At 32.3% G+C, this 72089-nt stretch overlaps 2 long non-coding RNA genes across 2 annotated transcripts; one reads left to right on the forward strand and one right to left on the reverse strand.

Moving 5' to 3' along the window:
* Positions 1–17660: 17660 nt before the first annotated feature.
* Positions 17661–58506, reverse strand: LOC118188138 (uncharacterized). Its single transcript, XR_015044350.1, has 3 exons — positions 58422–58506; positions 26120–26325; positions 17661–17851 (listed from the first exon to the last, which is right to left on the reverse strand). It is a non-coding gene; the product is annotated as an uncharacterized LOC118188138 (long non-coding RNA).
* Positions 51233–57995, forward strand: LOC118201795 (uncharacterized). The gene is made up of 2 exons (XR_004760311.2): positions 51233–51430; positions 57840–57995. It is a non-coding gene; the product is annotated as an uncharacterized LOC118201795 (long non-coding RNA).
* Positions 58507–72089: the final 13583 nt, after the last annotated feature.

Raw genomic sequence — 72089 nt, forward strand, 5'->3', positions numbered from 1 at the left:
TAGAGCGGGCCTTCATGGTGTGGTGGTCTGCACGCTGGGTGCGTATTCCAGAGGTCCGCGTTTAGATTCTCGGCGAAGGCTTTGCTTCTTTTTCATCTCTCCTACTTCTAAAAACATACCTAATGTCTCTACAAGCTTAAAAGAGATTCCTCCGCACAACAGATTGAATAGTAAGTAGATTGCGACATTACGTTTTTGATTTTACTTTAAGAGATAATGGAATAGTTTCGGAAATTAAATATTTTGATATTTTAAATACATTTTTTTTAATATTATGAACGAGAGTGTATATTGACGGGTCTTCCTCCCCTAGCAGAAGCTTAGATTTTCTTAATCATCCCGATGCATTGTAAATAGCTGAACACATTGATTGCTTAGCCGTCTCATTGCCTATATAAACACTGTCATTACCAATATTCATCTTAGGCGACAACTGTTAACATATTCCCTCATAGAGAGATAGCATAGCAATATTGCAGCTAAACCTTACGTAGAAGTTAACTTTTTATTTCGTGCAAGCAATTAGGTCAGCCTACGTTAACCATTATACCGTCCAGAGTGGTAAATATTCTGCTTTTAACTCCAGTAAATTTCACTGTAAGGAAATGTTTTTTTTTTTTTTTAAATAATTTCCAGCGAGAAAAGTCGACGTGAGAATTAGAGATTACTATTAAGACGCATAAGAAGGAAGAGAAAGAGATGAGTTTTATTTCGGTTTTTCTTCTAAGAAAGTATATTTTCTGCATTAGATTTTTGCTTTGTTGCTTCATTACCAATATTCATCTTAGGCGACAACTGTTAACATATTCCCTCATAGAGAGATAGCATAGCAATATTGCAGCTAAACCTTACGTAGAAGTTAACTTTTTATTTCGTGCAAGCAATTAGGTCAGCCTACGTTAACCATTATACCGTCCAGAGTGGTAAATATTCTGCTTTTAACTCCAGTAAATTTCACTGTAAGGAAATGTTTTTTTTTTTTTTTTTTTTTAAATAATTTCCAGCGAGAAAAGTCGACGTGAGAATTAGAGATTACTATTAAGACGCATAAGAAGGAAAAGAAAGACATGAGTTTTATTTCGGTTTTTCTTCTAAGAAAGTAATTAATTAATTTTCTGCATTAGATTTTAGCTTTGTTTATTAGTTTTCCTGATACACGTATAGCGGGTAGTATACGTAGTTTAACGGGGAGCAGGAGAAGAATAAGTTTAAATTAAAAGATTTGTCTTATTGCGTATTGTTACTTGAGTTAGTTTAACGGATAAGAAACACAAGACCAGAAACGCTCCAGATTTCATACGTTTTGTCTTTTTGGCATTACCTTTTCCTTTCCGGGAAATGGCAATTATTAGCAACTTTCAGTTTTGAAAGAAGATTAAATTAAGGATATGAATCAATGCAATGTAACTCCAAGTGTTTAAACAAAAACAATGCTTGTCACCGACTTGCACTGTTGCGGTTATAGCTTATTACAACATTTCGTATTTTTGCTATTCGGATATGAGTTTTCCATACTGCAGTCTTTATGGAACCTTTTGCGCAACTAACGGATTGTCTTAAAACGAGCGAAACTAGTAGTTCATCCCTGATTCTCTTTCCGATGGTTCGAAAGGATGATTGTGATGAATGTTTGTGAATTACTTTGGTATAACTTAAATACTAGCCATTCTTTCTCAGAAAGTTCTTCTGTACTTAACAGATTTGACATAAAACGATTTGTTATTATTATTATTATTAATTTTTATCTATTCGATTAATCCAAGCAGACACTTCCCTGAATCCTTATTAGAATCGCAGTGTTTAAATCTAGTTATCTACAGCTACGCAAAATGTAGCAAAAGGAAAAAGGCTTGGGAAACACCGATGAACAAAATGTATTTTAATACAAATCCAAGTTGATTGTAACTTGTGATTTAACAAACATGTGAGAAATTTCTGATTCCAAACCATCAGTAGTAATTAAGGAAATCCTCCTTTTCTCTGGTCGAAATTTTATCTCTATTTTAGATACTTTCTTATACGTTAATTATATCTCATTAGCTAATAAATTGCCGAGTTTCAACGAGATCATTTCATTCACAATATTTCCGTGCTAAGGTCAAGAGTAGGAAACAGTTGCCTCTTCCTGCAGTCAACCAGCACTCAAAAATCATCCAATCAATAACTCATGTGCTATATTCAATATTTTCCAATTTTTAATTTGTGTTAATTTGTATCATAGATAGATGCTTTTCGTGCAATTTATTTCGATTTTTCTTCTAAGAAACTGTTGTATTTTCTGTGTAATATGACATAAAAACTTTCAAGAAGAAAGCAATGCCGGAAAAGTAAGAATACTTGGACAAGCCCATTTAACATTGAGTAAATGTGTATTTCGGTGATTTGGCGAGATATCGCCAAGCTGACAAAGGTTTTGGCTACTTATTTTGTCGCTAAGTTTGGTGTGAAATCAACAAAAGTCGCCAAACTTAGCGACCATTTGGCGACATTTTGGTCAGGTGCTGCATCGCCTGTATTTCCTGGGTTGGTTTGCTACTAATCCTAATATACACGTAATTGTGCGCAGTGTAGGCGCCCAACCAGAACTATGTCCTTATGTATCGTCGTAGTAGGTACTGTTATAAGGTATTTCTCCCGCCTTCCTAGCGTGCCTTCGTGGTGTAGTGGTTCTGCACGCTGGACCGGTAATCCAGAGGTCCGTGTTTCGATTCCCGGCAACGGCGATTGCTAATTTTTCATCTTGCCTGCTTTCAAAAATTCCTAATGTCTTTGCAGTGGCGCCGTAGTAGGTTCTGTAATTGAATATAAGTAATTGATCACTATACTAGCTGCAATCGTAATTTGACCTCATACTGCTTTCCAGTGATTTCGAGAAGCAGAAATTATATCTCGGCAACCGGTGTAAAACTATAGAAGCTTACAGACCGCATCTTAGTGTTGTTGCAAATTGTTAGTCCAGCGTGAAACTGAGATATTTCCGGATTAACTCTCTCTTTAGGTGCGCTTTATACTGCATTGTTTTAACGATTTTATTAGTTTGAAGCATAATTAGTGATTGCACTTTGTGATACTATGAACACCTGTGCGAGTATTACTGTGGAAAATTCAAGAACTTTAAAGTGTTTCATTTAATAAAAATAAATTTTACTAACCTATCATCGGATCTGTGCATTCAGTCTATTGCAAACCCGTATTCCCACAACACTATCTTTTGTAGCAGGTAGATGTTACTAATAAACAATTTAACTAACTTGGATAAAATGATTAAGATTAGAATAGTAGACTGAAAATTAAAACAAATCCTCACTCTTTCACTTGGCAACAGCTCATTAGTGCTGTTTGAGTAAAATACAGTTTAGATTAAATCGCTGAAGCTTCAACTGTCTTTATAGTGAAAATAACGTAGTACATTTTTATTGATACGTCTTTCACCACAAAATATATACATACATATATATATATATATATATCGCTGAAAATCCATGTAGAAAATGAACAGCTGTTAGGCAAATCAGATATCAAAGAAAGTAATCTTTAAATTTCCGAAATTATTCCATATCTCCTCTTTCGCACGTTTTGGATTTTATTATTTTCTTTTCGATTTACCAAGGCAAAACACAAGAAATTCTCTCCATTATGGTGCCCAAACTAATATAAACATTTTCAACTAACCAGGTAAAACAAAAGAATTTGGTTGTTTAAACTCCGTTTATGTAAAATACTGCTTAAAGAAAAACCATTCAGCTAATAAGCGAATGTTTTCTGAAGTTTAAATCCAACATTTCTTAAATGGATTTAATTATTTAAAAATGAAATTATTTTCACAGTATGTGAAACACAGGTTTGTAAACAAACACAGAAAAATTATTAACTTTTCGTGGTGCACTATGAAATTGCGATTATTTAAGCAAGTTTAAGTTTAGAGTGGCTTTCTCAATGATCCAGCAAATAATGAATTGTCTGCGATGGCTTTCATTGTTCAAGGCCTGGGTGATGAAAAATCCAAACATTTATGTGCATCAAGCCTGTTCTTTTTATTCTAGCAAGGTTTTCTCATGTTTCAAAGAGTAATCTTTTATTTCTTAGCGAGCTGAAATAATGTTTGTTAAAACATGTTTAGATGTACAGGATTAACCTTTAATTTGATTGGTAGGAGCTCCGACAGGCTATCGTGCTTTAGTTAATAACGGTTTCATTTACCTAGAGAAGTATCTAGCATATCTCGGTGCCTTTATCATAGTCGGTGAATATATGATAAATTTTTCCTGTCAAGATATAACTCGTTTCTTTTTTGGTGTGTGTGTGAAATAAACTGATTATCAATCTGAAACTTTCTTGATTATATTTTAAACTCCTTATACCTAAGTATATTAGTTACATATACATGTTTTAATCGTCTCATTAGATAGTAAAATAATAATAATCCTATTAAATAAAGTTTAAAACACACTTTCAGAGAAAACTCTTTTTTTTTTTCAATTGATTAACCAAAATTAGTACATTTAATATATAGAGGGGGGTCAAAAATATGTATATACCTCTAGCGGCCTATCCGCACAACCAAGTGAAATGGAATTTCCGAAATTGTTATTTTAAGATATGTGTTCGAGACTGTGGCGATTTAAAATAATGTACCTCTACGGTTATAGTTGCAGTAAAAAAAATTTAGATGTTTACCAAAGGCGATACCCACGTATTTCCTGCGCAAAGGGATCACCGCACTGTAGAACCATAAATGGCGTTGGAACGATATACGTATGAATAAAACTGCCGTGCTCATAAAACATTTGTAAAGACGAGCATTGTAAACTACAATTTACTAGGGAGAAGAGGGTCGAAGTTCCAAGTTTTAATCGTGCCCACCTATGCAGATGATAGCTCATTGCATCGGGAGATTGTTGTCAACAATGACAAACGTAACATCGCGGGAGGTATCTCTACAACTTCACATTTTATGCCATCTTTAATTGCGACAAATCTCCGGGGTTTGATGTGCACACCTTAGATTTTAGGTAACTCCAGAAGAAGAAGTCTGTCGGGCTTAGGAGGATCGTGGTGGCACCGAAATTGTAATGTTACAGCACATGACGCTATCTTGAAATAATGCACACGTTCAAAATTTGCAATTCCAATAAAACCTGTATTCCTCTCTCCTCTGTTATGTGGTCATCGGTTTCTTATTGATGCTCTTATTTACAAATATTTTAGGCTTGCAGGTTTTGTCATTTACGGCTTTTCAAGGAGTTGATCAATTTACGCAACACGAAAGCGGGCGTCGCCACTCTAAAATTCCGAAATGTTTTCACTGCAACTGTAACCGCGAGAGCTCTGTTGTTTTCAAATCATCACAATCTCCATAGCTTACCTTCAAATAACAATATTTGAAACTTCATTTCGGTTGGTTGAGTGTATAGGACGCTAGAGGTTTATATATATATAGGGGATGATATAAGATAATATCTAATATGTAATAGGAGTTTTACAGCATGGGGTGATACGTGGTCTTACGTTACTCAGCTCGGTATAGTGATAACTCTAAAAATGAGTGCATTTAATATGTGTTTGATGATATGCATTTAAATTTCAACTGATCACCGTTTAAACGTCTTTCAAGGTACAGTTACTAAAACGACGCGTTAAGAAGAAAGAGGAAATTTTTGTTTTTGGTTTTATACAGGAATACCCAGTCTCACCCCTAATGTTTATACATTTGTCATTCCTGTTAAATTATGTTGAATGTCAGTGCTGTGTTTTAATGACCGTCCATACATTTTAGAAGTAAAAGCACAAGCGGTGAGGAAAACTAGTGTTCGAATTTTATATTGTTATGAAATAATAAGAAGGCAAGTCTTCCTTCGGCAAAAGACTGGTTACCAGATTTCCTTACGTGTTCTGTTCCCTCAAACGATCGTCCTTTATACCTCCGAGAGGCCGAGCAATAAAGTCTTTGAGCGTTAGTAGTTCGGCCCGGATTTCAAATCTCCGTAAATGTGATCACTGTATGAGTGTTTTCGTGGTTTTCCCCATGTGCAACGTATATATGAGCGAGCTTCCCTGAGAGAGTCCTTCATGAAAGCACGACTTCTCTTAAACAGATAGCCCTCGAGTGTTTTGATGTTATTTTTATAAAAAAAAATAAGCCAAATGAATGCTTTCTAACAGCTAATTGTTAATACCGTTACTCTTGTAGTTTTCACTTCTAGAAATATTTTTAGTCTGAATCTGGTAAGAAAGGAAAGTTAAGAAGAATTTTAAATAGAATGCATGTTTCACCTTAAAGGATTTTATACATAATTTCTAATATATCTGAATTTTTCAAGTGTAATTTTCTTACAATGTAAGATTTTCAATTAAAGCCAGAAATATAAGATTTATTGGAAACGTTTTAGTAAGCAGAATAAAATATATAAAGAACTACGGTACTTTTACGCTGTGTTTTCATAAAGATTTTTAAAAACTTCCCCTTTGTATTTGATACTTAAACAAATTGGCTGCCTCACTTCAAACATCAATTATCACTCCCAATAAACCTGAACACAAAAAGAGCCCAAAGATATAGGGTGGTATGTGGATAAGGAATTCAAACTATTCGTCTGCCTTCCTGAACTTTTACTTCTCTTTCCATAAATACGACATTTAAAACGTTAAAATTACCTGTTTCATTATTGCAGTTTTTCTTTAAATTTATTTATATTTATCACCTTATTATTTCTCTTTTTTTTTTTAGGATTTGCAGCATGGAGTTCTGTTCCCTCAAACGATCGTCCTTTACACCTCCGAGAGGCCGAGCAATAAAGTCTTTGAGCGTTAGTAGTTCGGCCCGGATTTCAAATCTCCGTAAATGTGATCACTGTATGAGTGTTTTCGTGGTTTTCCCCATGTGCAACGTATATATGAGCGAGCTTCCCTGAGAGAGTCCTTCATGAAAGCACGACTTCTCTTAAACAGATAGCCCTCGAGTGTTTTGATGTTATTTTTATAAAAAAAAATAAGCCAAATGAATGCTTTCTAACAGCTAATTGTTAATACCGTTACTCTTGTAGTTTTCACTTCTAGAAATATTTTTAGTTTGAATCTGGTAAGAAAGGAAAGTTAAGAAGAATTTTAAATAGAATGCATGTTTCACCTTAAAGGATTTTATACATGATTTCTAATATATCTGAATTTTTCAAGTTTAATTTTCTTACAATGTAAGATTTTCAATTAAAGCCAGAAATATAAGATTTATTATTAATTTGTAATAAATCTTATATTTCTGGTAATTTAATTGTAATAAATCTTATATATCTAATATATATATATATTATTACCAAATATGCTCCTTCTTCAAGAATAAAAATGCTTCTATAGAGATACAAAATAACTCCTAAAAGCTTTGCAAATTGTTGTTATTCAATTTCATACTTTCCAAAATATGCAATAATAAAGCATCTATAAAATTTCACATGAAAATTTTCATTTAATTTTTTTACTTACTATCCACAAACGCGGCCGGTAGCCTAAAATTGTGTCATTTTCTGAGTTCCTCTAGTAATCAGTAATAACGGCGATAAAGAACTGCGTTTATTGCTTTTAAATTTCTTAGTTTTTCAATCAGAAACAGACAGATAAAATGTGAAAGAAAAGTTAAATATCCTACTCTTTGCTCAACGACAATGTGGTACAGCGTGGAAGATAAAAATATTTTAATTCCGACAGCGACAACAGACTTATATTAAATCCCAGTGTTTGTTGGTGAAATTCAAAAGAAAAATTAATATATTGCGTGGCGTTATGTTTTTATATCGCACTGTTTTCTGATTAAATTTGAAACATAAAATTCTTACATTAACGATAGTACTATCCGAGATCTAGTTTAACTATTGCAGAATTATTATACTCACTTGAAATACCTGTTCGTAGATATTTGTTTATGGAAACGACTTCTATATTTGAGGTCAATTTCACGTGAGAATACTGGAAGTACTAGAAAGCATATCATCTGCAATGAACGTAATTCTATCGTTCTTACTAGTGAGATTTTGGAAATAGCGCCATGAAATAAGAATATTGAGAAAAAAGCAGCTGAACGGAAATGAAAGCTTAAGGACAAAATCTGATTTTCAAATTTCTCTGTAAATGCGAAACGTGTACATGTTAATCTTTTGATTACAAGAAAAGATATTCTGTTTTCGAGTATTTCGAGAACCTAAAAACTGCAGTAAACATGAACGTAACGACGGCTCTTTCACTGCAATTACCTTTCTCATTATTGAAAAAAAAATCTTTCCTCGAAGTGTGCTTTATAATTTACATGACCCCAAATAAGAAAATAAAAAAAGAAAATGATTTTTTAAGCGATGATGATTTTTGTCAGGGCTAGATTACTTAATTACCAGTATACTCCCCTTTTCTTTCCTGCATTTAAGTCAGCAAAGACGAGTAAAAACTAAGGACTCAGCTATGGTTTGGAATAAAACACCAGTTCGCCTTAATTAAGCTTGGCGTTTTCGGGATTAGTTTGTAGAGGCATATTTTTTTCCAGGAGGAAAAGGAAAAAATTAATTATGCGGGATTCAAACGACGAATTATCAAATGCTAGATAGACATGCTACTGGTTACATTACAACAATATTTATAAGGTAATATAATAATTATTTACATTACAACAGTATTTATAAGGTAATACAATAATTATTTTCATTACAACAATATTTATAAGGTAATACAATAATTCTTTATCTCACCGGTCTTTGTATTAGCGCCAAATGGCACCAATAATGTTTACCTATATGGAAAAGGAATATGCTATGTAAAATGCAGAACTAACGAAAAGAACTCTAGATTGGAGGGTAATACGTATGAAATTGTATTTATTGTTTGTTTCTGACTAGCAGCCACATAGAACAGTAGTTTAAACATTCAAAGAAAGCTTACTCTAACAATGGAGTATGATTTATTGAAACAAAAGAAAATAAGTTATTCCAAAAAAGTGCAAAATGAATAAAGAATCCTTCTTATAATACATGTTTTTAATCTTTTTAAAATTATGCACATGTATGGACACCTTAAAATATAACATTAAATACATACATTTATACTGGAAACTTCCTAAGAGAAATTCGGCAATATTTATAAAAGATTAATGCATGCTAAAGATTTATCCTCCTCTCCTATTAATTTCTACCGATTTTCTACGTTATTTATTTTTTATAATAAATACGCATACTCTAGCTGACTGATGTAGTTTTTAAAATTAATTGGCTAGGAATTACCCGGTAAAAATTACCTATTTAATTAAAATTTGCGTGTTCTTATTTTCATATTAGCAAAATTATTTTTCATTGGTTTATTTTCTTATGTATTAATTGTAGACAGAATGGAATACAGCAGGTCCGCAATAAAAATTATTCACCAAAATGCTTGAAATTTTATAAAAATCATTTTTACTGGGAGGATTGAGGGGGGCATGAGGGGAATGAGTTGCATGAGTAATAAAATATAATAATTTTTTATCTAGCCAAACTTCTAATTAATGACATATTCATTGTACTTTAATTAATTAAATATAAAGTTCATTAAGTGCAAACTATAAGTTTTAATTACAATATTACGGGTAACTCGATTATCAATTCATTGCATAGACTTAAAACAGAATTTCTTGGTTTCGAAGGCATTCCTCTACCTTTTCTAACCACCTTTGGCAGAATAAAACAAACATCTGAAATCACTTACATTATAAGGCCTGGAACACCAACCAGGTAGACCTCAAGTTGTTCTTTTCAAAACTGGGAAACAATTCCTCCTTTTCCCAATGAATTCTTCATCAGGAATGAGATTGAACACATAAAGGCTGTGTAAGGCTGGGGGTCCCCCATGCCTGTACATACTTTTCATATACCTATTACGCCACTGACATCAATCTCAATACCTTCTCTTACTTTTCCAAAGAAAGGGAACTGAGTATGAATGTATTCCAGACCAGAAGAAGGAACAGCAATTCTGACAGGCTAAGTAAGCAAAAGAAAAGTGGCATTAGCAAAGATGTCGGGATTCTTGGTGAATGATAATTTTAAACTCATGAATTTAAAGCAGAAATGTACTGTTTTTGTCAGAAATTATACTAAGTTTTATTAACTTTTACTGCTTGCCATATAATCTTTGTCAACTTACCTTTTACTGCTTGCCATATTGTCCTAGTTTACATTCATTCACCTTCCATACCTCCCACAAAATCTCGATGCAGTTTTTGAGGGACATTGTCCATATTCGTAGTAAATATACGTAAAAATATCTAATAGGCATATATCTTGCAGGGCCCTTTTCAAAATTGGACCCCACAACTGCGGGTGTTCCTGAGCCTCTAAACAGGCTTTGTCATTAGCATATCCTATTCTCTGATGGCGAAAGCGTCAAAACTGGAGATAGGCCTAAAAACTAAAGAATATCTTCTAGAATCAATGAAATTTAACCGAGATAACCGAAGTTTGTTTGCCACCGGTGTACGATAGTTATCCTTTGAACGATTACTTTAAGCCACGACCAGAAAAGGCTTGAAGTGGCAACTGCAAACTTTTGTCTATCAACGTGTATGACAGGCATCAAAATGTTTTTCTGGAATGGCTTAAGGAAAAACTCACTGAGAAATTAATAACAAAATAAATCTGGCTACAAGTTTAGTAGTTTTCTCGAAGAGATTGGCATCACTATTTATATTTAGATTTTATTTTGTTATAAAAGAATTAGAACGCAATAAAATTTTAAGGGGAAAGTAGATTGGTAATCTATCCATTATCAACATTGGTGTGATGTATGGACGTGATGCTTAAAGACAGAAGACAGTGAATTAGCTAATATTGAATTTATTGGTTTAAAATATAATTATTAAAGAAAATATTATTAAAAGAAGAACACCTGTTAGAGCAATGTTCACGAAGCGCTGCAATTCGTTAAATAGCGTCTTCAAAATGAGCCAGGTTTAAAACGTGAGGAAATTGGAATGAAAGTTTCTTCTTTAGAGCGAATTGCTTCAGATTTGGGCTGAATTAGATAATGAAAAAAAAATGTGGAATTGTTACCGCCGCAATCCGACGTTATAAACGCCGCATCAATCAATTTTTTTTCTCCCATTAACATTTTCGCGCCGACTCTCAGGCAAACATTCCAAAATACAAAAAAGTACTAATTTCCTGGCCGGCACTCTGGCGTGCCAGATCCTTTTCTCGTTCATCCCCGGCTGTCACATGTTTGTGCCAGTGTCCTGGAACATTTTGAAGACCACTAGATGGCGTCCTGTGTCCATTACTTTTGAACTGAATATTGTTTTAGGATTGTGACTATCATCACATTCTGCGTAAAATTGGGGCCAGCTGTTGCGGAAGTGAGCGTAATATGAACAGAAAGAGCTCATCTCCTTAACTCGTGATATAAGCATTCGCTTCTCTATATCCCTCCAAAGCCTTTTTTTTTTATTATTATTATTCCTTTTTTTTCTACCATGTAGTGTCTTTTAGGGTTAAGATGTGAGATTCCATTACTCTTTGCATTGTTTTTATTTCGGAAAGCTTTGACTGCAGTTTATCATAACGAGCAGGCGTTATTTATCAGACGAATGGTAAATAAGCCAATTAGTGATGTGAATGAGAGTGACGATTTATTTTTTAAAGAGAGTAATTTTTCTAGTGATTCTCATATGGAGATTTTGTCACAGACTGAGCTCATTGAGTATTTGCCTCCCAAATATCTGACATGAAATATTTTGTTACTTCCTCTTAGAAACTGACTTTCTTGTATTTTTTTATTAAAGTTTATTAATGTATTTTATGAATTAAAACTTAGAAATAATTTAAATAGCGCTTCCAAAAATTATTTCTCAATGTAAGCTTTTTTTATATATACATTTTCATGTTAAACAAAGAAAAAGATTATTAACGTTAATTTTAACATTTATGATAGCTTAAGTAATAATCTAAAATAGTACAAAAATTATGACTTAAGGACGTTATATATATGTATATATGTATATATATATATATATATATATATTTTAATTTTTTTCCTATAGTTAGGTTTGGCGGATGCAAAATCCGTGGCCTGTGGGGCCACTTTTTTTGACTCCCACCCGTCCCGACGGAAAGTCTTAAACAAAGGCGCGCCGTCTCAGAAAGGTAAAAAAATTTTTATTTGTTTATAACCATATGCAACGGTATGAATTCCATCATTCAGAATACATCTTGTATCATCCAAAGTAGAATGTGCTATTTTATTTAGAGCTACGGTAAAAAGATGATTTTTACTTTGGATATTATACTGTAACTCTCTACTACATATGGTTTCGTCTAGTTCTTATATATATATGTAAGATAAAATATATGAATCGAAATTATAGTTTAAACTATAAACATTAATTCTTCCTCTTTATTCTAAAATCGTAACAACTTCTCTGCATTGCGTCATTTCTAGATCACTCTATGGCCCGCGCAGCTCTGATGACGTAATAATTGGGAACTGAAACTGCCGTTGTAAACCAAAACTTTCCTCTTTGCCGTGCTTCCATCCTTCATAACTACGCACTTCAGCTTTTGCTCTCTACTCTCCTAAGATGTAATTTCGCTGGCTTGCTTTCTATCTCAACAATATCAAAAATGTAAATCTTCTGTAGAAAGGCACGACTAGAGTGCCAAGGTGATCGTGGCCACAAATATCAGTTGCAAATAAAAATGGAATTAAAACTGCCTCGACTGCCAAGTTCTTTAAATATTACCAAGTTAGCATTACTAGCATACTACGCAATCAAAATCTTCTTCAATATAGGTCTAATCACGCATCTACAGTGTTCCGTCTTTTTGATTTGCTCTTATTATGACAATTAAATATATATATATATATATATATATATATTATGATATTGCGGTTTACTCCTTTAGCTGTTTTCGTCTGTCTCACTTTTCTTGAACAGTAACAAATAAATTTCTGCCTCGGTCATAATAAATTCCAAAATGGGTTCTGAATTCATTTCTTCTTTGAAACATCCTATTTCCTTTTTATTATTGATATTGTGTAAAGGATGACATTTCGGATAATCTGATGTGTCATACATATACATATGAAAACTCATATCTCGATATACATCTATTAAAATTTCGTAAGTGAGAGAATCTGCGTCGGTAAAAAGTAACTTTGCACTGTCTCCATATTATGTTTTGATATGACTGTAATGAAAGTTGTACGTAAGATGTTTACTACGTTCTACTATAACAAATCCTACACAAATGGGTTTGTTTAGAATAACGCTATTTTTGAGTCAATTCCCTCAAAGCAATGTCTTTATCAAAAATTCAGAAATTGTGAATGGTTGGGACTGCTACATATTTCTTTGCATATTTTTCTGTATTTATTAATTGAATATCAACGTGTTTCCTCACGTTTTCCCTAGTTTTACGGTATACCCTATTGTTCATTAATTTATAAAAATCTTTTACATAGCCAGATTGCACAATTTTTCCTTGATTCATATTACATTGTATATAAGGTTGTAAACAAGGCTTTTGATAGAATTTTTATATTTTATGTACATGAATTAATTATAATGCTAATGAGAGATATAACTGTAAATTCTTATGGTAGATGACAAAATTGAATTTGGGGTTCAAATTAAGAAATAATTTGATATTGGATACAAATTTACTATTTCTCAATGGACTGACTGCATAAGGCGTAAGATCATTAGCTTGTATTTTTATTTTTTCTGGAGTCCCTGAGTAACCATTATTCACGTCAGAAAGTTTACCGGGATATTCCAGATATACTTCCAAAGTGCCTAAATAATTTGCATCAAGGTAAAAGATATATTTGCTTTCTTTAGCAGAATCAAAATGCTTAAGGTACTATTTATTATTTTCCATAGTCTTCCACGGGTAATCATGGGTACTCCGCCGCGAATTCCATCTTCTATAAATAAGTGCCTGTTGATGTCTGTTAATAATTTTAGTGCTTGATTGGTCATTTTCAAGCAGGCTTGTCAAACTTTCAAGCTGCTGCATTCAATAAATGCGCACAGTTTAAACTATAATAAATTCTTTAAAGCGTTCTAACATTTTCAAAACCGTCTGCTAATTGCAATACATCGCTTTTCATATATAAAACGTGACAGTCTCATAAATTTTGTACACGGAAAGCTCGCCAAACTGTTTGCGCATGCATGTAATATCCGAGATATACTTTCACCAGTTAATGTGTTCTGTAAGTCTTCTATGGGTGCTTATTGAGTGTCCTTAAATTTTTCAAAAATGTTAGCATATTCAGGAGGATATACACCTTTCCGTAATAATAATTTTCTTTTAATGAACATGAATATTTTTTTTGAAAGTTGTAAATTTTTCTTCCGGTAGGTTAGATACAAGTTTCTCTAAAGATGCGTTCATAAATTGCTTAGTATCAATAAAAAATTAAAATACACTTATATTGTTCCATCTTCTTCTAAATGTTAAAAGAAACATATTTTTCCATATTACCAGCTATGACGGAAAACCCTCGATTTTGAACTTTAGGCAATTCTTGAATAATTAAATGTGCATCATAATGTTTTAAGTTATGGAATACGACCGAAGTTTCTTTTGAAGCCTGTGTTTAAAATTGCACATATTGTGTAGAGCTCCTCGATACTTTCCCGTAAGGTGATCGTGATCGTTCACCATTACTGTCCAAAATTTTTTACACAAGAAGCATGAACAGCACTTTTAAAATTTTGCTCCTCCTGAAGTGTCATACAAAGAGTTACGTTGACACATAATTTTTCGACTATTTCCTGTTTCTTCTCCGCTTCTTAAAGTTCATAATGGATAGTCAGGGCCGTACTACGCTACTAGATTCTAAGGATATCAACTACTACATCTGCACTTTACCCGAAAATAAACGTATCAAGCCATTAAATATTTACATGGAAGGGAAATTTATTGTCGTACTTCTCTTTGACATGACTTAAACTAAGTTTTATATTTTGTTCCTTTCTATTTAATAGAAAATATTATGATGCTGGTACATTGTAAATTCTACTTTTCGTTATTAAATCGTTATTAATATGCTATCGTTTTTTAATATGCAAGGGCTAGATCCCATTACTGATAACTTGTTTATGTTTCAGTTGTGATATTAACACTAACTTAACTATCACTTTTGAAATAAATCCTATATTAATATGGTATTTATAACAGACATGTTACTTAGACACAAAGTCCTTCACATATTTCGTAGTATACCATTTTTAATCTGTGATCTTATTAATCTTAATTCTTAATCGTATGACCAGTAGTCGGACTTTTTTATTTGCCGCGCACGTCTACTCAAATTGACAAAGTGTATTACTTGACACAGTTTTTGTATAATTAATGCTTAATTTTCATGGAATGTAATGAACAATGTTCCGAAATATCTATAGCTGAGGTACTACATTCGATAGTAATTAATTCCTGTAAATATTTGTAATTTGCATGCACAATTTCTCTTATTTTCCATGGTGTGAATAAGGTGTTCTTTGTTGTAAGTATTTCATGGCATGTTTTTGTTAGTAACAGTTAATTGAATTTCTCTTAGTGTATCATCAGCTCGACAAAACCTTTCAGTATACTGTATGGCAATACCTTGAAGAATGTAATTATCCTGATTAAACTTCATATTTAAATTTTCCGAAATACTTTCTAAAATTTTGCTTGGAGCCTAACTTGATCTTGATATTTTCGAATAATTTATTACTAGATTGGGTAAAGTCCATGAGCCACTTAGGAAGTAGAGGAAGAACTGAAATATAGCACCACACAGATCAAAAACGTATTTCGCAAATTTATTGCTCCTAAATAAAAGGAACGTGTCTATTCCCAATGGAATCTTTTTGTTTTCTTGGAACTAGAGTTTTGTTCAAAATCTATGCCCCAACGTGGTTGTTTTGCCTAACTTAAAATTTTATTGTAGTGTGTCTCTCTTCCAATTTAATTAATCTTTTCTAAAGGAGGCCCACCAGCGGCCAAGCGGTAACATCGCTGAACACTGGTAGTTCGTTCCGAGGTTCGAGTCCCGAAGGGCTGGCTGCATGGGAGTTTTCGTGGTTTTCCCCATGTGTAACGTGTATACGAGCCAGTTTCCCTTAAAAAGTTCTCCACGAAGGCATCCCTCCCTTAAGGCAGATAACCCTCGAGTGCTTTGCCGTAATCTAATAAACCAAAAAAAAATTTTCAAAAGGCTCTAAAAACAAGACTTGCAAATCGTTTATTGCAGAAATTATAATTAGGGAAACAGTGGAAATGTGTCTAAATAACGGTACTGATTTTAAATTTATCCTGTCTTCATATGTGGAATTGTTTGCTGCACCTGGGTGTCTGATCACTAGGCTCTACCCCATGTGGAATAAATTAGAAATTTCGAAAGATGAAATGGTATTAACCTGAAACACCGAAAGATGAGCACGGGAAAATTATTTTGCGGAAGTGAAAATTGACATTCTGTTTTATATAAATATTCTCTACTATGACAAAATAAATAATCCGCATATATATATTTGAAATAATAAAATAGTCAAGAATACACTTAAAATTCTAACTTTATGTTCTTTTCCTTTTTTAATGGCGACGGTCTCTTATTTGAAAGTACGTGGAATTAAATGCGCAGCCCCGTAGACAAGTTGTTTTTCCCGATTTTATTCGGCTGTTCGGCAGTGTTCTTAAAGAAATAAGTATATATTATAAGTTTATATATATTATATATGTTATATATAGATAGATTGTTTCATGTTTCGCTATGTAGAAAAATAGCAGCGCTTGGATGCATCAAAATTTGAAGACACGCATTCCTCCGTCCCAAGATGCACCTCTTTGAACCGCGAATTTTAACTTTCGAATTTGCTTTGTTAATTGTTTCTCATTTTGTGCTAATTTATCGAGATTTTGCTTGATAGCTTAGTAATTTAAAAGCTCTTTTTTACCAATCGGAAAAACGTAGGATATTTATGTTTTAAATTTTATCAGAAAACACAGCGATATAAAACATAACGCCACTTGGCAGAACGGAGTGTATTTATTTTTCTTTTGAATTTCACCAACAAACACTGGGATTGAAGGTAAGTGTGTTGCCCCTGCGCCATTAAAATGTTTTTATCTTTCACGCGGCAGTACATTGTCGTTTAGCAAAGATGTAAAAGAAAAGTTAAGATATTTATCCTGTCTCCATATGTGGACTTGTTTGCTACACCTGGGTGTCTGATCACTAGGCTCTACCCCATGTGGAATAAATTAGAAATTTCGAAAGATGAAATGCTATTAACCTAAAACACCGAAAGATGCGCACTGGAAAATTATTTTGCGGAATTGAAAAATCGACATTCTGTTTTATATAAATATTCTCTACTATGACAAAATAAATTATCCGCATATATATATTTGTAATAATAAAATTCCATAGTCAAGAACACTTTACACGTTATCTGTGCCTTACTGATTGACAAAATAAGAGATTTAAAAGCAATAAATGCAGTTCTTTATTGATTTTATTACTGAATACTAGCTGGACCCAAAAAGATAACAATTGCTGGATTTTGTGGCTGAATATTTGTTTTACTTTGATAATAACTATGTTAGGCTACTGGTCGCGTTTGTGGCTAGTAAGTAATAAAATTAAATGAAATTTTTCATGCGAATTTTTTAAGATGCTTTATTATTGCATATTTTGGAAACACTTGTCAAATAGAAAAACAATTTTTAAATTTTGGTTAACATGACATTGAATAACAGTTTACAAATCTTTTAGAAGTTATCGTTTATCTCTGTAGAAGCATTTTTATTCTTGAAGAAGAAGCATATTCGGTCGTTTCCCATACCTGCAAATCCTAAATTAAAAAGAAAAATAATAAGATGATTAATATAAATAAATTTAAAGAAAAATTAGAATAATGAAAGAAGATAATTTAATATCTGTTGCGTATTTTAGGAAAGAAAAGAGTAAGTTTAGGAAGACAGACATATTGAATCTCTTATCCTTGCACCTTTTGGCCATTTCAGTTTAGGTTTACTGGGAATGATAATTGATGCTTGAAGTGAAGCAGAGCGCCGTTTAAACGTCTATAGAAATCTATCGCTATGTTTAACCATCACATAAAAAAGCAAAGTTTTTAAAAATCTTTATCGAAAACCGCTTAAAATAACCGTAATTCTCTATAAATTTTATTTCATTTACTAAAACGTTTCAGATAAAATTTATATTTCTGGTTTTATTTTAAAATCTCATACTGTAAAAAATTACACTTAAGAAATTCAGGTATATTAAAAATAATGCCTAAAATCTTTTAATGTGAAGTATCTTTACTATTTCAATTATTCCTGAAATTTCTTTTCTTTCCAGATGCAAACTGAAAACATTTCTCCTAATCAATAATAGAAGCGTAAAAATATTAACCATTTGGTGGAGGAAAAGATTCGTTTGCTTTATTTAACTAAGACAAAGCACTCGAAGGCTATCTGTATAAGAGGTAGGATGCCCCATGGACAACACTGATATTAAACATAATTCAAAAATAATATAGGATTGACAAATGTAGAAACGTCAGAGTAAAAATCTGGGCATTACTGTATAAAATCAAAAGCAATTGTGTTTTACAAAATGAAAATAGACGAAGAAATTTCCCGAAAGTCATTTTACTCAATGCTGTGAGTCTATGCTAATGTAGAAAACTAATCTCAATGTAACTGAATGAAAAGAACACTTGTTTTTTATTGGGTGACTGCACAATTTTAAATTGCGCCACCGTACATCGTCGTTTTATAAGGGAAGAATGGAAAGATGTCTCAATTGAATCTATCATAGATTACTTTATACAAAGAAATGAATGGGCATCAGCTGAAATATCTAATGTTGATGAAACCGGGTCTTACACCACGTCACGTACATTGCGCCTTGAAAGAAGATCAGTGTATGAAAATCAAGAATGGTAAAGATCTTTGTATGCAAATGTTGATGAGAAGAAATGATAAAATTGTAGTTACACGAAAATTCAAAAGCCATTTAAAATTGCTAAAATCTTGTCAGTATGGCATGCAGCAACTAAAAGAACTTTCGTGATTCTGAAAAGATGAAAAAAGAAGAGAAAAAAACAATGAAATGACAAAACTTAATGTTACATCCGCAAACTATTGACTTATAAAAAGTGTAAAGGCAGATTTTCCACCATTCGGTTAATAGTATTTTATTTCAAGATCACGATCAAACAGCGAGTCACAAAAGATGAAAGAATTTGTCTTTAAAGAAAAAACTGCAACCTATATCTGTGTTAAAATTTTCCTGGGAAATATCTGGGAAAATATGTTATTTTTTCGAGATGGAAAAACGAAACAAAAAAATAACCGTTGTCATATCTTTAAAGACCTTTTAAAATTGTGTATTGTTTCAAAGATTTGGTGTTAGAAAAAAAAAATATTAACTTTTTAAATGTAGTTGATATTTTAAATAGACGAAAGCATTATTATGTTAGATTTATGTAATCGAGCGAATAGGGCAGGAGCATCAAAATTCCATTTATAAAATATCCATATATCATATCTCTTAAATTCAAATCTCGCCCTTTTTATTAACATGTCATTTTTGTAATAGTCGCCTCAAAGACGTTTAAACGCCGCTCTATTGAAGTTTAAGAGCACATCATCAAACACACATCAAATGCAGTCTTTCTTAGAGTGATCACCATATCCAGCTGAGAGAAGCGGAAGACCACAGATCACTCCTTACTCCAAAAATCCTCTTAGATGTTAGATATTATCCTATATTCTCCCCTATATTTGAATCTCTTTGCGCTCACCTAAGCGAAATATACCTATATTGCAGATAGTTTTATTTGAAGGTATTATCCAGACTGCGATGATTTAAAACAACAGCAGCTCTTTCGTTTAAGATTACAGTGAAAACATTTCGGAATTTTCGAGTGGCAACATCCACTTTCTTCCTGCTCAAATTGATCAGCTCCTTGAAAAGCCATAAATGACAAAAACTAACAATATAAAACATTCGCAAAGAAGTGCATTAGAAAGATCTAATGACAACACAAGCAGAGGAAAGTGAGAAAAGCTTTTATTAAAATTACAAATTCTCAATGTGCGCGTCGTTTCAAGAAAGATGTTATCTCCCTTAACATTGCAATTTCGTTGCCAGCACGATCCTCGTAATTAAGTCCGACGGATTTCTTGGTCTGGGATTATCTAAAATCTAACGTGCACACGTCAAACTCACGAGATTTGTTAGAATAGAAAGATGTCATAAAGTTATACAGATTCCAGATTTCTCTCGCGATATTACGTTTGTTATTGTTGTCAACAATATCCCGATGCAATGCGCTTTCGTCTGCGAGGGTGGGCGCGATAAGTTCGACCCTCACCTCTTGAGAGAATTGTCGTTTACAATGCTCTTCTTTACAAATGTTTTGTGAGGACAGAAATTTTCGTAATACGGGAATCGTTCGAATGCCATTTATAGCTTTTCATTCTGGTGATCTGTTTGCGAAGGGAAAAAAAAGCGTGCTGAATTTCGAAAACTTCGAAATTTTTTCATTGCTACCGCAAGCGTTAGAGGTATATTGTTCTAAATCATCACAATTTGCAGAACATATCTTAAATTTCATTTCGATTGGTTGTGCGGTTAGACCACTAGATGTTCATATAACAAGAAAGTTCTTTATGACCACCCAGTATATTAATGGTACTAATTTTGGTAAAAAATTGACCCTTAATTAGATGTTTAACCTTAATTAGATGATTAAAACTTGCGTACGTACTAAATAATGTACTTAAGTTCTACGAAGTTGAAAATAAAATCGAGAAAGTTGTAAATTGATAATCAGTTAATTTCATATAGAAGCGCACACGCTATATCTTGAAAGGAAAAATTCATCATATTTTCAATGACAATGATAAAGATACCGAGATATGCTAGATATTTCTCTAGATAAATGAAAACAGTCATGAACTAAAGCAGGATAGCGTGCGTCGTTAGGAACTCACACCAATCAAATTAAAGCTTAATCCTTTGCCTTTAAACATGTAAAAGCTTTCTAAGAAATAGAAGATATTCTTACTAGAATAGAAATAAGAGACCTGATGCACATAAAATTTTGGATTTAAATTTCAGAAAGCATTCACTTATTAGCTGTATGATTTTCCTTTAAGCTGTATTTTACATAAAGACAGTTTTAACAAGCAAATCCTAGCGGAGTGTTCTTTATTTTATCTGACTAGTAGAAAATGTTCAGATGAGTTTGGTACCATAATTAAACACGTTTCTAGTGTTCTTCCTTGGTAATTCGAAAGCTAAACGTAATAAAATCCAAAATAGGCAAATTAGGACAGATGGAATTATTTTTGAAGTTTAAAATTTGCATTTCTTTGATGTTTGATTGCATAAATGCTGTTCATTTTTTACATGGATTTTAAGCTATATTTATTTATAAAAGTCATATCAATAAAAGTGTACCAAGTTATTTTGACTTTAAAGACGGTTGGACATTTAGGGATTTAACCTAAAGCGCATTTTGTTTAAACAGAACTAATGTGAGGAAATGAATGAAGCATCAAGTTAAAACCTTAAACAAGCCTTAAGTATCCGTTGCCATGTGAAGAAGGGAGGATCTGTTTTTATTTTCCATGAATTATACTAATTTTAGTCATTTTATTCAATTTAATTAAAATGTTTGTCAGCAGTATCTACAGTCTGTGAAAGATACTGTAGCGAGCGTACGGGTTCATAATAGATTGAACGCACACAATTCAGATAACAGCTTAATAAAATTTATATTTATCAATTGACACACTTCAAAGTTCTGGAATTTTCCACAGAAATACTCGCACAGGTATTACAAAGTACAATAATTAGTTACACTTCAAACTACTAAGAACGTTAAACACAACGCACTGTAAAGCGCACCGAAAGAGAAACTAACCCGGTATATAGCTCAGTTCACTCTGAATTAACAACTCGCAACAACAATAAATGAGAGCAGATGCTCTGTCCGGACTTACATAGTTCTCAACCGGCCGTCGAGATATTTTTAATACTTTCTGCTTCTCGAAATTACTGGAAAGCAGCGTATAATTACGGTTGCAGCTAATATAGTACTCAATTACATTTATTTAATTACAATACCTGCTACGGTAATACGAGGATCGGAATAAAATGTCGCCAAATGGTCGCCATGTTTGGCGAATGTTGTCGATTTCTCGCGAAACGCGGTGACAAATAAGTCGGCAAAAGCGTTGTCAGCTTGGCGATGTCTGCCAAATTACCGAGATACCCATTTACTCAAATTTAAATAGACTTGCCCCTGTATTCCTTCTTTTCCGACATGGCTTTCCTCTTCAGATTCTTCATGTCATATTACACAGAAAAATACAACAATTTCACATATAATTGCACTAAAATCATCTATCTATGTACGAAATTCGTCATAATACGATTTAATACAAAAAAGAAGAAAAAAAAAAAAAAAAAAAAAAAGAGAGAGAGAGAGGGAAAACTTTTGAACATAGCACATGAGTGATTGTTTGGATAATTTTTTGGCGCTGGGAGAATGCTGGACAGCACAGGAAAAAGTGCAGGGGGCACCACAACATCGTCATAGACAAAAATGGTATTGCCCCACTGCACTAAACTTTTATGGCATTTATTGAGTATGAAGACAATATATTACATATCAGGTCATTAAATTACACTGTTGACATAATAAATTATATTAAAGTAACAAGTTATTTAGATAAGGAAAATAAACAACAGGAATCAAGATGCAGATAACATGTTACAATTAATTAGTTGTTGCAGTTTGACATTTGTTGGTGTGCTTGGAGAAATACATTAACATTGTTGAAGATGAGTGTGATGTGAGTTATAATGCTATGTTATTTTTGTATTGGTTGTATCGTTGTGTGATTGTACACAGATTTCACAGAGTTCACTTTGCACAGAGTTCTTTGTGCATAGAGTTCGATGTGCACAGAATTGTGCGCAGCAGTATGGAGAGTACTTTGTCGTATGGCTGGTGTACTGCAGGAAGATAGAGCTGTTTCCTGCTGTTGACCTTAGCACGGAAATATTGTCAGTGAAATAATGTCGTTAAAACATGGTAATTAATTAGCGAACGAGATAAAATTAACATGTAAGAAGTTGGCTGAACTCGAGATAAAAATTCAACCAGAGAAAAAAGGGATTTTCTTGATTAGTACTGATGGTTTGAAATGAGAAATATCTCACGTGTTTGTTAAATGGCAATCAATTTGGATTTGCAATAAAATTTATTTTGTTCATCCGTGTATCTCAAACCTGTTTCCTTTAGCTTAATTTTGGGCAGCTTTATAGAAATAGCTTTAAACACTGCGGTTGTAATCAGTAAGTCAAGGAAGTGTTTCAAAAGCAAGTGCGGGGAGTTGTGCTGCAAAAACTTCTTGGATTTCGATGATAAAGTACAGAAATAAATAAAGATTATAATAAAGAAAAAAAGGGAAATATGCTAAAACTCACAAATGCAGAGGGACCTTTCTGAAGAAGAAAGGCTAGGAATAACGTTATACCGAAGACATTCACAAACATCCGTCACAATCATCCTTTTCAACAATCGGAAAGAGAATCAGAGAGGAACTACTAGTATCGTTCGATTTTAGCCAATTAGTTAGTTTCGACAAAGGTTTCATAAAGACTGCAGTATGGAAAAATCATATCTGAGCACCAAATATACGAAATGTTATAACAAACTATAACCACGATAGTGCAACCTAGTGACAGGCATTGTTTTGTTTAAACTTTCGGAGTGGTAACACGTTAATTCATATCCTTAATCAATCTTTCAAAACAGAGAGTTGCTAATAATTGGTATTTTATAGAAAGAAAAAAGTAATGGCAAAAGGACACAAAATATTAAATCTCGAGAGTTTCTGGTCTCTTGTTTCTAATATCTTCGTGAATTTCTCAAGACAAAATGCGAACTAAGACAAAACTTTTTATTTAAATATATTTGTTCCCTGCTCACCGTTAAACTACCTCTACTATGCCCTGTGTATGAATCAGGAAAACTGATAAACCAAGAACAAATCATATGCAGGAAATGTATTTTATTAGAAGATTAACGAAAAAAGAACTCATCTCTTTCTTTTTTTGCTTCTTAATAGCTTAATAATAATTTTTAAACAGAACATTTCCTTATAGTGAAATTTACTGCAGTTAAACGCATAATATTTACTACTCTGGACTATAATGGTTAACACAGGCTGACCTAGTTAACTTTGACTTCCGCTTAAAGATTTGCTGCATTTTTTTCCTATGCTATCTCTCTATGACAGTTGTATTCTAAGTTCAATATCGGTAATGAGACGGTTTATGTGGGGAATGATACGGCGAAGTGATCAATTTGTTAAGTTGTTTACAACGTATCGGAATGCTTCAGAAAATGTTCCCGGCTACTACTGGACGAAGACATGTAAATATACACTCACGTTCATAATATTCAACAAAAATGTAGAGACATAGGCTTTTTTTGGAAGCATGAAAAATGAACAATACCTTCACGGGGAATCGAACCAAGGACTTCTGGAATACGCGCGCAGCGTGCAGGCCACCAGACCACAAAGCCATGCCAAGAAGGCGGGAGAAATACCTTATGTACTCAACCTTTTAAAGTTCGACTGGGGTTTTTAAGGGACCCAATCGCCAAATCCTGGGTGTGGAGAATCATCATCCAACACCCTTTTAATTCGGGCGCCACTGTAGAGACATTAGGTATTCTTTCGCAGCAGGCAGATGACAAATATGCAACGCCTACGCCAGAAATCGAACAACAGATCTCTAGAATATGCGTCCAGCTTGAAGACCACCACACCACGAAGGCGGGAGAAACACCTTATAAAAATAAAGGATATTTAAAATATAAAAACATTTAATTTCCGAATCTCTTCCAATATCTCTTAAAGTTAAAATTTCAAAGAAGAGGCGCAATTTTTTTTCTCTTCAATCTACTGTGCCGTGGAGTTTGTCTTAAGCTTGCCTGTTATGGGAGCCACAAAGAGAAACGTATAAAAGCTGAAAATTGCAAAGGCAAGCAGCTTTGGTTAAGCAAGCTGAAATTTGCATAAGAAAACTTTGCGTAGGCAAGCTGTTTCTTGTAAGCTGAAAATCTTACAAAAAACATTGAACCTCTACTTGCAAATATAAATAATGGAAAATCATATAAATGCGCAAAGTAACAAAATCCTTCTAATTGAAAATGTAAATATTGGAAATGTTTGTACGTAGCTTGTGTGTTTATGAAACCTGCAAAAGTAATCAGAAGCCACTATGTATTTCCAGCGATAGTTCTCTTCTGGGGCAAGTAAATTATACGTAAGTAGTTTCAAAGAGGGCAAATGTTTTAGCTCTTCTGTCAAATTCCTTTATGACTAAATTGTCTTAGAGTGTTGTCTGGTACTTTATGCAGAGATAAGTCTGACATTGTGGTCTGGAAAAACATTATCCAATAAACACCAGCATTGCAGAACATAGTCGCGGAATGATAAAAAGAAAGGATATTGTGGAATGTTTTTATACAAAGGAGACAAAAGATGCATAAGTAACGTATGAGCTGAATAACATGGTTTCAAAACTTAAAAATAATAAAAACAACGTAAGAGCGGAGAACAACTGCAATTGTCAAACTGTTGTTGCCAGATTTAAACTGCCATTTCTGTTTCTTCATACAATTTTCGACTTCGACTACAATTTCAACTTTGGGGTTGAATGCGACTGTAAACGCTTTTTTTAATATTGGTTTACCCTGATAAGTACTATTCGTTCTCTTCCTTTGTTCAAACTGTTTCCGAACACATTGTATTTTTCATTCTTGAAAGAAATCTTGTATTCTCGAAAGCAAATGTAACTGTTGATAGAGGTTTTCATTTTTGAGCAGCTGTTTTCATATTTTTATTCAAATCCTCTATTTCGTATTTCTCTGCTTATTTATAATGGCGAATTTAGTTTACTTTTAAAAGTTTTCACAAGTTCTTATTGACAGTTTTGTTTCGCGAGATGAAGAATAGGTATTGTTATAGTTTAATGGATTAAGAGTTCGCATGAAGACGTATAGAAATTACATACTTACCAAACGGTCAGGAGCATTCATTTTCTGCCGATAGGCCTGAGTTGTGGATCAGGGTCAGGAGCAGCCTGGATGACAGCCAAAGTTGCCATCGCCAGAGCAGCAAGGAAAAGCAGACTGTGTTTCAAAAATTCCATTTCTTAGAGACACGAATAGAATCGGTATGAATATCTCAGCTTGAAGCAGTTCTTTTATAATACAACCTAGTCCTAAAAATATGCAGTATCATAGAAAGAAATTAAGGACACAGGAAGAATATACATTCAAAGATCGAAATGATTTGCAAAATACTAAACCTTTTAAAAAATCCATATCTTTTTAAAATAAATTTTCTCAATTGAAGGAATTTTTTAAAATCTCAGCGCCTTCAGCATAGAGTGCGTGTTTCGGTGACTCAGCATAGATTCATTGACTGATATCGGACACGTTCGTTAAAATTCAGAATCATCTCATATAAACGTGAAATTCAAATTTCTTTGCTTTGCGGTGTACAAATCTTTTTAAATTAAAAAAAATTAAAAACTACTTATGAGACGAATTATAAATTTCCTAGAATATGGATTCTAAATATATATCGAATATCTCCAAAATTTCTGATCTCTCAAATCCTTTATATAATAATTAAAAAAACGCATTTTAGCTCAATATTAAGAAGCTTTAATAAAAACAACATTTGAAATCCATATTTGACGAAAAACAAACTGAAGAACGCTTTACAAGTGCACTTGTAGTTATTAAAATGATATAAATTAGATTTAATATATAGCTGTATAACTAAAGCACTTGAATCTTGATATTCTTCAATCAGTGTAATTTGACAAAGCTGTTTCAATAATAGTCGAAAATATTTCCATTTTTAAGGAATTTTTTTAAATCAAAGCAAATGCGAAAGGGAATAGTGACTTAAAGAATTACATAGATTGGCGCCCTTAGACATTTTTCATACAGTATTCCATTTCATCATTGAAATTTTTTGCTAACGTAGGTACAGCATGTAGAAGGAAGATATAAAAATAAATATTTTCCGATCAAGATTTTATTTCTTTGGTAAACAAAATGCATATAAAATGAAGTAACTTTGGGATTTGATTGAAGTATACAAAACTTAATGAAAGAAAATCATGTTTTAATAATACAGATTTTTTTTGACTGCATAGTAAACTTAAATGCAGTATTTGTCACTGTTTAAGTATGTTTAACGTTTTTCAACACTGAATGGCGTTTAGATTTAATAACTGATGAAACTGGAAAAGTCGTTTCATATAACCATGAGGTCCTGAATGGCAGAGGAACATTTAATGCGATATCAGAAATTCAAATGAATTCTACTAGTTTAAGTCCAGAATTCAGGCAAGAATTTTTGCAAAAACATAACTTTTGAGTCATTAGATTGCTCCATAAATTACTTTTCCCCTTGAATAATTTTATTACTGTCAGTTAATATAATTTCTTTAAATTCTTTATCTTAATTACATTTTCCAAACTCCAACATTTGAGACAAAATATTCTCTTTGTCAACCCCTTTGGGATGCAAAGTTTAAGACACGCTGGCATGGATAAACGTTAAACATGGAACTGTAACAAGCTGAATATTTAATTTTTCGAATCTCGAATCCTTTATTCAAATGGTCTTTCCTTCTTTGAACATCTACATAAGAAAGTTTCATCAGATTTTAAAAGAGAGCTTTTTTGGGGGAATGTTAAAAATCTGAAATCTTATTTCAAATTCTTATTTAACAAATTATTAAACAAAATCCAAAAATTCAGCTTTCAGATTTTGTTTAATAATTGGTAATTTAATTTATAATTTTTTTAATTGTCACATTCTGTTTTACTCACCGTTATTCATAATATTATAAGCACAATAAATAAGTTAAGGAAAATCAATAGGAAGGAAGTACGAAGTCAAAAATTAACATGTTTCATAATTAAGATCAATAAAAAAATATAAATATATAAATATATTATAAAGATATAAAAAATATAAATATATTATAAAGATATAAAAAATATAAATATATTATAAAGATAAAAAAATTATTGTTTTACCAAGGATAAGAAACGTCAGATATTCTAAAATATATCTGTAAATTTAATTTTGGAAATGCCATGCTATTTGAATGACACTATCGGAAAATTCACACAGTTCTCTGGAATTGCATATTTTGAAATTAAATTCCCGGTTTAATTTTTTCATAAGCGAGTCAAACTTCTCATAATTTTATTCTTTCATAACGATTTCATATTAATATATAAATCTTTTCGAAATGTGATCATAAGAACCGAGAGACCGCATTAAAAGTTAGATTTCGTTATTTATCAAAATTATTATTATTTTTTTTAAATTTTCAAATGCCAAAACTTTAATATATTCATTATTTAAAAGCATTGTGTATATGTACTGTTATATGACAACGACCAATGATTTCAAAAAGTAAGGATCAAAGATCCTAAAGTAAGGATCAAAGATCAATGATTGCGAAAATATAACACACACATATATATATATACTGGGTCATATAAAAAGTCTCCGTTTTTTTTACTTTTTATTGTTTATTTATTTATTTATTTTTGCCACTAGATGGTTATTTGATATCTATATTTCCGGCAACACTCAGCGGATTTTCTCAAACGAATATGTTGCTTAAATGAGAAATTTAACTTTCATTGTTTGTAAAGATAGTTTTCTAATTTATTGCTCATGTAAAAAGTTATATTCATTTGAAAATGAGTGAAATATCTGAGGAAATACGCTATGTGATAATGTTTTACTATAACAAAAGGTTAAAGCGCTGGGAAAACATGCCGAAAAATTTGTGAAGTATACGGTGAGAATTCTGTGAGTGAAAGAAGGATATAGAATAGGTTTGCTCGATTCCGTTGACGAAATTTCTATATCAAAGAATTCGGAATTTGCACCGTCTAACTACCATTTGTTTCGGTCTCTGCAAAATTCCCTTGATAGTAAAATATTGGTCGACCGAAGCGCAAATGAAAATCGCTTAGCAACGTTTTCGACGATAAACCTCAGAAGTTCTACATCGACGGAATTATAAAGCAACTCGAAAAATGGCAAAAGGTCATAGATAATAATGGTCAATATGTAGGTGGTTAAAACTGATTTTCAATTTTTGCTCAAATATGTACCAAAAACCCTCGGAGACTTTTTATATAGCCAAATATATATATATATATATATGTGTGTGTGTGTGTGTGTGTAAGAAAAATAAAGAATATGTAAAAGATTAAATTAGAAGCGTAAAATTTAATTTTCCTTCTCAATTCTAAAAATAGTAATATCTGCACTGCGTCAATTCTAGATTAATACATGTCATATGACTCTTATATAATTTTGATGATGCAAACGGAACGAAAACTCAAACAGTCAATTGTAATTATACAGCAGTATTAATTATACAATCAAAATGCTTTGAGAACCAAAGCTAACTCAGTCTGAATTAAGATTTCACCCTGAAGATAACTCACTTGATTTCTACGCTTTGGCCTTGCTGGACTGCAGTCTGTTTGCTTTTTTTTTACCGTACTGCAAATTTATCTAAAATATAAACTTGTACTCTTTTTGAGATAAAACGTTTTTAATTAACTATTTTATGACATAAATCATATTAAAAATATTATTTACTTATTATGGTAAGAAAATTATTTCTTCCCCTTTCTATCCAATTTTCATAACTTCATAAAAGTATTATTGTACATACTAATCTCCATATTCAAAATACAAAAATCATGTCGTAACGACCATCTTCTTAAAACAACCACCACTTCTGAAAACTGACTAATATATCTGTCAACTTGAACAAACACTTGTACTGAATTTCACCTCTTTATGACGAATCCCACCGCTGCCCGCGACCGGTTACCTTACAGAAGCTTATAATTCTTTTTTATACGTTCATCTACGGTAAAACCGCGGCAGATCATGGGAATTTTAATTGTAAAATGTTTTAATTGTTTTTAACTGTATTTGGTGCTTTTGATTTTTCTGTGTTTTACAATTTTTAATAATTATTTATTAAATTTGAATTTTAATGTTTTTTTTCCGTGCCGCGAAGTGGGAATTGAATTGATTCAGTGAGAAATGTATCTCTAATGAAATTCTAGGAAATAAAGTTAAATGAATTGCAGTAAAAAAATGTATCTAATTTAAGAGTCCATGCAAGAAGTCCACACCAGATATTTTTCTAAAACAGAACAAGCATGCTACTTTCCCGAACTTTCTACGGCCAACTAGTCTTATATCCACCATGCGGAAAGCCAATGAAAAATTAATATTTAATCGATTTGAAATTTCAAGAAAGTAATATCTTATGCTCTACGGAGCAGGTAGCTCTACCACTCATGTTCTATGAGTTAATCATGTCATTATTACCAGTGACAGAAACGGAAATTTTCACACTTCCATCCCGTCATTCGACTTGAAGACTGAAGGCGAAAAACTTCGTTACACAAATATCGAGCAAGCGTTGTTGCATTAAGTAAAATGTCAGGCACATATTTTTAGAACCATCTGCAGCTACTTTTCGAAACGCAATTTGCTAGTTGCAACCCACGAAGGAGCCAGAGATCAAGTGTTGTCCGCAGGGCTCCTTCGCAAGCTCAGATCTTACATGCAATCAGGTGATCAAACTATAATGCCTCCAGATACAAAACTCACTGCATATGCCGATGATGCTGCATTTATTATCAAAGGTAAAAGAGGTCAGAAATTTGAAAAGACCAGTTAATCACTCTGCAAATCTGTAAATCTTGTTATCTCTGAAATCAAATCCGCAGCCACTTTTTAATCCAAGAAGGGACATTAACCCCACAAGACAATCATGTATCGTCCTGTTTGAGAGAAACTTTATGTTTGCCTATGAAATAAAATACTTAGATATCAGATTGGGCAGAGGTCTCGCATAGCTGCCACACATAGCATACTTGAAGTTAAAGACAAACTACACTGCGAACGAGAAGAAGTGGTTTCAAGATGCAAACTGGGGCAGAAATTCATACGAATTCATACAAATTGTAGCGAATGTTCTCTGGGCTTCTGATAACTACAAGAATAAAGTCCAAAGAAGGGTTTAATTATACTTTTATTTTAACTCAAGGAATATTTTACAGTTGGCCTCCACTTAGGCTTTAACTTAAGTAGAAAATAAGCAAGTAATCTGATTCTAACTAACTAAAATTTAGCCGAAGCTGTTCAAAAATAACTAACCGAAACAACTAACTTGGCCGTTACTTAAACGTCACCAGCGAAAAGTAACAGGCACGTAAGAATAAGGCCGAAAGTTGTAAGACTGGATTAAAGCAACGACCTAGCCAGAAGGCAGAACACGTTTAAGGGGGAACTTTTGAGATCTTCTACTGCAGTGACTCCCCATTAAATACTGCTCCACCTCACTGACATGAAACGCAATATTAAAAACTCATTATGGCAGAGAATTATAGGTGGGAAACAGGAAATAAAGGAAAGTGCTTCAAAATCAAAAATAACTATTAGGAAATTAAAATAAATCCCACAGCGCTTACAATTATATTGCTCCACCACTTCCCGATTATACTCAGTTCGGCAAGTTACTTGTTACAGCTAGGCCATGGTCCTTTCCCTTCTAACTACTTCAGGTTTCAAACGCAGGTACAGATACTTGTATCTGCGGACAACAGGGCATGCAGATCACTGTGCTATTGCCTAACTGCACATTCCACTGCCTACAATTAATCTCAACACATGGAAGCGTTCTGTCCTCAAATCTACGGTGTTACTGCCGCAGTAATGCAATATAATCAACGTTCTAATCTCTTAAAGCAAGAGATTGTTTCCATTGTATAGTAAATATACAATGGAAACTACTCTCTAGCTGTACAATTACTTTTTATCCGGATATCTGCAGTAGTGCAATCTGATTATCTGCATTAATACATCAATTTCGCCCTTTTCTGTATTATGTGTACATGCACTAACAAATGTATTTGGGTATACTTTTGTTCTCTCTATGAGTTAGATGTGATAGTGCTCTGCCTTCATAAGTGGATAAGTGATTTTTTGTCTTATGTGTAATTAAGTACAAATTCACGCCACAGCATTCTTGTAACTGCACGCTTTATGCGTTTTCCTTTTCATTACTCCAGATGACTTTATCTTTTCACATTCATTTTGTCTCCTATTCAACACTTCTCAGATTCCTAATATCTGCATCATTCGCCATCTTTAACATCCACCCGCATCATGATAGAGTCGTAAGTCATAGTATGACCTTTTCACTAAGCTTGTCGTGTTTTGTGTTCCAGTGTATGTGTGTGGTTGCATGTAGTATTCCAATCAACTTAAATCTCTATGAACTACTGCTAGCGTTATATTGCAAATATTATGTCTTATCTTTTTCACCATGTGATACAAGTCTTCAATTGAATATAACACTCTTTTATGTGCTTTATTTGCCCGTATGATTTATGTATTTATAAATGTTTTATGCACTTTATAGAAGTGCTTGAATAATTGCATTTATTTATAGGCACTTAAATGTGATTTTTGTGTTTATAAGTGTTGGTGCACATAAACTCTCTGTGTTCTGTTCAGACGTCAGCTCAGTATCAAGCTGTTCTCCGAAATAGCAACTGTAATTAAATCAACAGGCCTTGTTTGGTAGCGTAAAAAAATAATATTAAAAATAACTCCTGGTATGACCTTTCCAGAGTGTCAAAGAAGATGCCTTCTCTATAGATAATGGTAGGCGAGGGACAATGTAGTCAACACGTGTCTCCGTGATTTCTTACTAAGGAGGTTAGAATAGATGGAGTAACAAGACGTCACACAATTGAGACCTTGTCAGCAACGTGACGTCATGATTTATAATGGCCCCCATACAGCGTATAGATAAGACCATGAAACATAAAAATTAAATAAACTTACACTGATTATGAGAGCAAATATGAACGTCCGGAGGCTTGCAAAAGTGTCTTTGGATATTGTTTGCGTAAAATACCGTTGAAACTTCCACTGCTGTTTTAGGTTTTACCACGTCGTTTAGTTACGGTTTGTCCCTTTTCATATTTCTAGATTTTATTGAGTTTGAAAACGTTATTTGCAATTCTTGTGATTTTTGTCCGAGACTTATACACATTCAGTGATGAAAGCTATCATGTAGATATCACCCATTTAAAGAAAACCAACCAGAAGCCTGCCAATGGCAGCAGCCATGATAAATCGTAAAGTCATACCGGGGCGTTTCATAGCTTCATTTTCATCGCAGGGGGTATGCGGAGGAGGATTACTCTATTTATTCTAGCCTCCTTGTTTGCCACACATCACCATCACCCTCCCAGGATGTTGCAGCTTAGAAAAGACAAGGCTCATAACTCCACTACTAGACTTGCACGGGGCTTCTGGGGTTGATTTCTGGAATCTGAAATTGTTCCCATAACCCAGATAACATCATTTAAGAAAAATTTAACTATCGAGCTATCTTCCCTTGACAGTGCCCATCCTCAAGCTTACCGCTGCGCTGCATCTCAATTCATCGCCTAAGAGTTTACGAGAGATCATTTTTAACTGAATGTATAGGGCTCTGTTTAATTGTACAAATAGTTATTTTAATTGTTGAATCTTTTTTGAATTCCCCTGTTTCCCCTCGCATTTCCTCGCCAGGATACAAATTAAGTAGGTAAGTAAGAGTATTTAACCGGTTGAAATGAAAAGGTTAGACAGAGCTTGATTTCGCTAGTCAAGAGCACATTCTTTATTCAGCTCCATCTGTTGTTCTGAGCAGCGACTACGTATTCTTGCCATCTAGTTAGTATATCTCACGTGTATGCTCTCACAGCAAGTAGTCGTCTGTTGTACACACGTAGGTCCGAGCCTTTCCGTTAAAAATTTAAGATTAATAAAAGGGTTTTTGATACATTTGGTCTGTCGTTTTCATCTTCTCGCCTGTACGAGATTTCTCAAAGGTTTGACACCCAAGTAGATCTGGTCACATTGTATGATAGACTAGAAGATTAGGTCTTATAACTGGTGCCCGAATAAATCGAGACCAATGGTCGAAAATTAACCAAGGGATTCAAGTGTTTTAATTATGTAGCGATTTATTAAATTTGATTTATATCATTAATAAATTACAAGTGCACTTAAAAATTATTCTTCTGTTTGTTTTTCGTAAAATATGGATTTCAAGTTTTGTTTTCATTAAAGTTTCTTAATAAAAAATGGCGGCCTCGTTAAGCCTAGCATCGCTTAATCATGTAGGAGTGTATTTCTAATAAACCCCTATAAGTTTAAACTTTCTAATAGTAATAAATAATGTAATTATTACTTTAAAAATAATAACGAGGTAATTTTCTAATAGTTATTTTTATTTTGTAAGAAGCCTTTGCTTTATTTTCTTACTTCCCACCTATGATTCCCTATTAGAATGAGTTTTCAAGGTCGCGTTTCACGTAAATGAGGTAGAAACCAGTATTTAAGTTGAAGTCTCGGTTAGTTCAGTAGGACAGCTCAGAAAGGCTTCGTACAGCATGATCTGCCTACTGCCCACGTCGTTGCTTTAAGTCTAATCTTACGACTTTTCGACCATATTCTTACGTGGGTACTAGTACTGTCATTTAAGTACCAGAATGCGATAATTCCCTGCACAGTTCTTAAAAACCTAGATTTCAAGGACCACTAATTTAGGTAGTATGTTACATTAGCACCCAAATAATCATCGAATCATGTTTCTGAAGTCTGGAAGGTTTACATTAGCCACTCCTAGACTGCAAATTTCGCCAGCACCAGCGAACCCGATGGAAGGGTTCGGATTCATGATTGAGACCATGCGAGCTGCGCTGAGACCAGCTGTTACCTTCCACGAAGAAAAGTTTCTGTGACGTCCTTTCTTGTAGCAATTGGAACTGCACTTCACGTTGCATCCTATTTCAGAACTACTGAAAGTCACCATCGCTACTGCGAACTTTAAAGTCTAAGCACTCTTGCTGGCACAAGGGGATTGGAAACTTCCTGTTAGAGGAACCAAGCTCCAAAGCGTATAACTGGAAGTCATTTAAAAATGCTCTGCTCAACGCATTCCCAGCAATGAAATACCGTTTGACTTCTGCTGGGACTTTATTTTTGCACTCATTTGTCGTTGTCATATACACTAAATTACATAATTCTTTTAAATGATGAATATATTCAGATTTTAGCATTGCCAAATTTAAAAATACTAATTTCGACAAATAACGAAATCTAACTTTTAACTCGATCTCCCGGTTCCTATACTCATATTTGTTAAAGATTTATAAATTAAAATGAAGTCGTTATGAAAGAATAAAATTATGGGAAGTTTGACTCCCTTATGACAAAAATTAACAGGAAATCTAATTTCAAAATACGCAATTCCAGAAAACTGTGTGAATGTTCCGATAGCATTTTTCGAATAACATGGCATTACCGAAATACAGTTTTATAGATACATTTTCGAATATTTGTCGTTTCTTATCCATGGTCAAACAATTAATTTTTACTGGACCTAAATTATGACATACGTTAATTTTTGATTTCGTACTACGTTCCGTTCTGCTTTTCCCTAATATATTTTTCGTGCTTATAATATAATATTGCGAATTCAGTGAGTAAAAATAATTGCGATACTTAATAAAAATTGCAAATTAAATTAGTAACTATTAAAAAATTCTGAAAGATTTTATATTTTAAACTTCGCCCAAAAGAGCTCTCTTTGAAAATGTGATGAAGTTTTCTTATTTAGATGTTCAAGGAAGGAAAGATCTTTTGAATACTTCGAATCTGGAAAACGATTCGAGATTCTAAAATTCGAATCTTCCGCCTGCTTTGAAGTCACTACTATCTTTCATATTCTGGCCAAAAATCTGTTTTATGAAATATTTTAACTGAGAACTTCTTTAACTAAGAATTTTATTGAAACTAATTGATGAGCATTCTTTAACGAAAGGAACGCGAATTCTGTCAGTTCGCCCAGACTACCATGAATGTCATTTTATAGTGGTCTGTGTTCCAGATTGTCACTTTTTCGAGACAGAATTTAGCGTTCCATGTTTAAGCTTTATTCATGTCAGCCTATCTTAAACTTAATCCCAGTATCTTAATTCCAGTTTTCTCAGTTGTTAAATCCAAACGACATTCAGTGCTGAAAATCGTTAAACATACTTACGTTCCAATGCTGCATTTAATTTGCTATGCAACAACAAAAAAAAAAAAAAAAAAAAAAAAAAAAAAAAAAAAAAAAAAAACCAAGCCTATCTGTCCTATCAAAAGGTGATTTTCTTCCAATATTATTATTATTAGTAGTAGTATTTGTTTACTTCAAACAAATCCCAAAGTTACTTCTTTTCCTTTTGTATTTTGTTTACTAAAGGAATAAAATCTTTAATTTTATATCTTTATTCTACATTTAATGCTTGCCTTCACACAAAATCTTGATAATGAAATGGGGGTACACAATGAAAAAATCTATGCTAATCTATATAATTCTTAAAGTCTACATCACCCTTCGCATTTGCTTTGATTTTAAAAAAATTCTTTAAAAAGGGTAAATACTTTCCGAGATTTGCCAAATTACACTCATCAAATTAATATCGAGATTCACGTGCTTTAGTTACGTAGCCGTTCATTAAATTTCATTCAAGTCTCCTTAATAAATACAAGGGCAAGTTTTCTTCAAATATGGATTCCAAATTTTGTTTCAGTTCGTGTTTCTTAATACTAATTAAAATTGGTTTTTCTTAATTATTATATAAATGTTTTAGGGATTCAAAACTTTGGACAGATACGATATATATTTAGGATTCGAGAAAATTTAGGATGATTCTGCATTTTACCCATCTGCAGAAAACGTCCGACATCAGTCAATGAATCTATGCTGAGTCACAGAAATAGCCAACAAACCCCCACTGAAATTTAAAATCTTCCCTCAACAGAGAAAATTTCTTTCAAAAACGCCTGGATATTTAAAATATGCTTTGTACTTTGCAAATCATTTCACAAAAAGTGCCCGACATCAGTCAATGAATCAATGCTGAGTCACCGAAACAACCAACAAATTCCCGGTAAGATTTAAAAAAATTCCTTTAATTGAGGAAATTTATTTAAAAAATTTACGAATGTTTAAAATATACTTTGCATTTTGCAAATCATTTCGTTTTCTCGATGTATATTCTTTCTGTGTGGTTAATTGTTTGGCATGATATTGTTTGGCATACTTTTTATATAGAACTTGTATTATAAAAGGATATCTCCGAGTTAAGTTATTCCTACGTATTGAATTCGTGCATCTCAGAAATGGAAATTTTGAAACGCAGTCTACTTTTCCTCGCGGCTCTGGCGATGGCAACTTTGTTTGTTATCCAGGCTGTTCCTGACCCTGATCCACAACTCCGCCCTATCGACAGAAAATGAATTCTCCTGACTGTTTGGTTAGTATGCAATTTCTATGCGTCTTCATGCAAATTCTTAATGTATTAATCTATATCAATATCAATTCTTCATCTTGCGAAACAAAAACTGTTAATTAGAACTTGAGAAAACTTTTAAAAGTAAACCAAATTCGCCATTATAAATAAGCAGAGAAATAGGAATTAGAGAATTTGAGTAAAAATTTTTAAACAGCTGCTCAAAAATGGAAACCTTTATCAACATGTACACTTGCTTTGGAGAATGCAAGATTACTTTTAAGAATGAAAAATATGCGTACGTAAACAGTTTCAATAGAGTAAGAGAAGGAATACTTCTTATCAGGATGAACCAATATTAAAAATGGGGTCTACAGTCTCATTTAACCCCAAAAAGACTGATTTCAAAACGACTAATAAATAGAAGTATTTCCTGTCTTCATTGGGAAAGTAGCAGATTTCAGAACTTTAGCCTCAAGTATTCCCCGTAAGCGAATTTCCAATAAATAAATAATAAAAGACAACATTAACAATTGCATCTGATTCGCTTATCAAGTTTCAGTAGAAATTTAGCTGAAGCAGATGTTATTATTTAAGAAAATCACATTCTCACATTAAGCCAAATTCAAAGTATATCATGATTAATATTGAAAAGATCTCATCTGCAACGGCCAGCGTATCTATCGGAGATGAACCAATATTTACAATAAACTGTGATGATCGCTTTCTGCGCATTGGGTCAGAAAAGACTGAGTTCGGAAGACGTCCAACAAGCATGTCATTACTTTTGACGTCATGTCTATCTTCCCACAAAAATAGCACATTTTCAGAACATCACCGTCAAAGAATTGCTTTATGCAAGATTCTTATAAAATGAAGCACCATGAAAGGTTGCAGCTGAATGTCTCATCAAAATTCGGTAGTAAGCTAGCCGAAGCAGATATTCATCTTTAGAATGTCACATTCTCAAATGAATTCACGTTTAGGATATATCAGCACCAGTATAGGAAAGCTTTTCTCTCTACCACCCAACATAAAATATTTCAAGATAGAAAAATTCCCTATTTTCTGCTGCACATGTCAGCGCTTTGGACGCACGCCATCAGTTTGGATGACTAAACCGTCTGCACTGCCTTAAATGTTCTTGCATAAATTACCCCGCAACACTCAGGAAAGTTTGGTCATAGAAGAACTTTACATATGAGATAAAACATTTGTCCTCTTTGAAATTATTTACATATAATTCTCTTGCCACTGAACAGAACCACTCTGGAAATAAACAGAGATATCTGATTAGTTTTGTAGGTTTTATTTCCACACAAACTACATATACATCTGTTTCATTCACAATATTTCCGTGCTAAGGTCAAGAGTAGGAAACAGTTGCCTCTTCCTGCAGTCAACCAGCACTCAAAAATGATCCAATCAATACCTCATGTGCTATATTCAATATTTTCCAATTTTTAATTTGTGTTAATTTGTATCATAGATAGATGCTTTTCGTGCAATTTATTTCGGTTTTTCTTCTAAGAAACTGCTGTATTTTCTGTGTAATATGACATAAAATCTTTCAAGAAGAAAGCAATGCCGGAAAAGTAAGAATACTTGGACAAGCCCATTTAACATTGAGTGAAATTTGGTGTGAAATCAACAAAAGTCGCCAAACTTAGCGACCATTTGGCGACATTTTGGTCAGGTGCTACATCGCCTATATTTCCTGGGTTGGTTTGCTACTAATCCTAATATACACGTAATTGTGCGCAGTGTAGGCGCCCAACCAGAACTATGTCCTTATGTATCGTCGTAGTAGGTACTGTTATAAGGTATTTCTCCCGTCTTCCTAGCGTGCCTTCGTGGTGTAGTGGTTCTGCACGCTGGACCGGTTATCCAGAGGTCCGTGTTTCGATTCCCGGCAACGGCGATTGCTAATTTTTTATCTTGCCTGCTTTCAAAAATTCCTAATGTCTTTGCAGTGGCGCCGTAGTAGGTTCTGTAATTGAATATAAGTAATTAATCACTATACTAGCTGCAATCGTAATTCGACCTCATACTGCTTTCCAGTGATTTCGAGAAGCAGAAATTATATCTCGGCATCCGGTGTAAAACTATGGAAGCTCACAGACCGCATCTTAGTGTTGTTGCAAATTGTTAGTCCAGCGTGAAACTGAGATATTTCCGGATTAACTCTCTCTTTAGGTGCGCTTTATACTGCATTGTTTTAACGATTTTATTAGTTTGAAGCATAATTAGTGATTGTACTTTGTGATACTATAAACACCTGTGCGAGTATTACTGTGGAAAATTCAAGAACATTAAAGTGTTTCATTTAATAAAAATAAATTTTATTAACCTATCATCGGATCTGTGCATTCAGTCTATTGCAAACCAGTATTCTCACAACACTATCTTTTGTAGCAGGTAGATGTTACTAATAAACAATTTAACTAACTTGGATAAAATGATTAAGATTAGAATAGTAGACTGAAAATTAAAACAAATCCTCACTCTTTCACTTGGCAACAGCTCATTAGTGCTGTTTGAGTAAAATAGAGTTTAGATTAAATCGCTGAAGCTTCAACTGTCTTTATAGTCAAAATAACGTAGTACATTTTTATTGATACGTCTTTCATCACAAATATATATATATATATATATATATTGTTGCCTGGTACTTTATGCTGATGTAAGTCTTACATTGTGGTTAAACACCAGCATTGCAGAACATACTCGTGGAATGATAAAGAAAGGATATTGTGGAATATTTTTATACAAAGGAGACAAAAGATACATAAGTAACATATGAGGTGAATAACATGGTTTCAAAACTTTAAATAATAAAAACAACGTAAGGAAAGAGTTAGAATTCCTGACAGCTGCAGTTGCCAAAGTGTGGCTGCCAGATTCAAACTGCCATTTCTGTTTATCATACAATTTTCGACTTATAACTTCGAGTTGAATTTCGACCTTGGGATTGAATGCGACTGTAGACACCATTTTTAATATTGGTCCTCCTGGTAAGTACTATTCCTTCTCTTACTCTGTTAAAACTGTTACCGAACACATTATATTTTACATTCTTGAAAGAAATCTTGTATTCTCGAAAGCAATTGTAACTGTTGATAGACGTTTTCATTTTTGAGCAGCTGTTTTCATATTTTTATTCATATCCTATATTTCCTGTTTCTCTGCTTATTTATAATGGCGAATTTAGTTTACTTTTAAAAGTTTTCTCGCGTTCTTATTGACAGTTTTGTTTCGCGAGATGAAGAGTAGATATTGTTATAGTTTAATGGATTAAGAGTTTGCATGAACACGTATAGAAATTACATACTTACCAAACAGTCAGGAGCATTCATTTTCGGCCCTAAGACCTGAGTTGTGGATCAGGGTCAGGAACAGCCTGGATAACAGCCAAAGTCGCCATCGCCAGAGCCGCGAGGAAAAGCAGACTGCGTTTCAATAATTCCATTTTTTAGAGGCACGAATAGAATCGGTATGAATATCTTAGCTTGAAGCACTGCTTTTATAATACAGCCTAGTCCTAAAAATATGCAGTATCATAGAAACAATTAATTTTTAAACAGAACAATTAAGGACACAGGAAGAATATACATTCCAAGAACGGAATGATTTGCAAAATACAAAGTCCTTTTTAAAAAATCCATATCTTTTTTAAATAAATTTTCTCAATTGAAGAAAATTTTTTAAATTTGAGCGGGTTTAGCATAGATTACACATTTCAGTGACTCAACATAGATTCATTGACTGATGTCGGACACGTTCGTTAAAATGCAGAATTATCTGATATAAATGCGAAATTCACATTCCTAGTCTTTGCACAGTACAAATCTTTTTAAATTAATAATTTTTAAGAACTACATATGAGAAGAATTCTGAATTTCCTAGAATCTAGATAATAAATATATATCGAATATCTCCAAAATTTCAGATCTCTCAAATCTTTTATATAATAATTTTAAAAAAACGCATTTTAACTTAATATTAAGAAGCTTTAATAAAAACAACATTTGAAATCCATATTTGACGAAAACCAAACTGAAAGCAAATGCGAAAGGGAGATTGTGACTTAAAGAATTATATAGATTAGTGCTCTTAGACAATTTTCATACAGCACCCCATTTCATCATCGAGATTTTTTGCGAACGTAGGTATAACATGTAGAGTGATGAAATAAAAATAAATATTTTCCTACCAAGATTTTTATTCCTTTGGTAAAAAAAATGCATATGAAAAGAAGTCACTTTGGGATTTGTTTGAAGTATACAAAACTTAATGAAAGAAAATCATGTTTTAATAAAACAGATTTTTTTGACTGCGTAGTAAATTAAATACAGTATTTGGCACTTCTTAAGCATGTTTAACGTTTTTCAACAGTGAATGGCGTTTAGATTTAATAACTGATGAAGCTGGAAAAGTCGTTTCATATAACCATGAGGTCCTGAATGGCAGAGGAACATTTAATGCCATATCAGAAATTCAAATCAATTCTACTAGTTTAAGTCCAGAATTCAGGCAAGAATTTTTGCAAAAACATAACTTTTGAGTCATTAGATTGCTCCATAAACTCCTTTTCCCCTTGAATAATTTTATTAATGTCAATTAATATAATTTCTTTAAATTCTTTATCTTAATTACATTTTCCAAACTCCAACATTTGAGACAAAATATTCTCTTTGTCAACCCCTTTGGGATGCAAAGTTTAAGACACGCTGGCATGGATAAACGTTAAACATGGAACTGTAACAGGCTGAATATTTGATTTTTCGAATCTCGAATCCTTTATTCAAATGGTCTTTCATTCTTTGAACATCTAAATAAGAAGCTTCATCAGATTTTAAAAGAGAGACTTTTTTGGCGACTGTTAAAAATCTGAAATCTTATTTCAAAATCTTATTTAACAAATTATTAAACAAAATCTGAAAATTCAGCTTTCAGTGTTTGTTTATTAATTGGTAATTTAATTTATAATTTTTTAAATTATCACATTCGTTTTTACTCACCGTTATTCATAATATTTTTTTGCTAAGACTGAGTGGGAAGTCTGTACGTAGGGTAACCAATAATAAATTTCATAAAATGTCTGTCTTACGAGAAAAGGTGATAGATGATTGTCATATGTAATTTTTAAACTCTGAGATTAAAAGAGAGACTTTTTTGGCGACTGTTAAAAATCTGAAATCTTATTTCAAAATCTTATTTAACAAATTATTAAACAAAATCTGAAAATTCAGCTTTCAGTGTTTGTTTATTAATTGGTAATTTAATTTATAATTTTTTAAATTATCACATTCGTTTTTACTCACCGTTATTCATAATTTTTTTTGCTAAGGCTGAGTGGGAAGTCTGTACGTAGGATAACCAATAATAAATTTCATAAAATGTCTGTCTTACGAGAAAAGGTGATAGATGATTGTCATATGTAATTTTTAAACTCTGAGATTTTTCAGCTAAATATTTTTTGTCTCCTTTGGAAACTTCGGAGGACCACGAGGGCAAGCTGTATGATCCACAGATTGAGAAATGCTACCTTAATACATTTCAATCTCTAGAGAAATTAATCTTAAGAAATCTGATCTTTATTAAAACTACTTTACAGATTTATTTTATATTACAAATAGATATACTAAATATCTAATAAACCTCAAATTATTTTCTGTAAAATGAATTATTTAAATTTTTACTGCTTTTGCTTCAAAAATGGATGATACATGCAATTTATGATTTCATGAAAGAATGAATATGAATCTTGTTTGCAATTTAATTATTTAATTTTAAAAAAGATTTAAATCATTTGGAATATGTGCAAGTGCATTTGCAAATGTAATTATTATGAAGAGCTTCTGAATTAAAATGTCACATAACAAATTTAGAAATGTTATCATGTATTTCTAAAGAATGTGATTTTTTCTTTATTTAGGAAGCCTTGCTTTGAATCCTAAGAAGAGGACTGCTCCTTCACAATTATGATTAATTAAAAATAACAAGAATAATCTATAAATTTTACTTATTTTTTATTTTATTTTCCTTTTGGATAGTTTTCAAATAAAAATAAACCTATTTTTGTTTCTATATTCTGAGTATTGGAATAAATAATTCCCCCCCCCAGTGTTCACTGATATGTATGCAAAAGAATTGTGTGCAAAATTAAACCAATTTTTGTTTGTCACATTCATTTTTCACAGTGTACAATTTTCAAGATCTGCAATAGAAGATTCATTGTAGCATTTGGATAAGTCGTCTTTTTTTTTTTTCCCCTGTTTATTTTGAATGCAAGATCTGTTTTTGTATATATCAACATTTTCCATACCTTTTTCTTATTTAATTTATAAAAACGTTACAATATAATAAAATAAGTGTATATCTATTTTTCAAGTAAGGAGGAGAGGCATGATCTAGAAAAGGTAAAATGGTTGAGAACCACTAATATATGGTATTAAAAGTATTTTCATTTCTGCATTAAATTGCTGGAACCAAATAGATCTTTTATATTATCTTTAATAGTTTTTGTCAACTAAATCTAATCTTGCAATATGTAGTTTAGTATAACGAAATTCATTATTATGAATTATATTGAGTGTTAATTGATCTTCACGCTAGCTTTATTATGTTAGGAGTGAAATACATTGCAATATCCAATATTTTCATCTATTTTCAGAATATGATATTTTTTGAAATAAAATATATGATTATGGAACATTACATTAAAATGAAATGTTTCCTTATGTAACCTGTATGTTACACTAAAAGGCTTCATCGAATATTTAGTTAATATCTTATGTTAGCAAATACTAAGTTAATATCTTATGTGATATATAGCAAATATATATAGCAAATACTAATATATATCTTATATAGCAAATACTAAGTTAATATCTTATGTGAACGAATATTATCTTACAGAATTTTTTAATTCATAAAAATCTATCTAAAAATGTAATTTTGTTGAATGAAGATTTAAACATTTTTCTCGAAGATTTAAAAAGTGGTTTGAAATGATGATAACAAAAACATTAATCTGAAGCATTTAATAAATGAACAGAAAATTTTAAGAACAATTAAATCATCCACAGGAATTTTGAAATAATCATCGTATTTTTAACATCAGTTAAAGGAAGAAAATCCGAGTCATTTTGATTATAGTGATAAATTGTTCCATTATGTTTGTAAATTAACAGAAGGATTGAAAATTAAAATTTTAAGGAACCATTATGCATTAACAATTTTTCATAGAAATTGTTAGTTTGTTACTACTGTCATATCAATTAATAATGCTTGAATTCTTTATCTTCAATGTCTACCTGCAGTTTTTACATTCTTAAGTCTACATTTCTTAATTTTCTAGGCATAGCAGAGAAAAATATAATTATAGGATCAAGGCATTTCCAAATAAGTTATATTTTCTTCCTTAAATTTTTAAGATCATTCTATATTTATCATGTATTATAGACACAGTATCAAGAGGTTCTGTTCAATTTTTCAGTTAGAATTTGGAAGGAAGTTGTGAAGTCATACCTACATTAAATGCTTGAATTGATTATTTGAAATGTGACAAAGCAAGAGAGGGCCATCTGTCCAAGGAAAGGAATATTTTAAGGAAAACTTCATGTTACACAAACATTTACACAGGCAGCCCATTCTCTAGGATTTGAATCTAGATATATGATGCACAAAAGGCAATCAGATCTTTTATAGTAAATGTTTTTTTAGGCTTTAAGGATTCCTGAAAACTAGTTTTAGAAATTTTCGCGCTTTTATTTCATGACCTAAAATATTTATAATTGCTGTGGTAAGAATCGTATCCCTTTAAGAAGACATATGACGCATCAGGAAATGAACGGTAAAACTGCTGAATACTGGTAGTTCGAAGCAGGTTCAAATGTCGACGAACAGTTTGGCGCCCCGGTATGCTTCGTGCATATTTATAATGCGAATATTATCAAAGTTACCTTAAAAATTCCTATGCAAAAGCATCCGTTTTTTTAGGCAGATGGCCTTTAGATTCTTTGTTTTGATCCATATAATCCATAAACCTTCCAAATAACATGCGTCAGGGCCAATAATTAAGAAACTTGATCTTATTAATTAGATCATTATTCGATAGAATGGATGTGTAATGTACGATTCATGTGGACTTAATAATTAAGTTTTAAATCTGGCAAAATGTCTGTACAACTGTCATCTATTATTTCAATTAATTAATCTATTACTTCGATTAATTAAGCTATTATTTCAATTAATGGTCAGGAATAGAAGAGATTAAAAAGCATTTATGCCTAAAAGAATTACATGTTGTAATTTAATGAATAATGCAATTAAGCATGAAAATAATTAATTTTGGATAGCTTGTGATAACTTAATTTAAGTTCATTGTTGAGTTATATCTGTAATTTTTTTTAGAATTTGAAAAAATATTTATTTAGAATTAAAATGTTTTTTACTGCAATCATATCCAATTGCAGTCTCTTTAGATTACGCAGGTGGAGAAAAGGAGAATGGTTTGGTTTAGTTTATTTAAGTATGGGAAAGTACACTAGGGCTATCTGCCTAAGGGGAGAAATGCCTTTGTGGGGAACTTTCGAAGGGAAACTGGCTTATATATACGTTACACATGGGGAAAACCACGAAAATGCCCATGCAACCAGCCCATTCGCGGGATTTGAACCTCGGACCGAACTACCAGTGTTTAGCGGGGGGGAAAAGACGAATTCTACAACATTACTAATTTATTGCCAAAAAACCATTAAGCACAGATTTCTTTCCAACTATTTCATGATGCATATGTAACTTTCAGATATCTTAAAATTCAATAAAGGAAAGTAATGCAGATGTAAGAAAAACATAAAATTTGAGCTTCTTTTTAACATTGGGAATATTTTGAAAGAAAATGTTGTATATCTTTTAGAAAATCTAAGGTATTTTTACTTAAAAAAACTTAATAATAATTAAAGTTACATAACTTCCCTTTCCCCACAAATAAATAAATGCAGCATGCTTCGTTACAAGCAGTAGCAGTAGACATTTCACATGAAACATATGTTCTACATGTGTAATTATTTATAGTAATATTACAATCAAAATATTTAATATTTGAGAATAGATAATTTATGTATTTTGTATAAGACAAATATGTTCGATATGCATAATTGTTTGGAAGAACTTTTAAGTAAATTATCTGCAACAATTACATATATATCCTTTAATATTGCACATGAAAATACACGTTCTTCTTACATAATCACTTGCAATAACCTTACAAGCAGAACACTAGTAATCTACAAATATTCCCTTTAGAAATCATCATACAAAAATTACGATCCACTTACACTATTATTTCCTGTAATCTTTACAGATGTAACATTGGTAAATCACATATGAAAACCATGTTATACTTAACGATAATTTCCTGTAACATTACAGATCAAAGATCTGTAACCTTACAGACACATGCTTCGGTAATCAACATACAAAAACTTTGTTGTGCCTACTGAATATCTTCCTGTAACATTACGTGTCAAACATCTGTAACCATTACAGGTATAATCTCTGTAAAGTTACTAAGAATATTCCTGTTTTGATTACTCAAATAGTCCATGGCATCTCAGTTTCCACGACTTTTCTTAGTAACCTTACAGATTTTTTTTTTTTTACAGTATGCGTCAATTTTAGATTAATCCATGTCATATGACTCTTACATAATTCGGGTGATGCAAACGGAACTAAAACTCAAACAGTCAATTGTAATTATACAGCAGTATTAATTATACAATCAAAATGAATTGAGAACCAAAGCTAACTCAGTCTGAATTAAGATTTCGCCCTGAACATAAATCATTTGCTTTCTACGCTTTGGCCTAGCTGGACTGCAGGCCATTTGCTCCTTATACCTTACTGCAAATTTATCTAAAATATAAACTTTTTGGAATAGGCAATGTGCCTACTTGATTGTGGCCACAGCATGTTTACTGAAATAAAATTTGAATTAAATATACCTTGACTGCCAAATTTCTTATTCACTGGGATCAGCTTTTCATCATTCTGCGGCATCAAAATTTTCGCTGTTCGTTACGGATTCAACCGCCCGCGTTCTACTACAGAATCTATTACAGCAGAGTCGACAGGATTCAAACCAGTGCGGGAAAACCCCAATGGATTTCGAGTCCATTTATAAGGAGTATCTTTTTTATATAAATTTGTTAAAGGAACTCCAATTTTTTCATAATTTTGAGTAAATTTATGGTATATCCTTATAATTCCTAAAAATGTTTGCAATTCTTTAACATTTTTAGGGGGTTGTAAGTTTCTAATAACTTCAATGTTTACATTACGGGGTTGATATTTTCCTGCTTCAATATCATTATCTAGAAATTTCATTTTTTCTATAGCAAAATTACACTTAGATTGTTTGAATTTTATATTCTCTTTCTCACATATGTCAAATATTATTTTAAGACATTTAAGATGTTCATCAAAATTTGAAAAAAATACGATAATGTCATCAAAATAATTTAATGCAAATTCAAATCTGATATTTCTTTAAAATTTGTCTAAGAGCTCTTTGAAATACAGCTGGGGAATTTTTCTAACCAAAAAGTAATCTATTAAATTCATAAAGACCAAAATTTCCAGTAAATGCCAATTTTTCAGTATCATTTTCATTTAATCAGTTGTTTATAAGTGAATAAATTCTTCATTTCAAATACATTTATAAATAATTTAATGGATATTTAAGTATTTTGTCAAAGGCAGATACATGATTTTTGCAAGCACATGCATAAATACCCACACATATTTCCTATTTATCATTTCCGACATGTGCAAATCTTTAATTTCTGTGCATTCACTATATTTTTCGTGTAAAGTAATTTACACTAATTTAGCATACACCCGAAAGTTTTACATAAAAAATATATATGAATATAATTTGAATGAAAATTATAAGTATTATTTTTAATACCCACTCAAAGGTCAGTTTTTCTTCAAAATTCCTCCACGATTAAACAGATGCTAAATCCAATGTCGTCTTAATGTCCAATGAAAATTTTTTGTAGTCTTTTGATGAAACAAGTTCTACAAGGTAAATGTTCAAAATGTTTCACAAAATAAATGTTCAAATGTTTTTCATAAATAAATGTTCACTAAAAAGGTCTTTCAAATTTTTGTCGTTGAAAATATTTGCATTATAATACAAATTGTTCTGGGAACTCTCATGTCAAAATATAATTCTCAATTTCAATAAGCTCTTCTTATTGTGGATACGCATATTTCCTACTACAAAGAATTCAAGCTAAAAATATAATAACATTATAAGGTATTTCTCCCGCCTTCTTGGCATGCATTCGTGGTGTGGTAATCTGCACGTTGGGCGCGTATTTCAGAGGTACATGGTTTGATTCCCGGCGAAGGCGTTGCTCATTTTTCAATCTCTGTTGCTTCCAAAAAATAACCTAGTGGCACCCGAACTAAAAGGGTGTTGGATCATGATTCTCCTCACCCAGGATATTGCGATTGGGACCCCAGTCGCTCTTTAAAAGGAAGAGTATATAAGGTACTTCTCCCACCTTCTTGGCATGCCTTCGTAGTGTGGTAGTCTGCACGCTGGGCGAGCATTCCAGAGGTCCATGGTTCGATTCCGGTGAAGGCGTCTCTCATTTTTCAAGTGTCTCCTGCTTCCAAAAAATAACTTTATGTCTCTGCAATATGATGCAATACTAAATAAGACAATAATACTTTGATGATTTATTTGGCACGTCCTCTCCAACGCCAGTCCGTCGCAACTCTCACCAAGTCATCTTATTATAAGAATCACGCAGTCGTATTTGAATAATAACACAGTTTCATTACATCCATCAATTGCCTGCGCTGTACTACAGAATCTATTACAGCAGAATCGACTAAATTATATGTCCTGTGAGTCCAAACCCCAATGGAAACGTCATCATAGTCCAACCACCTTTTCAAACTTCTATGCGTAAAGGAAATTCAAAATGGATATCGAGTATCTGCGTCGGTCTGTGACGTTTGGAAGGAAAAGAATACTTTCTGCGAGGTAGGGTTCCTCTATTGAATAAGAATTTTCAAGGGATTGCTTTAGGGAACTTCGGTAGAAGAGTTTTCATAAGACGATATTATTTCATCTGTGAAATTCTTGACCAAACAGCTGATATCATATCCTTTCCAGTATGTTGTTAAAAAGGAGTCTCGAAAATTTAATTAAGATGACCGAATTTAAAGAAATTTTATTAATTGACATTAATAAAATTATTCAAGAGGAAAATTAATTTATTAATGACTCAAAAGTTATGTTTTAGCAAAATTTCTTGACTGAATCCGGACTGAAACTAATAGAATTCATTTGAATTTCTGGTATGGCATTAAATGTTTCTCTGCCATTCAGGACAACATCGTTATATAAAAGAACTTTTCCAGCTTTATCAGTTATTAAATCTAAACAACTCAGTGCTGAAAATCGTTAAACATACTTAAGCAGTTCCAAATACTGCATTTAATTTGCTATGCAGCAAAAAAAAAAAAAAAAAAAAAAAAAACCTATCTATTTTATCAAAATGTGATTTTCTTTGAATCTTATCAAAAGGGGTGTTTCTTTCAGTAATTTTTGCTTGCTTCAAAAAAATCCCAAAGTTACTTCTTTTTATTTTGTATTTTGTTTACTAAAGGAATAAAATCGTTAATTTTATATCTTTATTCTACATTTAATGCTTGTGTTCACGCAAAGTCTCGAAAATGAAATGGGGGTACAGAATGAAAAAAAAATCTATGCTAATCTATATAATTCTTAAAGTCTCCATCACCCTTCGCATTTGCTTTGATTTTCAAAAATTCTTTAAAAAGGGTAAATACTTTCCGAGATTTGTCAAAATACACTCATTAAATTAATATCGAGATTCATGTGCTTTAGTTACGTAGCCGTTCATTAAATTTCATTCAAGTGTTCTTAATAAATACAAGTGCAGTTTTTCTTCAAATATGGATTCCAAATTTTTTTTCAGTTAGACTTTCTCAATACTGAGTAAAATTTGTTTTTCTTAATTATTATATTAAGGTTTCAGGGATTCAAAACTTTGGTCAGTTTCGATATATGTTTAGGATCCAGCTTCGAGAAAATTTAGGATGATTCTGCATTTTACCCATCTACAGAAAGCCTCCGACATCAGCTAATGAATCTATGCTGAGTCACAGAAATAGCCAACAAACCCTCGCTGAAATTTAAAAACTTGCTTCAACTGAGGAAATTTATTTAAAAACACATGGATATTTAAAATATACTTTGTATTTTGCAAATCATTTCACAAAAAATGTCCGACATCAGTCAATGAATCTATGCTGAGTCACGGAAATAGCCAACAAACCCCCACTGAAATTTAAAATCTTCCTTCAACAGAGAAAATTTCTTTCAAAAACGCCTGGATTATTTGCTTTGTATTTTGCAAATCATTTCACGAAAAGTGCCCGACATGAGTCAATGAATCAATGCTGAGTCACCGAAATAACCAACAAATTCCTGGTAAGATTTAAAAAAATTCCTTTAAATGAGGAAATTTATTTCAAAAACTTACGAATGTTTAAAATATACTTTGCATTTTGCAAATCATTTCGTTTTCTCAATGTATATTCTTTCTGTGTGGTTAATTGTTTGGCATGATATAGCATACTTTTTTTTATAGAAGTTGTATTATAAAAGGATATCTCCGAGTTAAGTTATTCATACGTATTGAATTCGTGCATCTCAGAAATGGAACTTTTGAAACGCAGTCTACTTTTCCTCGCGGCTCTGATGGTGGCAACTTTGTCTGTCATCCAGGCTGTTCCTGACCCTGATCCACAACTCCGCCCTATCGGCAGAAAATGAATACTCCTGACTGTTTGGTAAGTATGTAATTTCTATGCGTCTTCATGCAAATTCTTAATGTATCAAACTATAACAATATCTATTCTTCATCTCGCGAAACAAACAATATTAATAAGAACTTGAGAAAACTTTTAAAAGTAAACCAAATTCGCCATTATAAATAAGCAGAGAAATAGGAATTAGAGGATTTGAGTAAAAATTTGAAAAAAGCTGCTCAAAAATGAAAACCTTTATCAACATGTACACTTGCTTTGGAGAATGCAAGATTTCTTTTAAGAATGAAAAATATGTGTTCGTAAACAGTTTCAATAGAGTAAGAGAAGGAATACTTCTTATCAGGATGAACCAATATTAAAAATGGGGTCTACAGTCACATTTAACCCCAAAAAGACTAATTTCAAAACGACTAATAAATAGAAGTATTTCCTGTCTCCCATTGGAAAAGTAGCAGATTTCAGAACTTTAGCCTCAAGTATTCCCCGTAAGCGAATTTCCAATAAATAAATAATAAAAGACAGCATTAACAATTGCATCTGATTCGCTTATCAAGTTTCAGTAGAAATTTAGCTGAAGCAGATGTTATTATTTAAGAAAACCACATTCTCACATTAACCCAAATTCAAAGTATATCATGATTAATATTGAAAAGATCTCATCTTCAACGGCCAGAATATCTATCGGAGATGAACTAATATTTACAATAAACTGTAACGATCGCTTTCTGCGCATTCGGTCAGAAAAGACTGAGTTCGGAAGACGTCCAACAAGCACGTCATTACTTTTGACGTCATGTCTATCTTCCCACAAAAATAGCACATTTTCAGAACATCACCGTCAAAGAACTGCTTTATGCAAGATTCTTATAAAATGAAGCACCATGAAAGGTTTCAGCTGAATGTCTCTTCAAAATTCGGTAGTAAGCCAGCCGAAGCAGATATTCATCTTTAGAATGTCACATTCTCAAATGAATTCACGTTTAGGATATATCAGCACCAGTATAGGAAAGCTTTTCTCTCTACCACCCAACGTAAAATATTTCAAGATAGAAAAATTCCCTATTTTCTGCTGCACATGTCAGCGCTTTGGACACACGCCATCAGTTTGGATGACTAAACCGTCTGCACTGCCTTAAATGTTCTTGCATAAATTACCCCGCAACACTCAGGAAAGTTTGGTCATAGAAGAACTTTACATATGAGATAAAACATTTGTCCTCTTTGAAATTATTTACATATAATTCGCTTGCCACTGAACAGAACCACTCTGGAAATAAACAGAGATATCTGATTAGTTTTGTAGGTTTTATTTCCACACAAACTACATATACATCCGTTTCAATAATTACATTTTCAATTAGAAGAATTTTGTTAATTTGAGCATTCTTTTTACAGGTTTCACCATATTTTTGTCCATGCAATGTATTTGCAACTAGAGGTCTAGTCGTTTCGGTAAGATTTTTCTGTAAGCAAAGCTACGTCCCTTTGCAATTTTCTGCTTTTTTAAGTTTCTCTTTGAGGCTGTTCTGACAGTTAAACTTCTAAGGTACTTCTCACAGCCGCTTTAGCGGGTCTTCATGGTGTGGTGGTCTTCACGCTGGGTGCGTATTCCAGAGGTCCGCGTTTAGATTCTCGGCGAAGGCTTTGCTTCTTTTTCATCTCTCCTACTTCCAAAAACGTACCTAATGTCTCTACAAGCATAAAAGAGATTCCTCCGCACAGCAGATTTAATAGTAAGTAGATTGTGACATTACGTTTTTAATTTTAGTTTAAGAGATAATGGAATAGTTTCGGGAGTTAAATATTTTGATATTTTAAATACTTTTTTTTTAATATTACGAACGAGAGTGTATATTTACGGGTCTTCCTCCCGTAGCAGAAGCTTAGATTTTCTTAATCATCCCGATACGTTGTAAATAGCTGAACACATTGATTGCTCAGCCGTCTCATTGCCTATATAAACCCTGTCATTACCAATATTCATCTCAGGCGAAAACTTTAACATATTCCCTCATAGAGAGATAGCATAGCAATATTGCAGCAAAACCTTACGTAGAAGTTAACTCTTTATTTCGTGCAAGCGATTAGGTCAGCCTACGTTAACCATTATACCGTCCAGAGTGGTAAATATTTTGCTTTTAACTGCAGTAAATTTCACTGTAAGGAAATGTTTTGTTTGAAAATAATTTCCAGCGAGAAAAGTCGACGTGAGAATTAGAGATTACTATTAAGACGCATAAGAAGGAAAAGAAAGAGATGAGATTTATTTCGGTTTTGCTTCTAAGAAAGTATATTTTCTGCATTAGATTTTAGCTTTCTTTATTAGTTTTCCTGATACACGTATAGCGGGTAGAATACGTAGTTTAACGGGGAGCAGGGGAAGAATAAGTTTAAATTAAAAGATTTGTCTTATTGCGTATTGTTACTTGAGTTAGTTTAACGGATAAGAAACACAAGACCAGAAACGCTCCAGATTTCATACGTTTTGTCTTTTTGGCATTACTTTTTCTTTCCGGGAAATGGCAATTATTAGCAACTTTCAGTTTTGAAAGAAGATTAAATTAAGGATATGAATCAATGCAATGCCACTCCGAGTGTTTAAGCAAAAACAATGCTTGTCACTGACTTGTACAGTTGCGGTTATAGCTTATTATAACATTTCGTATTTTTGCTATTTGGATATGAGTTTTCCATACTGCAGTCTTTATGGAACCTTTTGCGCAACTAACGGATTGTCTAAAACCGAGCGATACTAGTAGTTCGTCCCTGATTCTCTTTCCGATGGTTCGAAAGGATGATTGTGATGAATGTTTGTGAATTACTTTGGTATAACGTAAATACTAGCCATTCTTTCTCAGAAAGTTCTTCTGTACTTAACAGATTTGACATAATACGATTTGTTATTATTATTATTATTAATTTGTATCTATTCTATTAATCCAAGCAGACACTTCCCTGAATCCTTATTAGAATCGCAGTGTTTAAATCTAGTTATCTACAGCTACGCAAAATGTAGCAAAAGGAAATAGGTTTGGGAAACACCGATGAACAAAATGTATTTTAATACAAATCCAACTTGATTGTAACTTGTGATTTAACAAACATGTGAGAAATTTCTGATTCCAAACCATCAGTAGTAATTAAGGAAATCCTCCTTTTCTCTGGTAGAAATTTTATCTCTATTTTAGATACTTTCTTATACGTTAATTATATCTCATTAGCTAATAAATTGCTGAGTTTCAACGAAATCATTTCATTCCCAATATTTCCGTGCTAAGGTCAAGAGTAGGAGACAGTTGCCTCTTCCTGCAGTCAACCAGCACTCAAAAATCATCCAATCAATAACTCATGTGCTATATTCAATATTTTCCAATTTTTAATTTGTGTTAATTTGTATCATAGATAGATGCTTTTCGAGCAATTTATTTCGGTTTTTCTTCTAAGAAACTGTTGTATTTTCTGTGTAATATGACATAAAAACTTTCAAGAAGAAAGCAATGCCGGAAAAGTAAGAATACTTGGACAAGCCCATTTAACATTGAGTAAATGTGTATTTCGGTAATTTGGCGAGATATCGCCAAGTTGACAAAGGTTTTGGCTACTTATTTTGTAGCTAAATTTGGTGTGAAATCAAAAAAATTTCCTTTCCTTGTTCAAGGCGTGGGTGATGAAAAATCCAAACATTTATGTGCATCAAGCCTGTTCTTTTTATTCTAGCAAGCTTTTCTCCTGTTTCAAAGAGTAATCTTTTATATCTTAGCGAGCTTTAACATGTTTAGATGTACAGGATTAACCTTTAATTTGATTGGTAGGAGCTTCTAGCGACAGGCTATCGTGCTTTAGTTAATGACGGTTTCATTTACCTAGAGAAGTATCTAGCATATCTCAGTGCCTTTATCATAGTCGGTGAATATATGATAAATTTTTCCTGTCAATATATATCTTCTTTCTTTTTTGGTGTGTGTGTGAAAATAACTGATTATCAATCTGAAACTTTCTTGATTATATTTTGAACTTCTTATACGTAGGTATATTAGTTACATATACATGTTTTAATCATCTCATTAAATAGTAAAATAATAATAATCTCATTAAATAAAGTTTAAAATACACTTTCAGAGAAAACTCTTTTTTTCAGTTTATTAACCAAAATTAGTGCATTTATTACATGGAGGGGAGTCAAAAATATGTATATACCTCTAGCGGCCTATCCGCACAACCAATTGAAATGGAATTTCCGAAATTGTTATTTTCAGGTATGTGTTCGAGATTGTGACGATTTAAAATAATGTACCTCTACGGTTATAGTTGCAGAAAAAAAAATTTCGATGTTTACGAAAGGGGATACCCACGTATTTCCTGCGCAAAGGGATCACCGCACTGTGAAACCATAAATGGCGTTGGAACGATATACGTATGAGTAAAACTGCCGTGCTCATAAAACATTTGTAAAGACGAGCATTGTAAACGACAATTCACTAGAGAGAAGAGGGTCGAAGTTCCAAGTTTTAATCGTGCCCACCTATGCAGATGATAGCTCATTGCATCGGGAGATTGTTGTCAACAATGACAAACGTAACATCGCTTGAGGTATCTCTACAACTTCACATTTTATGCCATCTTTAATTGCGACAAATCTCCGGGGTTTGATGTGCACACCTTAGATTTTAGGTAACTCCAGAAGAAAGAGTCTGTCGGGCTTAGGAAGATCGTGGTGGCACCGAAATTGTAATGTTACAGGACATGACGCTATCTTGAAATAATGCACACGTTCAAAATTTGCAATTCCAATAAAACCTATATTCCTCTCTCCTCTGTTATGTGGTCATCGGTTTCTTATTGATGCTGTTATTTACAAATATTTTATGCTTACAGGTTTTGTCATTTACGGCTTTTCAAGGGGTTGATCAATTTTCGCAACACGAAAGCGGGCGTCGCCACTCTAAAATTCCGAAATGTTTTCACTGCTACTGTAACCGCGAGAGCTCTGTTGTTTTCAAATCATCACAATCTCCATAGCTTACCTTCAAATAACAATATTTGAAACTTTATTTCGGTTGGTTGAGTGTATAGGACGCTAGAGGTTTATATATATAAGGGATGATATAAGATAATATCTAATATCTAATAGGAGTTTTACAGCATGGGGTGATACGTGGTCTTACGTTACTCAGCTAGGTATAGTGATAAGTCTAAAAATGAGTGCATTTAACATGTGTTTGATGATCTGCATTTAAATTTCAACTGATCACCGTTTAAACGTCTTTCAAGGTACAGTTACTAAAACGACACGTTAAGAAGAAAGACGAAATTATTGTTTTTAGTTTTATACAGGAATACCCAGTCTCACCCCTAATGTTTCTACATTTGACATTCCTGTTAAATTATGTTGAATATCAGTGCTGTGTTTTAATGACAGTCCATACATTTTAGAAGAAAAAGCATAAGCGGTGAGGAAAACTAGTGTTCGAATTTTATATTGTTATGAAATAATAAGAAGGCAAGTCTTCCTTCGACAAACGAATGGTTACCAGATTTCCTTACGTGTTCTGTTCCCTCAAACGATCGTCCTTTACACCTCCGAGAGGCCGAGCAATAAAGTCTTTGAGCGATAGTAGTTCGGCCCGGTTTTAAAAATTCCGTAAACGTGATCACTGTATGAGTGTTTTCGTGGTTTTCCCCATGTGCAACGTATATATGAGCGAGCTTCCCTGAGAGAGTCCTTCATGAAAGCATGACTTCTCTCAAACAGATAGCCCTCGAGTGTTTTGATGTTATTTTTATAAAAAAATAAGCGAAATGAATACTTTCTAACAGCTAAAGGTTAATACCGTTACTCTTGTAGTTTTCACTTCGAGAAATATTTTTAGTCTGAATCTCTAAAGAAAGGAAAGTTAAGAAGAATATTAAATAGAATGCATGTTTCACTTTAAAGGATTTTATACATCATTTCTAATATATCTGAATATTTCAAGTGTAATTTTTTTACAATGTAAGATTTTCAATTAAAGCCAGAACTATAAGATTTATTGGAAACGTTTTAGTAAGCAGAATAAAATATATAAAGAATTACGGTACTTTTACGTTGTGTTTTCACAAAGATTTTTAAAAACTCCCCCTTTGTATTTGATATTTAAACAAATTGCCTGCCTCACTTCAAACATCAATTATCACTCCCAATAAACCTGAACACAAAAAGAGCCCTAAGATATAGGGTGGTATATGGATAAGGAATTCAAACTATTTGTCTGCCTTCCTGAACTTTTACTTCTCTTTCCATAAATACGCAACTTAAAACATTAAAATTACCGGTTTCATTATTGCAGTTTTCCTTAAAATTTATTTATATTAATCACCTTATTATTTCTCTTTTTTTTTTTATTTTTTTTTTATTTTTTTTTTATTTTTTTTTTTTTTTTTTTTTTTTTAGGATTTGCAGAATGGAAGACGACCGAATATGGTCCTTCTTCAAGAATAAAAATGCTTCTATAGAGATACAAAATAACTCCTAAAAGCTTTGTAAATTGTTGTTATTCAATTTCATACTTTCCAAAATATGCAATAATAAAGCATCTATAAAATTTCACATGAAAATTTTCATTTAATTTTATTACTTACTATCGACGAACGCGGCCATTAGTCTAAAATTGTGTCATTTTATGAGTTCCTCTAGTAATCAGTAATAACGGCGATTAAGAACTGCGTTTATTGCTTTTAAATTTCTTGGTTTGTCAATCAGAAACACACAGATAAATTGTGAAAGAAAAGTTAAATATCTTACTCTTTGCTGAACGACAATAAATATAAAAATATTTTAATTCCGACAGCGGCAACACACTTATATTAAATCCCAGTGTTTGTTGGTGAAATTCAAAAGAAAAATTAATATATTGCGTGGCGTTATGTTTTTATATCGCTCTGTTTTCTGATTAAATTTGAAACATAAATATCGTACATTAATGATAGTACTATCCGAGATCTAGTTTAACTATTGCAGAATTATTATACTCACTTGAAATACCTGTTCGTAGATAAAGTATATACATTATTACATTTGCAAAATTTTTTTATGGAAACGACTTCTATATTTGAGGTCAATTTCACGTGAGAATACTGGAAGTACTAGAAAGCATATCATCTACCAATGAACGTAATTCTATCGTTCTTACTAGTGATATTTTAGAAATTGCGCCATGAAATAAGAATATTGAGAAAAAAACAGCTGGTGAATGATAAACCTTAAGGACAAAATCTGATTTTTAAATTTCTCTTTAAATGCGCAACGTGTACATGTTAATCTGTTGATTACAAGAAAATATATTCTGTTTTCGAATATTTCGAGAACCTAAAAACTGCAGTAAACATGAACGCAACGACGACTCTTTCACTGAAATTACCTTTCTCATTATTGTAAAAAAAAAAAAAAAAAAAAAAAAAAAAAAAAAAAATCTTTCCTCGAAGTGTGCTTTATAATTTACATGACTCCAAGAAAGAAAATAAAAAACGGAAACGATTTTTTAAGTGATGATGATTTTTGTCAGGGCTGGATTACTTAATTACCAGTATACTCCCCTTTTTTCCTGCATTTAAGTCAGCAAAGACGAGTAAAAACTAAGGAATCAGCTATGGTTTGAAATAAAGCACCAGGTCGCCTTAATTAAGCTTGTCGTTTTCGGGAATAGTTTGTAGAGGCATATTTTTTTCCAGCAGGAAAAGGAAAAAATTAATTATACGGGATTCAAACTACGAATTATCAAATGCTAGATAGACACGCTACTGTTTACATTACAACAATATTTATAATTTAATACAATAATTATTTATATTACAACAATATAAGGTAATACAGTAATTCTTTATCTCACCGGTCTTTGTATTAGCGCCAAATGGCATCAATAATGTTTACTTATATTTAAAAGGAATATGCTATGTAAAATGCAGAACTAACGAAAAGACTCTAGATTGGTGGGGAATACGTATGAAATTGTATTTATTGTTTGTTTCTGACTAGCAGCCAGACAGAACAGTAGTTTAAACATTCAAAGAAAGCTTACGCTAACAATACAGTATGATTTATTGAAACAAAAAATATAAATTAGTCAAAAAATGTGCAAAATGAATAAAGAATCCTTCTTATAATACATGTTTTTAAACTTTTTTAAATTATGCACATGTATAGACACCTTAAAATATAACATTAAATACATACATTTATACTGGAAACTTCCTAAGTGAAATTCGGCAATATTTATAAAAGATTAATGCATGCTAAAGATTTATCCTCCTCTCCTATTAATTTCTATCGATTTTCTACGTTATTAATTTTTTATAATAAATACACATACTCTAGCTGTCCCATGTAGTTTTTAAAATTAATTGGCTAGGAATTACCAGGTAAAAATTACCTATTTAATTAAAGTTTGCGTGTTCTTATTTTCATATTAGAAAAATTATTTTTCATTGGCTTATTTTCTTATGTATTAATTGTAGACAGAATGGAATACAGCAGATCCGCAATAAAAATTATTCACAAAAATGCTTGAAATTTTATAAAAATCATTTTTACTGGGAGGCTTGAGGGATGCATGAGGGGAATGAGTTGCATGAATAATAAAATATAATAATTTTTATCTAGCCAAACTTCTAATTAATGACATATTCATTGTACTTTAATTAGTTAAATATAAAGTTCATTAAGTGCAAAATATAAGTTTTAATTACAATATTACGGGTAACTCAATTATTAATTCATTGCACAGACTTGGAACAGAATTTATTGATTTCGAAGGCATTCCTCTACCTTTTCTAACCACTTTTGGCAGAATAAAACAAACATCTGAAATCACTTACATTATAAGGCCAGGAACACCAACCAGGTAGACCTCAAGTTGTTCTTTTCAAAACTGGGAAACAATTCCTCCTTTTCCCAAAGAATTCTTCATCAGGGATGAGATTGAACACATAAAGGCTGTGTAAGGCTGCGGGTCCCCATGCTTGTACATACTTTTCATATACCTATTACGCCACTGACATCAACCTCAATACCTTCTCTTACTTTTCCAAAGAAAGGGAACTAAGTATAAATGTATTCCAGACCAGAAGAAGGAACAGCAATTGTGACAGGCTAAGTAAGCAAAAGAAAAGTGGCATTAGCAAAGATGTCGGGATTCATGGTGAATGATAATTTTAATCTCAAGAATTTAAAGCAGAAATGTACTGTTTTTGTCAAAAATTATACTAAGTTTTGTTAACTTTTACTGCTTGCCAAATAGAGGTCCTAGTTTACATTCATTCGCCTTCCATACCTGCCACAAAATCTCGATGCAGTTTTTGATGGACATTGTCCATATTCGTAGTAAATATACGTAAAAATATCTAATAGGCATATATCTTGCAGGGCCCTCTTCAAAATTCGACCCCACAACTGCGGGTGTTCCTGAGCCTCTAAACAGGCCTTGTTATTAGCACATCTAGGATCTGATGGCGAAAGCGTCAAAACTGGATATAGGCCTAAAAACTAAAGAATATCTTCTAGAATCAATGAAATTTAACCGATATAACCGAAGTTTGTTTGCCACGGGTGTACGATAGTTATCCTTTGAACGATTACTTTAAGCCACGACCAGAAAAGGCTTGAAGTGGCAACTGCAAACTTTTGTCTATCAACGTGTATGACAGGCATCAAAATGTTTTTCTGGAATGGCTTAAGGAAAAACTCACTGAGAAAGTAATAACAAAATAAACCTGGCTACAAGTTTAGTAGTTTTCTCGAAGAGATTGGCATCACTATTTATATTTAGATTTTATTTTGTTATAAAAGAATTAGAACGCAATAAAATTTTAAGGGGAAAGTAGATTGGTAATCTATCCATTATCAACATTGGTGTGATGTATGGACGTGATGCTTAAAGACAGAAGACAGTGAATTAGCTAATATTGAATTTATTGGTTTAAAATATTATTAACAAGGAAAATATTATTAAAAGAAGAACACCTGTTAGAGCAACGTTCACGAAGCGCTACAATTCGTTAAATAGCGTCTTCAAATGAGCCAGGTTTAAAACGTGAAGAAATTGGAATGAAAGTTTGTTCTTTAGAGCGAATTGCTTCAGATTTGGGCTGAATTAGATAATGAAAAAAAAATGTGGAATTGTTACCACCACAATCCGACGTTATAAACGCCGCATCAATCCATTTTTTTTCTCCCATTAACATTTTCGCGCCGACTCTCAGGCATACATTCCAAAATACAAAAAAGTACTAGTTTCCTGGCCGGCACTCTGGCGTGCCAGATCCTTTTCTCGTTTACTCCCGGCTGTCACATGTTTGTGCCAGTGTCCTGGAACATTTTGAAGACCACTAGATGGCGTCCTGTGTCCATTACTTTTGAACTGAATATTATTTTAGATATGTGACTATCATCACATTCTGCGTAAAATTGGGGCCAGCTGTTGCGGAAGTGAGCGTAATATGAACAGAAAGAGCTCTTCTTCTTAACTCGTAATATAAGCATTCGCTTCTCTATATCCCTCCAAAGCCTTTTTTTTTTATTATTATTATTCCTTTTTTTGCTACCATGTAGTGTCTTTTAGGGTTAAGATGTGAGATTCCATTACCCTTTGCATTGTTTTTATTTCGGAAAGCTTTGACTGCAGTTTATCATAACGAGCAGGCATTTTAATTTTATCATAACGTTTATCATAACGAGCAGGCTCTGCATTGCGTCATTTCTAGATCACTCTTTGGCCCGCGCAGCTCTGATGACGTAATAATTGGGAAATGAAACTGCCGTTGTAAACCAAAACTTTTCTCTTTGCCGTGCTTCCATCCTTCATAACTACGCAATTCAGCTTTTAACAGTTCATCTATTTCTTTTCTAATTTCACTATTATCTTTAGGAGATGCTCTATATGGTCTATAGGCTATTGGTAATTCAGAAGTTAATATAACTCTGGAAGGTTCAACCCTTATACAACCAACATCATATTTACTTCTTGAAGTTTCAGTTCACAGTTTTGGTTTAGAAATAATTTGATTGGACGAGAGGCATCTGCATTAAAACGTTACATAAGATAGAAAAGTCTGGAACCTGTGAGAAGAGATAAATTTATCTCTGCATTGCGTCATTTCTAGATCACTCTATGGCCCGCGCAGCTCTGATGACGTAATAATTGGGAACTGAAACTGCCGTTGTAAACCAAAACTTTTCTCTTTGCCGTGCTTCCTTCCTTCATAACTACGCACTTCAGCTTTTGCTCTCTACTCTCCTAAGATGTAATTTCGCTGGCTTGCTTTCTATCTCAACAATATCAAAAATGTAAATCTTCTGTAGAAAGGCACGACTAGAGTGCCAAGTGATCCTGTGGCCACATATGTCAATTGGAAATAAAAATGGAATTAAAACTGCCTCAACTGCCAAGTTCTTTAAATATTACCAAGTTAGCATTACTAGCATACTAAGCAATCAAAATCTTTTTCAATATAGGTCTAATCACGCATCTACAGTGTTCCGTCTTTTTGATTTGCTCTTATTATGACAATTATATATACATATATATATAGATATATATATATTATGATATTGCGGTTTATTCCTTTAGCTGTTTTCGTCTGTCTCACTTTTCTTGAAGAGTAACAAATAAATTTCTGCCTCAGTCATAATAAATTCCAATATGGGTTCTGAATTCATTTCTACTTTGAAACATCCGATTTCCTTTTTATTATTGATATTGTGTAAAGGATGACATTTCGGATAATCTGATGTGTCATACATATACATATGAAAACTCATATCTCGATATACATCTATTAAAATTTCGTAAGTGAGAGAATCTGCGTCGGTAAAAAGTAACTTTGCTCTGTCTGCATATTATGTTTTGATATGACTGTAATGAAAGTTGTACGTAAGGTGTTTACTACGTTCTACTATAACAAATCCTACATAAACGGGTTTGTTTGGAATAACGCTATTTTTGAGTCAATTCACTCAAAACAATGTCTTTATCAAAAATTCAGAAATTGTGAATGGTTGGGACTGCTACTTATTTCTTTGCATATTTTTCTGTATTTATTAATTGAATATCAACGTGTTTCCTCACGTTTTCTCTAGTTTTACGGTATACCCTATTGTTCATTAATTTATAAAAATCTTTTACATAGCCAGATTGCACAATTTTTCCTTGATTCATATTACATTGTATATAAGGTTGTAAACAAGCCTTTTGATTGAATTTTTATATTTTATGTACGTGAATTAATTTTAATCCTAATAAGCGATATAACTCTAAATTCTTATGGTTGATGACAAAATTGAATTTGGGGTTCAAATTAAGAAATAATTTGATATTAGATACAAATTTACTATTTCTCAATGGACTGACTGCATAAGGCGAAAGATCATTAGCTTGTATTTTTATTTTTCCTGGAGTCCCTGAGTATCCATTATTCACGTCAGAAAGTTTTCCGGGATATTCCAGATATACTTCCAAAATGCCTAAAATATTTGCATCAAGGTATAAGATATATTTGCTTTCTCTAGCAGAATCAAAATGCTTAAGGTACTATTTATTATTTTCCATAGTCTTACACGGATAATCATGGGTACTCCGCCGTGAATTCCATCTTCTATAAATAAGTACATGTTGATGTCTGTTAATAATTTTAGTGCTTGATTGGTCATTTTCAAGCAGGCTTGTCAAACTTTCAAGCTGCTGCATTCAATAAATGCGCACAGTTTAAACTATAATAAATTCTTTAAATTGTTCTAACATTTTCAAAACCGTCTACTAATTGCAATACATCGCTTTTCATATATAAATTGTGACAGTCTCATAAATTTTGTACACGGAAAGCTCGCCAAACTGTTTGCGCATGCGTTTAATATCCGAGATATACTTTCACCAGTTAATGTGTTCTGAAAGTCTTCTATGGGTGCCTATTGAGTGTACTTAAATTTTTCAAAAATGTTGGCATGTTCAGGAGGATATACACCCTTCCGTAATAATAACTTTCTTTTAATGAACATGAATATTTTCTTTTAAAGTTGTAAATTTTTCTTCCGGTAGGTTAGATACAAGTTTCTCTAAAGATGCGTTCATAATTTGCATAGTGTCAATAAAAAATTAAAATACACTTATATTGTTCCATCTTCTTCTAAATGTTAAAAAAGAAAACATATTTTTCCATATTACCAGCTATGACGGAAAACTCTCGATTTTGAACTTTACGCAAGTCTTGAATAATTAAATGTGCATCATAATGTTTTAAGTTATGGAATACGACCGGAAGTTTCTTTTGAAGCCTATGTTTAAAATTGCACATATTGTGTAGAGTTCCTCGATACTTTCCCGTAAGGTGATCGTGATCGTTCACCATCACTGTCCAAAATTTTTTCCACAAGAAGCATGAACAGCACTTTTAAAATTTTGCTTCTCCTGAGGTGTCATACAAAGAGTTACGTTGAAACATAATTTTTCGGCTATTTCCCGTTTCTTCTCTGCTTCTTAAAGTTCATAATGCATAGTCAGGGCCGTACTACGCTGCTAGATTCTAAGGATATCAACTACTACATCTGCACTTTACCAGAAAATAAACGTATCAAGCCATTAAATATTTACATGCAAGGGAAATTTATTGTCATACTTCTCTTTGACATCATTTAAATTAAGTTTTATATTTTTTTTTCCTTTCTACTTAATAGAAAATATTATGATGCTGGTACATTGTAAATTCTACTTATCGTTATTAAATCGTTATTAATATGCTATCGTTTTTTAATATGCAAGCGATAGATCCCATTACTGATAACTTGTTTATGTCTCAGTTGTGATATTAACACTAACTTAACGATCACTTTTGAAATAAATCCTATATTATATGGTATTTATAACAGACTTAGACACAAAGTCCTTCATATATTTCGTAGTATTCCATTTTTAATCTGTGATCTTATTCTTAATCGTATGACCAGTGGCCGGACTTTTTTATTTGCCGCGCACGTCTACTCAAATTGACAAAGTGTATTACTTGACACTGTTTTTGTATAATTAATGCTTAATTTTCATGCAATGTAATGAATAATGTTCCGAAATATCTATAGCGGAGGTACTACATTCGATAGTAATTAATTCCTGTAAATATTTATAATTTGCATGCAAAATTTCTCTTATTTTCCATGGTGTGAATAAGGTGTTCTTTGTTGTAAGTATTTCATGGCATGTTTTTGTTAGTAACAGTTAATTGAATTTCTCTTAGTATATCATCAGCTCGACAAAACCTTGCAGTATACTGTATGGCAATACCTTGAAGAATGTAATTATCCTGATTATACTTCATATTTAAATTTTTGCTTGTAGCCTTACTTGATCTTGATATTTTCGAATAATTTATTACTAGATTGGGTAAAGTCCATGAGCCACTTAGGAAGTAGAGCAAGAACTGAAACATCGCACCACTCAGATCAAAAACGTATTTCGCAAATTTGTTGCTCCTAAATAAAAGGAACGTGTCTATTTCCAATGGAATCCTTTTGTTTTCTTGAAACTAGAGTTTTGTTCAAAATCTATGCCCCACCGTGTTTGTTTTGCCTAACTTGAAATTTTATAGTAGTGTGTCTCTCTTCCAATTTAATTAATCTTTTCAAAAGGCTCTAAAAACAAGACCTGCAAATCGTTAATGCAAAAATTATAATTATGGGAACAGTGGAAATGTGTCTAAATACCGTTACTGATTTTAAATTTATCCTGGCTCATGTGTGGAATTGTTTGCTACACATGGGTGTCTGATCACTAGGCTCTACCCCATGTAGAATAAATTAGAAATTTCGAAAGATCAAATGGTATTAACCTAAAACACCAAAAGATGCGCACGGGAAAATTATTTTGCGGAAATTGAAAAAATCGACGTTCTGTTTCATATAAATATTCACTACTATAACAAAATAAATAATCCGCATATATATATATAGATTGTTTCATGTTTCGCTATGTAGAAAAATGGCAGCCCTTGGATGCATTAAAATTTGAAGACCCGCATTCCTGAGTCCCAAGATGCACCTCTTGAAACCCGAATTTTGACTTTCGAATTTGCTTTGTTACTTGTTTCTCATTTTGTGCTAATTTATCGAGATTTTGCTTGAAAGCTTAGTAATTTAAAAGCTCTGTTTTACCAATGGGAAAAACGTAGAATATTTATGTTTTAAATTTAATCAGAAAACACAGCGATATAAAAAATAACGCCACTTGGCAGAACGGAGTGTATTTATTTTTCTTTTGAATTTCACCAACAAACACTGGAATTGAAGGTAAGTGTGTTGCCCCTGCGCCAATAAAATGTTGTTATCTTTCACGCGGCAGTACATTGTCGTTTAGCAAAGATGTAAAAGAAAAGTTAAGATATTTAACTTTTCTTTTACATTTTATCTGTGTCTTATTGATTGATAAAATAAGAAATTTAAAAGCAATAAATGCAGTTCTTTATCGAGTTTATTACTGATTACTAGCTGGACCAAAAAGATAACAATTGCTGGACTTTGTGACTGGATATTTTTTTTTTTTTACTTTGATAATAACTATTTTAGGCTACTGGTCGCGTTTGTGGCTAGTAAGTAATAAAACGAAATAAAATTTTTCATGCGAATTTTTTTAGATGCTTTATTATTGCATATTTTGGAAACACTTGTCAAATAGGAAAACAAATTTTAAATTTTGGTTAACATGACATTGAATAACAGTTTACAAATCTTTTAGAAGTTATCGTTTATCTCTGTAGAACCATTTTTATTTTTGAAGAAGAAGCATATTCGGTCCTTTTCCATACCTGCAAATCCTAAATTAAAAAGAAAAATTATAAGATGATTAATATAAATAAATTTAAAGAAAAATTCGAATAATGAAGGTAGATAATTTTAATTTCCTGTTGCGTATTTTAGGAAAGAAAAGAGGAAGTTTAGGAAGACAGACAAATTAAATCCCTTATCCTTACATCTTTGGGCCATTTTTGTTTAGGTTTACTGGGAATGATAATTGATGTTTGAAGTAAATCAGGCACATTGTTTAAACATCACATATAAAGGCAAAATTTTTAAAAATCTTTATTGAAAACTGCATAAAATAACCGTAATTCTCTATAAATGTTATTCCATTTACTAGAACGATTCAGATAAAATTTATATTTCTTTTTTTATTTTAAAATCTCATACTGTAAAAAATTACACTTAAGAAATTCACATATATTAAAATTAATGTCTAAAATCTTTTAATGTGAAGTATCTTTACTATTTCAATTATTCCTGAACTTTCTTTTCTTTCCAGATGCAAAGTGACAATATTTCTCCAACTGAATATTAGACGGGTAAAAATATTAACCATTTGGTGGAGGAAAAGATTCGTTTGCTTTATTTAACTAAGACAAAGCACCCGAAGGCTATCTGTATAAGAGATAGGGTGCCTCTCTGGAGGACTTTCGGTAGGAACTCGCACCGAAGTGCTTGTTTTCAGCCCCCGCCCTGCCTATCAGTGGAGACAAGGACGATCGCTTGAAGTAACAGAAATGTAAGGAAATCTGCTACCCAGTCGTTAGCCAGTGGGAGACCTGCATTATTTTTATTTGATAACAGTATTAAATTCGAATATTGCTTTTCCTCTTAACTTTTTATTTTAACTTTAAAATGTCTAGACTCTCATTATCATCAAAAGACAACGCTGATAATCAACATAATTCAACAATAATATAGGGCTGACAAATGAAAAATCGTCAGAGGAAAAAATCGGCATTCCTGTATAAAATCAAAAATAATTGTGTTTTACAAAATTAAAAAAGACGAAGAAATTTGCCGAAACTCAATGCTGTGCTTATGTTATGTTATGTTTTACTCAATGCTGTGCCTTAAATGAGCCTATGCTAACGTAGGAAACTAATGTCAATATAACTGAATGCAAAGAACAACTGTTTTTGAAATGGGTGGCTGCACAATTTTAAATTGCGCCACCATACACTGTCCTTCTATAAGCGAAGAATATAAAGATGTCTCAATTGCATCTATCGTAGATTGCTTTATCCAAAGAAATGAATGGACATCAGCTAAAAATGTCTAATGTTGATGAAACCGGTGTCTTATACCATGTCATGTGTATTACGCCTTGAAAGAGAATCAGTGTATGGAAATCAAGAACGGTAAAGATCACATGACTTATCTTATTGTATGCAAATGCTGATGAGAAGAAATGGTAAAATTGTAGAAAAATGCAAAAGCCATTTCAAATTTTTAAAATCTTGTCACGAAATTCAAATTGTTAAAATCTTGTCAGTATGGTATGCAGAAACTAAAAGAACTTTCGTGGAACATTTAAAAAGAAGAGCGAAAACAATGAAATTATTAAACGTAATGATACGTCCACAAACTATTGACTTTAAAAAAGTATAAAGGCAGATTTTCCACCATTCGGTTCTTAGAATTTTGTTTCAAGATCACGATCAAACAGCGAGTCACAAAAAATGAAATAATTTTTCTTTAAGAAAAAAAAAATGCAAATTCTGTTAAAATGTTCCTGGGAAAAAATGTTATTTATTCGAGATGGAAAACGAATCTTTGTTTCTTTGTGACTGAATTTCTTTGTGACTAAATTGTCTTAGAGTGTTGCCTGGTACTTTATGCTGAGGTAAGTCTTACATTGTAGTTAAAGACCAGCATAAGTAACATATGAGGTGAATAACATGGTTTCAAAACTTTAAATGATAAAAACAACGTAAGGAAAGAGTTAGAATTCCTGACAGCTGCAATTGCCAAAGTGTGGCTGCCAGATTCAAACTGCCATTTCTGTTTATCATACAATTTTCGACTTATAACTTCGACTTTAATTTTGACTTTGGGATTGAATGTGACTGTAGACGCCATTTTTAATATTGGTCCTCCTGGTATGTACTATTCCTTCTTTTAATCTGTTGAAACTGTTTGCGAAAACATTACATTTTTCATTCTTGAACGAAATCTTGTATTCTCGAAAGAAAATGTTGCTGTTGATAATGGTTTTCATTTTTAAGCAGCTGTTTTCATATTTTTATTCAAATCCTCTATTTCTTATTTCTCTGCTTATTTATAATGGCGAATTTGGTTTACTTTTAAGAGTTTTCTCAAGTTCTTATTAACAGTTTTGTTTCGCGAGATGAAGAATAGATATTGTTATAGTTTAATGGATTAAGAGTTCGCCTGAACACGTATAGAAATTACATACTTAGCAAACAGTCAGGAGTATTCATTTTTTGCCGATAGGCCGGAGTTGAGGATCAGGGTCAGGAATAGCCTGGATGACAGCCAAAGTTGCCATAGCCAGAGCCGCGAGGAAAAGCAGACTGCGTTTCAAAAATTCCATTTCTTAGACATACGAATAGAATCGGTATGAATATCTCAGCTTGAAGCAGTGCTTTTATAATACAACCTAGTCCTAAAATTATGCAGTATCATAGAAACAAATTAAAGACACAGGAAGAATATACACTCAAAGATCGAAATGATTTGCAAAATACAAAACCTTTTTAAAAAATCCATATCTTTTTAAAATAAATTTTCTCAATTGAAGGAATTTTTTAAAATCTCAGCGGTTTCAGCATAGAGTGCGTGTTTCGGTGACTCAGCATAGATTCATTGACTGATGTCGGACACGTTCGTTAAAATTCAGAATCATCTCATATAAACGTGAAATTCTCATTTCTTTGCTTTGCGGTGTACAAATCTTTTTAAATTAAAAAAATTTAAAAACTGCGTATGAGACGAATTATAAATTTCCTAGAATCTGGATCCTAATTATATATCGAATATCTCCAAAATTTCTGATCTCTCAAATCCTTTATATAATAATTAAAAAAACGCATAATAATTAAAAAATATATAATTTATATCATAATTTAAAAAACGAAAAGCAAACTGCAGAACGCTTTCCATGTGCACTTGTATTTATTAAAAAGATATAAATAAAATTGGATAAAATGCTGCATAACAAAAATACTTGAATCTTTATATTCATTAATCAGTGTAATTTGACAAAGCTGTTTTAATAATAGTAGAAAATATTTCCATCTTTTAAGGATTTTTTTTAAATCAAAGCAAATGCGAAAGGGAGATTTTATTCCTTTGGCAAACAAAATGCATATGAAAAGAAGTAACTTTGGGATTTGTTTCAAGTATATAAAATTTAATGAAAGAAAATCATGTTTTAATAAAACAAATTTTTTTTTGACTGCAGAGCAAATTAAATGCAGTATTCGTCCCTGCTTAAGTATGTTTAACGTTTTTCAACAGTGTGTGGCGTTCAGATTTATTAACTGATAAAGCTGGAAACGTCCTTTCATATAACCATGTGGTCCTGAATGGCAGAGGAACATTTAATGCCAAATCAAAAATTCAAATGAATTCTATTAGTTTCAGTTCAAAATTCAGTCAAGAATTTTTCCGGAAACATAACTTTCGAGTCATTAGATTGCTCCATAAATTCTTTTTCCCCTTGAATAATTTTATTAATGCCAATTAATATAATTTCTTTAAGTTCCCTCATCTTAATTACATTTTCGAGACTAAGACAAAATATTCTCTTTGTCAATCCGTTTGGAAAGCAAAGTTTAAGACCAGCTGACATGGATAAACGTTAAACATGGAACTGTAACAGGCTGAAGATTTGATTTTTCGAATCTCGAATCTTTTATTCGAAAGGTCTTTCCTCCTTTGAACATCTAAATAAGAAAGCTTCATCAGATTTTAAAAGAGAGCCTTTTGGGGAGACTTAAAAATCTGAAATCTTAAACAAAATCTGAAAATTCAGCTTTCAGAGTTTTTTTATTAATTAGTGATTTAATTTATAATTTTTTAATTATCACATTATTTTTTACTCGTTGTTATTCATAATATTATAAGAATAATAAATAAGTTAATAAAAATCGGATTGGAAGGATGTACGAAATCAAAAATTAACATGCTCCATAATTTAAGACCAGTAAAAAAATTATTGTTTTTACCAAAAATGAGAAACGTCACATATTCTAAAATATGTCTGTAAATTTAATTTTGGAAATGCCATGCTATTTGAATGACACTATCGGAAAATTCACACAGTTCTCTGGAATTGCATATTTTGAAATTAAATTCCCGATTAAATTTTGTCATAAGCGAGTCAAACTTCTCCTAATTTTATTCTTTCATAACGATTTCATTTTAATATATAAATCTTTTCGAAATGTGATCATAAGAACCGAGAGACCGCATTAAAAGTTAGATTTCGTTATTTGTCAAAATTATTATAATTTTAAATGCCAAAACTTTAATATATTCATCATTTAAAACAATTGTCTATATGTACTGTTATATGACAACGACCAATGATTTCAAAAATAAAGTCGTAAAGTAAGGATCAAAGATCAATGATTGCGAAAATCTAATACATATATATATACTGAGTCATATAAAAAGTCTCGAGATTTTTTTTTTTTTTTGTTGCCACTAGATGGATATTGATGCCTATATTTCCGGCAACACTCAGCGAATTTTCTCAATCGAATGTATGTGCTTAAAGGTTACATTTAACTTTCATTGTTTGTAAATGTAGTTTTATAATTCTTTGCTCGTGTAAGATGTTATATTGATTTGAAAATGAGTGAAATATCTGAGGAAATACGCTATGGGATACTTTTCTAC

Source organism: Stegodyphus dumicola, chromosome 12, assembly GCF_044657685.1.
Source record: "Stegodyphus dumicola isolate Sdum_Otavi_A_Nest chromosome 12, ASM4465768v1".
In the NCBI taxonomy this organism is placed as follows: Eukaryota; Metazoa; Arthropoda; class Arachnida; order Araneae; family Eresidae; genus Stegodyphus; species Stegodyphus dumicola.